Genomic DNA, 72,089 nt, shown 5'->3' on the forward strand with positions numbered 1-72,089 from the left:
CAAAACCTAGTGAACCAATTGACCAAAGTTGGTTAAGAGCAGTCTGCCACTGCACAAACTGACCAAATGAACAGTATTTATTCATTTGGTCATAACTCGAGCTAGGCAGGTCAAATTGACCTGAAATTTTACCAGTAATTAGATAAGATATAGATCTAAAATTTTCATGAAGAACACTAACCCAAATTATGCTATTAACCTAATCAAATTATTGAGCAAAGTTGAGTTACTAAACTTGCAAAACTGCAGATTTCTATTTGAACAGTAAAGTTCCAATGGCTATAACTCTCTCTAGAAAACTCCGATTTAGGCGAATCTTGAACCGATGGAAACCTAAGACATAGTAGAACATTTCGTATGAAGGAAATTAGACCAAATTATGGACTTAACTTGATAAAATTACTGAACGAAGTTGGATCAAAAATCTGCCAGAACCAAAATTGCAGCATGAACAGTGCACGTGAACAATAATTGTATTTTGGCTATAACTTGAGCTACAAAACTCCAATTGGGGTGATTCAAAAATGAGAATACACTTAAGACAATAAGAAACATTTTCTATGAAGGAAGGTTTGCCAAATTCCAACAGTAAAAGGACCAATGAAACAGTGCAACTTAGGACTCAAAAACCGAAAATTGGCAATTTTGCCTAAAAGACCTAAGCTTTGAGAAAATGACCAAAACCAACAAGTTTAGTGACCAAAATGTGGTATGTGGGTGAAGTTGGAGTTCCCATACCTATTAAGCCTTAGAAAGTCAACAATTTGACTTGAATAGTGTAGTGAATAGTAACCCGAAACACAAAATTTCAAGAACATCGAATTTAGCACGTTAGAGCTAGATAAAAGTGAAGTTAAATTTATTATAGGATTTATGCTAAGTTATGGTATTGAAACACTGTGAAATTGTGTGTTTCAGTGGAAAAGAATACCGGGACTGAACCTGAGGAGTCGAGTCAAGGCCAACAGGCGACTCGTTTGAGGTTTGTGCACAACGTATACTTTTTATAATCATCTTTTGCATACTGTTTTGAATAATATGAAATATTGGATTATGGCATTCTTATAATATTTGACTTAAATTGTTAAAAGTTATTATGCATATTGAAATAACAATGTTTAGCAAATTGTTAAGATAAGTTTTGAAACCACAGTGTCATGACCATATATTTGAACACCTCACTAGCACGACTAGTAGGGGTAATTAGTTTCGAATTTTGATTCCTTCTCTAGAGAAGTGTTGAGGTGTGCCAGTAGAAGAGGATGTGAATGGATATCCATATATTTGAGCTAGCTAGCCTTGTGATGTGATTTCTCTTTAGCCTCTGGCTATTGAGATTCTATTTGTTTCGAATGGCATGTTCTAACTGTGGGTTTTATGAAACGTGTTTTGATACTTCGAAATGAACTTGGTTTGCATTAAAACCTCATAATTCATGTTTTGTGTTTAATGCTCATGTTTAGTCAAATTTTTGAATAAATGTGATTTATATTTTGCATAAAGATTATTTCAGTATGTTGTGTACCACTGAGTCCTAGTACTCAGGATAGTTTCTATTCTTTGTCAGAATCTGAGACTAGAGGACCAGTGATCGAGTTGAGGTGTGAGGAGCTATCAGCTTAAAGTCTTCGGGTATAATTTATACCCTAACTGTAAATATTTCTTTTGATGTATATATTACACATAAATGTAAGGACATGTAAAAATGGGTCTTGAGCAGTTTGTATAAAATTTGTATAAAATTGTAATATATATTGTAGTTTGAAATTCTCTTAATGTAAATCTTGTAATGTTGTATTTAAATTGTTTTATTTCTAATAAATATGAATGGAACTATTTTATTTAATTTGAATGAAATGTATTGTTAGTATTTTGAGGATTATTGAATTTTGAACTTGAGAAATTGATTGAATGATTGTGGAGTTGTTGAAATGGATTGAGTTTGATTGTGAAATTGAAGCAGTTATTGAGAAAAAATTTTAGAAGTGTTTTTTTTACAGGTATTTGAAGAACTGTTTTCTCAAAATACAGAGGGAACTCTGTCAAAATTTTTATAAAATTTGCGAAAAAATAAAATGGGCCAAAAGTTTTAACTAGTTTTTAATTTTAATTATATGTTTTAAATACCTATTAGAAAATGCTCACCACTTAACAAAAGTAAGAAAATTGTTTTAAAATCCCTCGTAGGGTACTTAATGAGTTATCGGTAGGTGAAGTTCGGTAGTTCATTAGGTATTCTATGGGATCATGTTATGCCTTGTAGAGGGGTAAAGTGTGACATGTTTTAGTAGAAAGGTCCCTTAGGCAAATCCCACATCGACAAAGCACGGAGTTGGTATTGGGTTCAAAAGTAATGATATATAAAATGGGGGAACTAATCACTAGAGGCGCCTTTTAGTGGAATGGCCTGGAGAGTTGGAAGAACTCCAGGGTTAAGCGTGCTCGCTTGAGAGAAATTCTAGGATGGGTGACCTCCTGGGAAGTTCTCCATTCCACCTGTGGGACAAAACCGTGAGGCTTAAGGCCAAAGCGGACAATTCCTCTAGTGGTTAGAGCCCGATTGTTACAATTGGTATCAGAGCCGCTCGCGTGTCCTCTTGGGCGATGGTGGGGCAAACCTCAGCGAGGACGCTGAGTCCCGAAAGGGGGGGAGAAAGGTCCCTTAGGCAAATCCCACATCGACAAAGCACGGAGTTGGTCTTGGGTTCAAAAGTAATGATATATAAAATGGGGGAACTAATCACTAGAGGTGCCTTTTGGTGGAATGGCCTGGAGAGTTGGAAGAACTCCAGGGTTAAGCGTGCTCGCTTGAGAGAAATTCTAGGATGGGTGACCTCCTGGGAAGTTCTCCATTCCACCTATGGGACAAAACCGTGAGGCTTAAGGCCAAAGCGGACAATTCCTCTAGTGGTTAGAGCCTGATCGTTACAGTACTCTTTCTATAATCTTCATCAATTGCGGGTCTCTGTGTTGGGAAACTCTGATTCTGTCTCGTAGGTCTGGTCTCACTGAAAAATTGGCCAATAATACCCCCTCATCTAAAATATCTAAGATCAGACCTTGATCCATCAACTCATATACTTCCTGAATCAACGGTCTCTTCTTCGTTGATATGCATGCCAAGCTGCCAAAAGATTTTCTGCTCAAAGCATCTGCTACTACATTGGCCTTCCCAGGGTGGTACTGGATGGTACAATCATAGTCCTTCAAAAGCTCCAACCACCTCTTCTGTCTCAAATTTAAATCCCTCTATTGGAAGATGTACTTCAAACTCTTGTGGTCGGTGTATATCTCGCACACTTCACCATACAGGTAGTGTCTCTAGATTTTTAGTGCAAAGTCTACAGCCGCCATTTCCAAATCATGGGTGGGGCAGTTTTGCTCATGTCTCTTTAGCTGCCTTGAAGCATAAGCCACTACTTTTCCATTCTGCATCAAAACACACCCTAAGCCAACTCTAGAGACATCACAATACACAGTATATCCTTCACCACTCATCGGTAATGTGAACACAGGGGCGATAGTTAGACATTCCTTAAGCTTCTGGAAGCTCTCTTCACAATCATCTGTCCAAATGAACAGAACATTCTTACGAGTTAACTTAGGGGAGCTGTTATCCTGGAGAAATCCTGTACAAAGCATCTATAGTAGCCAGCTAGGCCCAGAAAACTTTGCACCTCAGTAACTGTTGTAGCCCTAAGCCAATCAGTTACCGCCTTAATTTTCTTATGATCCACTTGAATGCCTTCACTGGAAACTACGTGTCCCAAGATGAGATGCTTTCTAGCCAAAATTCACATTTTAAAATTTTGGCATATAGCTGGTGCTCCCTCAAAGTCTGCAACACCATCCTCAAATGCCACACATGTTCTTCCTCGGTCTGAGAGTATACCAAAATGTTATCTATGAATACAATGACAAAACGGTCCAGGAATGGCCTGAGCTCCCTATTCATCAAGTCCATGAAGGCCACTGGTGCATTAGTGAGTCCAAAAGACATCACCAAGAACTCATAATGACCATATCTTATCCTGAATGTTGTCTTGGACACATCCTCATTCCTGATTCTCAAATGATGGTAGCTTGATCGTAGGTCTATTTTGGAAAAGAATCTAGCCCCTTGGAGCTGATCAAACAGATCATCGATCCGAGGAAGTGGATACTTATTCTTCACAGTCACCTTGTTCAGCTATCTATAATCAATACACAACCTCAAGGACCCATCTTTCTTTCTCACAAATAAAATAGGAGCGCTCTAGGGTGAAGTGCTCGAACATATAAAACCTTTGTCCAAAAGCTCCTGTAGCTGCTCCTTTAACTCTTTCAATTCTGCTGGTGCCATCCTGTAAGGCGACATTGATATACCCGGCACAATATCAATGCAGAACTCTATTTCCCTTCCTGGTGGCAACCCTGGAAGCTCCTCAGGGAAGACATCCATGAATTCTTTGACAACAGAAACATTTTCAATGTTAACACCTTCTACAGATGTATCTCTCACCACTGCCAAATACCCTTGACACCCACGCCTCAACATTTTTCTAGCATTAATTACTGACACCAAGTTATATGGAACCATGCTCTTGTCACCATCAAAGCTAAACTCTTCCACACCAAGTATATGAAAGTACTCCCTTTTGTTCCTGCAGTCTAAAGTGGCATTATGAGTTGCCAACCAATCTATTCCCAAAATTACATTGAAATCCATTACTAGTAGAGGAACCAAGTCTGCTGGGAGGATCCTTCCATCCACTACCACTGGGCTACCCGGAAAAACCATATCCACATCTATGTTGTTACTAAGCGGGGTAGCTACAGACAAGGGGCATTCTAGAGTTGTAAGGTTCCTACCCAATCTCACGGCAAAAACTGGGGAGACAAATGAGTGAGTAGCACCCGGATCTATCAAAACACGAGCCTCATAGGAACAGACTAGAAGAATACCTGCCACAACTGCATTGGAAGCCTGAGCATCCTGGTGGGTCAAGGTGAAAACCCGAGCTTTACCCCTACCCTGCATTACAGAACCCTGTAATTGACTTCTACCTCCTGACCTACCTCCAAATCCATGTCCTCCTTGTCCTTGGCCCTGTTGGCCACTGAACTGACTGCCTGCCATGCTAGAAGCACCAGGATACAATTGACGAGGAACATTTGCAATAAAACCCTGTGACCCCATTTGTGGCTCGCTGAACACTGGATATTCTCTAGCAAAGTGACGCTACTGGCCACACCGGAAACATACTTTTGAACCCATCATACAAGGTCCTGAATGTCCTCTTCCACACTGCATGCAAGGTGCCAAGGAGGATACTGAACCAAACCCAGAACTGCTATAACCCGAACTGTGACCACTGCTGGATCCATACCCTGGTCTGAATTCTCAAGATTTGTGTTTAAAACCACCTTTCTTGTTGTTTTTACCCCTTCCTCTATAGTGACTTTGGCCTCTGCTATCTGTGGTACCCATGTAGGGAACACTTGAAGAACCTTCTGCTTTATTCTTCTTTGCCCTTCCATTGTTATCTCCTGTATAGCTAATCTCAATTTATCGGGCTCAATCAACTATCACATCAAAAGACTAATCAGACATCTTTGTATACCTCCTATCCAACCCCTTTAGGAACCTCTTTACCTTCATAGTTTCTGTAGCCACTGCCGTGAGGGCATATCTGCTCAGTTCAAAAAATTCTGTAACATATTCATCAACGGATCTACCATTTTGCCTTAAGGCCTCAAAGGCTCACTACTTTTGATCTCTGAAACTTTTTGGCACAAACCTGTTAATGAACAGTTCCACCAACTGGGTCCATGATAATTCCTCAATACAAGATAGTACGTAGTCTGTCATCCATTGTCTTGGCACTAGCCCTAATGCATGCTGCACAGACTCTATAAGCCTCCTATCAGTCAACTGCAACTCCATCCCTACCTGTTTGCAAGAATCCAAAAATCGATAGGCATCATCTGGCACATCATAAGTACCAGGCACTAACTTTTTGAAATTTTTTATTTATTTGTAAGGTTCCCCTCTTGGTCCGGTGGGCTACTGCTGTTGTGGAGGGTGGATCATATATTGTGCCATCATATCGATGGTGCTCTGCAATCCGGCTAAGGTAGCTGCCATTGGGTCCATGGGACCTTGGGCCATAAAAGACTGTTCCTGAACTCTTGGCGGCTACTCTTCTACATGAGCAACTCTAGGTCTCCTACCCCACCTCCTTGGGACAGGTGCTTCATCCTGTGTCGACACCTCGTCTGGCACATCCCGTTCTGGTGCAGTGGCAGCTCTTCTGCGTCTACGCATTTTCCTGAAATTCAGCAGCATTAGCCCACAAAAATTCAAAACGGCATGTTACACAGCTTTATAGACTCATATTTACACAAAATTATATAAAGCAGAAACTAGAAGCAAAGATGACAATGCAAGGACGAATGTGGACCCTATTCTCCATATGTGACTCCTATTAGACTCTTCCCAATACTTTAGACATAAATTCCCTATGAATCTGGAGCCTAAGCTCTGATACCACTCTTGTCATGACCCAACCTATGGGCCGGACCGGCACTAGGACCTGGGTCAGCCTAAAGCCCTCGAGGCTCATAGTAAACCTAACTATTCCTCAACCCAATCCTAAGGCCCATTTCGGCCTAATTTCAAGAATTCAATCGGACAAAGTCCGGCCATAAAATGGACAATTCAACGGGGAGTTTTTGACTCACCCGACCTGTAAACACAATATAAAATAAATTGGAGAGCTCAGCTCACCCTCCACATGCTCATAATATCAAAAATCTAATGGGAGCTCAGCTCCCTCATCTAATCCAGTTATACATGTAATTAATAATCTTACAAATTCAACACCATATTATATTACCGACCCAAATTAATTAAAATACTTCTAACACATGCGGAGTCTAAAATTTAACTCAATTGTATAAAATACATCAAATACTACTAATTGACCTGCGAAGAAGAAGAGCAGGTTAGTCACAACAAGTAATCCTCATGTGGCCTGGAAAAATAGATGAACAGGAGTGAGCATTCGACTCAGAGAGTAAAATACTAATTTTAATCACAATTTCTATAGCTAACTAAAGCTAATGCATCTTAAGGCATGGAATGCAACATCATCATAATTTTCATACAAACCACATCATAGAAGTAAAAAGGTAATTTGGAGCACTCACCCACGTAACACTGTACAAACAGTACATATATGGGAGCTGATCCCCTACACAGCTCTCTTAATCCAACCTCTGCCAGCGAGTCTCTCTCAAGCCAAACTTTCGCTTAATAAACCAAATGCGGGGTCCCAGCGAGTGTCTCTCATGCCGTGTCTACCCTAACTTATCCATAAAGGACCGGGTCCCAGCGAGTGTCTCTCAAGCCGTGTCCACTCGTCCTGTCCATATCCAATACCATACCACAAGCACGCCAACGCACACACACTGCTCCAAATTACCACAAACAACAACCATGGTACTTCATCAATTATGAATGCAGTATAAAATGTGCCTAGCGTTTAACTACATAGATACATATTTATAAGTGATGCATGGACATGCTTGACCATATAATAATATCGAAATTATAATTAAAATTAATATTTTACTCACAGACTTAACCGCAGTCACTACGGCAGCTGAGCGGAGGAGGAAGGTTGTACCGGCTCACCTGATAAAATTTCATTACAATTTTTAATATATTTGACTCAATACAAGTTTGAAAAAGACCAAATACACCCTCGGTCGTGCAGAAAATTCGACAGAGTCTCCCCTATACCGAGGACCTACCCAACTTGAAAAAGGGTTCAAATTGCACTTCTATATTCACAAGCCACACATCCACAACTCAATCACATCACATGGCCCCTCCTAGGCCCACCCAAACAGTCAACAATCATAATTTAAAAAATTACAATTTAATCCCTACAATTACCCCTTTTGCAAAAACTACCCAAATGAGCTCTAAAAATTCTAAAACTTTGCCCCGCGGTCCTTAGCAATATTATAGAGCTAACGCAAAAGGAATTATATTTTTCTAACCTACCACAAATATTTTATAGATTTTTAATCAAAATCAAGCATTAGATAATTAAGAAAATGAGGGTTCGGGTTTGCCTATGTCAATTCCGACCCTGGAGACGCGTCCGGGACATCTGAAAACTGTGGGGTAGCCTATAAACTTGACCCAATTCGAAGACTTTTTTGGTATCCTGTCTGCCTGGCCCGAAATTGCAAACCTGAGCAACTATTGAATTTCCCGGAATTGAAGGTACTTACGCAAAGTCCACAACACGGGGGTTAGTATATAATTTTTACGAAATTTTCTAAACTCATTTAATGCTCAGAAAAACACTGTGAAGTCTCGCGCTACACTTGTAAGAGCCTTTGGGCGCATTTTTCCGGTGCTACAGGAGGCGGCCGGCAAGGGGGAAGGGCTGAGATAGTGCGCCGGCGAGCTGGGGAGGCTGGGGCGGCGGTGGGGTGGCGAGAGGAGGAGAGAGGAGAGAGAAAATGAGAGAGAGAGGGAGGATGTCGGGGGCGCACGAAGAAGAAGAAGAAGAAAAAAAAAATGGGCCTGTCCGATTCTACCGGTCCGATCCGATCCTGTTTGATTCGGCTAGTTCGATTCAAGATACCCAAAATTGAATTTTTACTTTGCCCTGAGACAAAAAAACGATGCCCAAAAATTCTGAAAAATTTCTAGAAAACTCAGAAAATTTCGCAGAGTCCAAATATATTTTTAGTTTTGTCACGTAGTCTTTAAATTAATTTTTAAAAATCATCAAAGTTTTATATTTTCAGAAAATCGAACCCGATTTCTTAAATCTAAAAAATTTCAAATAATTTCTCTAAATTTAAATAAAATAAAATATTAATATCTACCCATAAAATAATTAATTAAAAAATTAGGGGTGTTACAATACTATTCAAACTACTATTTAGTCCTTATATTTTAAGAAAACTAATTAGTTAATCACTATATTTTGAAGAATACTACTAAAAATTTTAGTGAAAGTAATTAGTTTATCTATGTATTTTGAAAAATATATTCTTGGATAACAATATAAATTTTGTTATGTGAAAAGTAAATTTGAATGTACATTTTTTAAAATTTTCAATTCATTGAACATTATTTTTGTGTTTTATCTATTGAGAAATAATTTTCCTCAATTATTTAGAATGTGAATTATACTAGAAGGATTAGATCTTTAGAAGTAAAGGAAGCACTTAAGAGAATAAAATTAGGTAAAGCCTGTGGACCCGATAGAATACTAATTGAAGTGTGGAAGTGTTTGGGAGATATGGGAGTGACATGGTTAAGTAAATTATTTAATAAGATTCTAAACTCAAAGAAAATGCCTAATGAATGGAGGAGGAGTATTTTAGTACCTATTTTTAAAAATAAGGGAGACATATAGAGTTGCTCAAACTATAGAGAAACTAAACTCATGAGCCATACTATGAAGTTGTGGGAGAGAGTTGTGGAGCATCTACTATGTCATGATACTTCTATCTCTCTTAATCAATTTGGCTTCATGCCCGATCGTTCAACTATGGAAGTGATCTTTCTCATTAAAAGCTTGATGGAGAAATATAGAGATGTAAAGAAAGATCTCTACATAGTTTTTATTGATTTGGAGAAGGCTTATGATAGTGTTCCAAGAGATGTCTTATGGAGTGTGTTAGAACAAAAGAGGGTATCTATTAGGTACATACAAGTGTTGAAAGATATGTATGAATGAGCAACTACTATTGTGCGCACAGTGGAAAAGGACACAAGAGATTTTTCGATCTCAATTGGATTACACCAAGGATCAGCTATAAGCCCTTACCTTTTTACATTAGTTTTAGATGAATTGACGAAACATATACAAGAGAGTATTCCTTAGTGCATGATATTTACGAATAATATTGTTCTGATAGATGAGACGCAAGAAGGAGTCAATAAAAAACTAGAGCTTTGGAGAAGTACTCTAGAGTCAAAGGGTTTTAATTTAAGTAGAACGAAGACAGAATATATACATTGCAAGTTCTGTGAAGGTCAAACTGGTGATAGGGAAGGAGTTAAGTTTGGATGAAGTAGTACTGTCCCAAAGTAATCACTTTAAATATCTCGGCTCAGTCCTTCAAGTAGATGGGGGATGTGAGGAGGATGTTAGTCATAGGATTAAAGTCGAATGGTTGAAGTAGAGACGTGCCACGGGAGTTTTATGTGATCGCAAGATTCCCAATAAGTTGAAAGAAAAATTTTACCGTACAGCCATACGACCGGCTATGTTACATGGTAGTGAGTGTTGGGCACTGAATGAGTCGTATGCGTCTAAGATAAGAGTTGCGGAGATAAGAATGTTAAGGTGGATGAGTGGCCATACTAAACTAGATAAAGTCCGTAATGAGAGTATTAGAGAAAAGGTAGGAGTGGTGCCAATTGAGGATAAGTTGAGAGAAGAGAGATTGAGGTGGTTTGGTCATGTGAAGCATAGACATACGAAGGCTCTAGTTAGACAAGTAAAGCACATTAGGTTAGAGGATAGAAAGAAAAAAAGGGGTAGACCTAAATTGACTTGGAGGAGAGTAGTACAATATGACCTAGAAGCATTACACATTTTTTAGGATTTAACCCAAAATCGTTTGGAGTGGAGAAAGCGAATCCGTATAGCCGACCCCAAATTTTTTGAATAAAGGCTTAGTTGAGTTGAGTTGAGTTGAGTATTTAGAAATTTATTTAAGGAAACTGATTAACTTTTTTGTATATACAGTTTATACTATTTTTATCAACAGATGAAAACAAATAGAGAATAAGGAGGAAAAAGGGTGTGAGTGTAAAGGACAAAAAATATAAAGATAGAGAAATAAGAGAGGATAGAAGAGAAATATAAGTGAAAAGATTAGGGTAATTCAGATATAAAAAAAAAATTATGTGACTAAATAATTAATAGAGTTAAATTGTAGGAATTAACTAATGTATTTTTTCAAAATATAAAGAGTAACTAATAAATTTCATTAAAATTGAGAAACTAAATAATAATTTAATCAATATTAACTAATAAAAAAATTGACAAAATAAATAAACAACTTATCAAAAAGTAAAATATAAAAATTAAATAATATATTTTTTAAAATTTATAAATTAAATAATTAATTTCATTAAAATATAAAACTAAATAATAATTTATCCAAATCAAAATGAATCAAATTAAAATTAAATAAACTAAAAGTGGAACTAAGAAGTCATGTGATTTTAGTTCTAGTTTCCTTAAGCCTTGAATTTAAACACTCCATTTCAAGCCTTGGCTATTTTAAATCTAATTTAACCCATAGATCTAAACTCCAACTTATATTAAATGATTCAATTTAATATTCATAAATTGATTGACATATTAAATTTAGAAAAAAAAATTATTTATTATGAATAAAAATATAAATATATAGGTTTTACAGATACGCTGATAGATCGAATCTAATTAATAATTTTCTTGAGATCTGGTGTTGCATTGATACACGTGTCCAATAGCTAGTCTTTTGTCCCCCACAAGCACGTGCCAATCCATTTTTTTTCATCCTTTGACCCCTCTAATTGACGAGGCATAAAAGAACGTGAAGCTTAGCCTCCTCGAACTCGATGGGCTTTGAATTTTAATGAGTTGATCACCAAACGAAGACTCTTTTTCATATGCAGTCTCAGTTTTCAATCCTGTGTTGTGTATGCATAATTCATGGTTTTTCTACTCAATATATTTGAGGGTAAGATCTGTCTTGGTTGAAAATCAACCCTTCTTCACAGCCTGCAATGTCCAAATGCAATTCAATAACAAACCAGCAGCCCCTTGTTAAATAAATAGTTGAAATTTCATTGCTCAACCTAAAATCACTTTACTTTCTTTTATATTTTAAAATTTTCAAGTGTTTATGAAAAATTATTATTTAATATTTATAATTATTTAATCTTTTTATTTTGAATAATATATTATTTAATGTTCTTATTTTTTAATGCAATTTTTTTACAAATAGATAACGCGTGTTTTGGTCACAAAATTAAATAAAAATTATTAGAACAATCATGCGAAACTATCTATTAATCGTTTGATTTAATTAAAAAATACATTCTGGTTGTCCTTGGAGCTAATTAGAGGGCTTAAAAGAAGGTAGCAGTGGAATTATCATGAAATAAATTAGTCTTTAAAGACTAATTAATTAGTTACATACTGTATCTGATTGGAGTATATATATGAATTAATTGATACACAAATATAATATCATATAAAAGTTTTGAGTTCAATCTCCATATTGTAATGTCCTACAAGAAAAAAGACTAATTATAATATCATATGATCTTAAGAAAGTGATAAATAGTGGGATTGTGGCCAGAAACCCAATAATGAACTGCAAGCAACCGGATGATTAAGAAGAACTTGGTTTGACCTAGTTAAAAACTAGTCAAAATATATTAGAAATAATACAATAGTAATAGTGATTGGCGACTAATTACCATCAAATTTGGCTTATTTAATTCAAACAAGAGAAACTTTTAACTGGGAGGAGTTTTTTCATGCTCATTTTTTCTTAAATAGGAATAGTGCAACCATCCATTCTTCCCCATTGTTGTATCCAAAAAGTTCTGCAACTGCAATAAAGAATGTTCTCCAGTAGACGGTCCACTTGATAGCTTGATCCTTGCCATAAGTTGATTCTATTATTGGCTTAATCAAAGCCATGTTTTGGTCCATTCTTTTGAGCCACGCCTCACTACAAGTTTTCAGTAAATCATAAAATTAAATTAGGCACGTCTATTGCCTCAAGACAGGAGAATGATAAATCTGGAAAGTACAATAAATTGCAGGGTTACTATCCATCCTCACCTTGTCTGTGCATAATGTTTCCCATTCACAAGCCAATGGTTGACAACAGAAACATCATCCTGCGCATAAGTTTTCAGAAAGAATAAGTCTTGATAAGATCTGATGTGGCTATGCTGTACATCTTTATTTATGAATTCTTTAGCTTTAGTATTCTTATCCACTGGCACATGACTAGTCATCGCTATTTGAACCTAGATTAATTTATGCTGTAGAAGGAAAAGATATGTTTGCTGATGAGAGACGCAGAGCTGACCTGGAAATAAAGCAACAGATTTGCAGCAGGCATTGTTCCTCCAGTGAAGAAATACCTAGTAATCCAGTCATCTTCATTTATATCCTGAATAGAAACAGAAGATGGAATGTATGTTATTAGATATGCAAGAGGTAGCTGTTGCACTCATTTCATATAGACATTTTAGGGTAGTTTTGCATCCATTTTACCCTTATATTTTAATATATTTTATATTTTTAGCTTTATTTTAGCTTATTTGTTAACTTTAGTTACTTTAAATTTGATTTTTATAATTTTATTGTTTTTAATAGGTTTTTTTGGCAAATTGAGGGTCAATGAGTGCATTAGAAAGTGATTTGAAGAAATTTGGAGCTCTTTGAGTATGGAGGAAAGTTAAAGAAATCAAGTCTTGAAAGATCAAGTTAGCCGAAATTTGCTTGAGACTTTGCTTACGATGTTGCTTAGGATATATCATATTGCTTAACCTCAAGCCTGGTCAACCGGCAAGTCAAGCACAGCTTAAATCCTACACATTCAAGCTTTCATCCCAAAACCTGCCGAGAATTGCTTAAGATCCTGCTTGAGATCCTGCTTAGGGTAAGCAGCAGTGCTTAAGGTGCAGCACAGGTCAAGCTGGAAGTCAAGCATGAGCAGAAAAACCCATTTTATTCCAAGCCTGCCGAGATTTGCTGAGGGTCTGCTTAACCTTAAGCAGACAGTGCAACCAGAGGCTGAAATTTGCTGAAGAAGCTGCTTAGGGTTAAGCAGTACCCTAAGCAGACTGCCCAGAACGTGAATAATGCTGCTGACTTGGATAATTTTACACCTCATTTCCTATCCACTCCTTGGCTCTTATCTATTTTTAGGGCAACCTTTGGGACCATATAAAAGCATCATTTTCTAGCTTTTGCCACAAGAGGAAATAGGAAGAAACAAAGAAAAGAAAAAAAATTATAAATAGAGAGAGGAGGAGGACCCCATTTTTCTGAGGAAGGAGCTGCTGCAACCATCTTTGGGAGCTCCGGAAATTAGAGTTTTTAGTTCTTCTACCTGGGTTTTTCTATTTTTAGTCCTCTTATCATATTTTTCTTTACTTTCCCATCAATCTTTCTTGTAAATACCAATATGAATATGAGTAAGTAAACTATTTGGATTTCAGAGTTGGGAAATATGTTTTAGATTAATTTGTAGATTTGGACTGGATATTTCCATATTTTATATAAAAATGAGTTTTGATTCCTTCCTTGCGTGCTTATTTTACTTGTCTAATGTTGGTACCCATTGGGTATTATGTTAATCTTTGATTGAAGGACCGAAACGTGAAAGTAATTGATAGATAATTAAGGATTGGAACTTAAAATTACTTAGATTTAGAAATAAACTAGGGTTTTAAGAGGAATTAATGATTGATTACAAAACTTAATGGGTTTTAAATTAATCAAATATCGTACGAAAGTATAATTAATTTAGTATAATTACATCTAAATTTAGATTTTATTTGCTTACTCTTTACCCATTCCAATTAGATTAATCAATTTACTTTGCTCATTTACATTTACCATTTATTCACCAATCATTAGCCCAAATAATTGCTTCATTCATAGTTTGGTACTCAAACGACAAATCTCGTAGGAACGATACTTGATTCATCACTCTATTACTTGAGATGACCCGTATACTTGCGGATACGCCCATCAGTAGCCTTTCAAATAAATTAAGTAGATCAAACATACATGTGCAGGTGCTCAACAAATAGTCATACCTCAAAGTGGTAAGCGAATGCCTTGTGGCAGAAATGATGCACAAAAAGAAGGCTATCCTGTTTCATCCACTTGGATATCTTATGAAGAAGATCTTTGTAGTTTTTCATATGCTATTAGAGGACAAAACCAATTATCAAATCATATCAACTTAAATCTTAGCATCAGTAGTGTGACATGAAAAGCACTCACCTCAAACATTTCAATGGAGAATATACGATCATAGGATGCCACCATTTCTAATGTGCTAATATCTGCAACAATGATTTCTACATTCTGCAGCTGATGTTCCCTACAGAAAAGGGTGATTAAATGGTTTGGATCATCTGCTGATCCTCAGCTTCCAATTTGTGAAGAAACCAAGAATATATTACTTTATTAATAGAAAATGGTCAATATCGTTTTTTTTTATTAGATAATACTATATATCTGACACAAAATCTACCATTTGAAGTGAATGATATATTGCTAATGTATTAAGCATTATACCGACACTGCTCCTCAATGAATGCTCTCTGGGTTGTTGAGTTGCAAATCCCAGTAATCCTGCAATTGCTGTACTTTTTGGCAATGTATAAGGAAAGTGACCCCCAGCCACATCCAACATCAAGGACAGTGTGGCCATCTGTTAGCTGTGACCTTTCACAGTAGAGCTCCAACATTGCTTTCTCAGCATCCTCTAAGGTGTTTGATTTATCAGAAAAATAACAACAACTGCATTTGTTCACATATAAACAAAATCACTTCATATAATATCAAAGCAAATGTTCATCCAAAAACTAATATCAGTGGAAATGTTGACTGCCTAATGCCTCTGAGTTTTCACATAACATGAGAAATGTTGAAGATGACAAAAGCAACAATAATACTGTGTGATAAATATGTTGAGGAGAAGATGCACAAAGAGATCTTCTGTTGTGTACTTGCATAGCACCACCAATAGTTGAGGGCAAAGTATTGAATTTATTGGAACAAAAGCTAATTTCCAGAAAAATAGCAGTCATAAATGGAGAGAGTAATCAGGGGCTCCACCAAAACAAAGTAGCTTTTGGTTAGAAATGATAATGGAATGCAGTTCCTGTAACAAGAGTCCATTTTCTCATTATTCGGTACACAGCAACTTTAGACATTTTACAAAATTTTTATATTAGAATAACTTAAATTTAGGTGAAAATGACTTTTAAGTATAATAATAATTTTTTAAGATTGTCATTAAATTTTATACTAAAATTAGAGCATGACCAGACTAGGAGATCCAAGCAAATTTTTGTTTTTCATTTCCATTCCCTTTCTAAGTGAACCAAACATGTCCAATTAGTATCCAATAAGACCTTAATCTAGTGGTAAACTAGCCAAAGCTTGTTCCTTAGAAATCAAAAGGTCTTCAAGTTCGATCCCATTGTTATTTTTCCTTGATTGTGTTGTTATCGTTCATTTCTTCACCCAAAAAGTTAAAAAAAAAAAAATCCCAAAGGAGGGGGGAGACTAGCATGATTCATGGCCATAGAACTGCTAATTGCTAATAAACAAAGTACTTGTGTCTATTCACAAAGACAAAAGGGAAATAGATTAATTCCACTGTATTTGCAATGCATTAAAAATAAATAATACCTGTACTTTAAATTTTTACCAAGAACCAACTTGAAGAAAGAAGTAGGCAATTCATAATGTTGAGCTTTGGGCTCCTCCGTCTTGATAGCTATAGGCATTTCTTTGAGAGCTACAAAAACAATTCATACATACATCAGATCTAAAAAGAAGAAAAAGAAAAAAGGGTATATATATATATATATATATATATATATATATATATATATATATATATATATATATATATATATATACTGTAAGAAAAAGCATTACAATGAACTAAGTGGAGGAGGTCAGAGAGCTGGAGCTCAGAGGAAGGCTTGTAGCCAGAACGAAGACGGGAGGCCAAGAGCAGTCGAGTAAGGCTCCTAATGACAGTGTCTGGCAGCAAATTTCGTTCCAGTGAAGCTAATAAAACCCGCACAGAAGCATCGTAAGGTAGCTGAATCAAGCCCTTCATTTTCAGGAGTTTATCCTACTCGGAGCTAAGCTGTAGCAATGGCGTTATCTTTTCTCGTTGATTTTTTTTGCGCTTTCAGAATAAATGATAAGCTGAGGTTAGAAAGAGAAGGGAGAGATCATTATTATTGTTAATATTATTATTATTATTATTATTATTATTATTATTATTATTATTATTATTGTCGTCGTCGTCGTCAAGGAGAGGCATCTTTTACTGTTCCTAAATAGGTAAAAAGTCCTCTCTAGTCTGCTTTTTGATTTTTTTATTGAATTTAAAGGACTAATTTTTAATAAAATTATATAAAAACATTATTTTAAATATTTATAAAAAATAATTTTAAAAAATAATTTTATTATTTTAATATTACTATAATTAAAATTTATTAAATTTAATTTTAAATTATTTTTAATATATTATAATTAATATATTTAAAAAAAATAAATTTCTCAGTATTAGTTTCACAAACAATGTCCAACAAACTCTCAATTTTATTTCTTTGTATAACATATGGGTTAACGAGAGAGAGAGAGAGAGAGAGAGAGAGAGAGTGAGAGAGAGAGAGAGATTATTTTTTATCTCAATTTTTATTTTAATTTAAATACTTACAAATTATTTAATCATTATTATTAAAATGATTTTGAAACAAATTTATTTATAATAAAGTGTAATTTATTGTTTAATAATTGTTGTGATCAATTACTTTGCTGTGGATTTTTATTTTCAATGTCTTTATTTTTTAATAATTTATTATATTATTACTAAAAACAAATATCTTATTTTTAATTTTTACAAAATATATATCGTCAAATTTTTTAACATAATACCCGATTTTGTTTTCAATTAGTTAAATTTTTTAAGCTAGAAAGAATATTTAGATGTTTTATTTTATTAATTAAATTTCTAAAATTATTTTTTATTTATTAACTATTTTATTTTTTTATTGTTATTATTTTAATTTTTTAATTATTAAATTTGTGTTAATTATTATTATTATTATATTTCTTAAATAATTTTAAAACGAATTTATTTTATAACAAAATGAATTTTAATTCATACATTAACACTATATTAAAGAATATCAAACTTTCATCCCATTACAATAAAAGTATAATGACAACATATTGTTCATCCATTTTAACAATATATCTCTTTTTCTTTTAACTATAAACACTATTTTAAAATAGTAAAATTTTGATTGATATAATTATTTTTTTATAATAATAATAATAATAATAATAATAATAATAATATCTATAAATGTTTTTTATAATATCTATTTAGAGTTAATATATTAAACATATAAATTTGGTTTATAAGTAATATATGATTAAATTTACTTTACTCTTAAATTCCAATATAATTTATAATAAATTTAATTTATTTTTTAACAATTAAAAAATATTTTAAAACAATGTGTATATATTTATGTACTCCACCTATTATTATAAGAATGATATTAGGCTTTTTTTAGATGTGGATTAACTATTTTTTTAATTATATTAATTAGTCTTAAAATAAATTATATATTCATAACCAATATTCAATATATTGAATTATTAAAATTTTATTTTAATTGAATTAATTAAATGATTTTATTATTGACAAATAATAATTATGTTTTATAATAATTTTATTTATAAGATGAAAGTCTAATATCTTATATTATTATAAAATAGAATTGAATATATTTTTAATATAAATATTTTGTATTTATTAATTATATTAATATAATAAATACAAAAGAAGATAATACCTATAGCATTGGGCCGCGGGTTTTTTAGAGCCTGTTGACTGAAGGCCGACCCAGTTAACTAGCCGTATTATTTGTGCATTGTATGAATTATTTTTTATTTTATTTTTATATTTATAAAATATATTAAAATTTTTAATTAATTATATTAAATATAAATTAAATTTTATTAAAATTTTAAATACTATTATTATTGATTTGTCATTGAACGATAAGGGATATAATGGGTATTCCTGTAGAAATTTTTATTACCTTAATTTTTAGGCAAATGTGTTTTTTTAATGTAATACTAATAATTACTAAAATAAAATTATTAAGTCAAATATTATCTAATACTAATAATTAAATTTAATAAAATATTTTTAAATAATTAGATAAATCAATCATCTAATTTTTTTAATAAATATTTTTTATTTTTAAATTTTAAATATTTTTTATAACTAATAATTAAAAGAATATAAAAAATTAGTTAAAATGAAAATTTAAGTATTTTATACTATTTAAATTTTAAATATTTTATATTTTTAAATAAAATAGTGATATTTTTTATTAAATGACATATATGTCAGCAAATGTTAATGATAACTGTATTAAAATTAAATAAATTTAATTTTTAATTCAATAAATTCAAAACATTACATGTAAATTTAAATAAGTCCATTTTTCATAAAAAATTAAAATAATGCTTTTCAATTTTTATTATAAATGTTAATTTCATATTTTCAAATATTGCTAATTTTTCTAAATGTGCATCATTATATTAACTCGTAATTTAATTTTTGGTGCATAATTTTTCATTAATTTTGTATATAATATAATATTATTATAGTATTATAAATATTATATTAAGTTATTTAAATTAAAATATTAATTTTATGTTATTTTAATTAATTATATAAATAAAATATTTATTAAATAAAGAATTATTCTCTTATAGGATCATATTTTCATAAAAGTTAGTTTATTTATTAACATATAAAATTAACAAAATTGCAAACTTAAATGTAATATAATAAAAAAATATAATAATATGTTTAAAAATATAAGAAATGTAAATGTTTAAAAATTAAAATAAATCTATAATATAATGAAGTTTTTTTAATTAAAAAATATAGATATTTTCCTTTATTTAATAATAAAACTTTTTTGTTAATTCATAAATAAAAGAGGAACTAGCTTTTTTTTTTTTTTCTAATCAAACTATACTTATATAATCCTAGTTTTACTAAAAATATAATACTAATATTACTCAACACTTTTTTTTTCGAAATTACTAAACATTTAAGTTAAAATCATAGAAAGGAGTTCACCTCATTAGAATGGCAACGGATCAGATTTTGGCTAGTACTCGATCCAACTGAGCTCTAATAGCACGAGTTTAGATAGTATATAATTAGGTTTGAAACGTATTCGGATTTGAAAAATAATACATGTGATAGATTCAGATCGGATTTAGATTTTACATATTAGGTATTCGTTACTTGAATCCATTTATATAAATACTTAATTAAATATAAAATATATATTCTTTATAGTAATATTTATATTTTATTTTAAATAAAACATAATTTAAATATTTTTTGAAAATTTTAAAATATAAATTATTAATAAAAATAATTATATATATATTATTAATTAAAATATATAAAATTAAATGGATTCGGATATTTTTTTTATAATAATTGGCTTTATGATGAATTTAGGTAGTTGATAATATTAGAACAGATTCAGATTTTGAAAATATTGATTAAGTTTGGATAGGTGATTTTCGCGGGTATTTACCCGTTGCGATCCTTAATCTCCTTTAATTATAAAAATATTCACTCAAATTTTATTTTTTGTTTTTTTAATTTTAAAACTAAAATTTTAAAATATTTTAGAGAGTTAAAAATACTATGTATTATTATTAATAGAATTATTTAAAAAAAAAATGTATGAGCTTCCTCGCCATTCATAATTTTACATATATATTAATTATAAATTATAGATACATATACAAATTGTAATATCATATTATAAATTAATTACAGAAATAAAATAGTAATAAAAAATAAATTATAAATAATTTTATAAATAATTAAAAGAATTATATCTTAATTTATTTATTAATATATGCTATTATTATTTATATTTTCATATATTATAGTAAAGAAATAAATTTTAGTAATTAATTGAAAAAATAGCCTAAGAAAAAAACATAAAAAAGTAAAATTAGAAACACTTCAAGTTTCAATCAAATATTCATTATTTTTTTTTCAAAATATAAAAATTAAAGAAAAAATAAATTTTTTGTTTTTAAGTTTTTTTATTAAAAATTGATCAAATTTTAAAAAATTAAATTTCTAATGTACTTGTGATTTAATTTATTTTCATTTAATTTTCTCTTAATTTTTTTGCAAATAATATTATATTATTATAATTTATTTATTTTAAAAAATAATCCATATTTCTTATATATAAATAATATATGCTAAAATAGAATTTAATTATGAAAGGTAATACAGTTCTTCAATTTTATTAATTTTATTTAATTTCTTTTTTATATTTTTCATTCTTTTAGTATTTTTGTTCTTTATTTCAATCAAAATGCAATTAACATAAATAAGGATAGCAGTGTTTTAATGGTTTAATCATGTTTATTGCTTAATAACATGTTAAACTTTGATCATATTATTACTTAATAATGTAATAACTTGAAAATTTAATAATAATAATAATAATAATAATAATAATAATAATAATAATAATAATAATAATAATATATAAATTTCATATTTTTATAAAGTATTTTAATATCATTTCAAAATAGCCAATTTTAATTGAATGGTTGGTTTTATAAACCAATGTTAAATCAACTTTCAAAAAATATATATTATTATTATTTCATTATTTTCAAACTTAATTTTTAAGGTTTAATTTAATTGTTGTTATTATTATTATTATTATTATACACAAAAATTTCATTTTTGGACTTGATTGAAAAATATGAAAAAGTTTAAGGACTAGTTATGTAATTAAAAGATTAAAAAAAATCAGATATTTTTTCGGCAAGGCCCCCCTATCTCTCTGTCTCTAGTCTACTCTCTCCCCCACCCTCCCCTCCATTTTTTTCTACAACCCTCAACCACCCACCTTTGGCATGACTTTCCCCCACATCCCTCCTGCACGAATGACGACGGCGAGGCATCAGACAGGAGGAGAGAGAGAAAAGTCACGCAAAGAGGGGCCCAACTTTCTGATGTCTTTTCGGCCGATTCCGGTGGCCATTTTTTGTGATTCTAAGTGCCACGAATTCCTGAGATGACAGGATTTTAGATGGGACCAGTGGCACTCCGTTTGGTGGCCAGAGAAAGGAGAATCATCGAGGAAAAGTTGGAAGGAAACACATGGGTTTCAAGCTTTTCGGTCACTTTTTCGGCTATTCGATCATTGGATTAGAAATTTAAGGCCACCGATGGACTCAGGGCGACGAAATTTTTGATATGGGACCGACCCCGCTCCAATCAGACAACATTTGAAAAAGACTATCATCGGATGGCCCAAGTCACTTGGTGAGATTTTTGGGCCCTGTCAATTCTCAAAAAATTAAAAATAATTTTATGATAATTATTGACAATTTTTGGGCTTAATTTAGGTGCATTCCAATCAATAATAGCTCACCAAACGTCGGGATTGTGTTTTTGACCAAATCCAGTGGCCCGGTGGTCCGTCCTAAACCGTGGCCAATATTATAGTCGATTCTAGCATTTTCAGACGCCTCGGATGAGTTCCAAGTATTAGAATCAACATAGGTAAACCTGAACCCTAAGTTTCTTTAATTACCTAGTATTGAGTTTAGAATAAAAATTCATAAAATATTCATGGGTGATTAAAAAATTATAATTCTTTTTGTAATAGTCTTATAACCTTATTAAGGACCGCAAGATAAAATTTTAGAATTTTTAGAGCTTATTTGAATGATTTTTGCAAAATATTAGTTTTAGAGGCAAAAATGCAATTTTTTGATTTTGTGAGATTTGCTTGGATTGGAGAGCCAAAGAGGGTCATGTGATGTTGATGAGATTTGTGATTTTAAAAGTATTATTTGGATCATTTTGCAGATTGGGTAGGTCTTAGGTATAGGGAAAATTCTACCGGATTTTCGTTAAAACTTAGGATTTATTCTTTGACTCTTTAAAGTTTTGTTTGAATAAATATTGATAAAATTTTTGATATAATGTTTAGGTGAGTCTGACCTTCCTCCTCCTTAGCCCAGCCTCCTCGGTGATCAACGATTAATTTGTGAGTAGATATTGATTTTAATTACAATTTTAATATTATTATATATTCAAGGCATGCTCATACATCATATATAAATATATGTATGTAACTAAATACTGGGCACATTTTATGTTGTATTTTCTTAATTGCAAAAATGGATGTAGATGTCACCTTAGGGTAATTTAGAGCTGTGTGCGTGTGTCGATATGCGTGTGGTGTGGTGTGATAAATATGGGTAAGATGGGCAAGTCGGCTTAAGCTTGTCTCACTTGGGGCCCGGTTCTTTTGAGGAAGTCGGGGTGAGTACTGTTTTGAGTTGATCTCGCTGACCTCCGCAATTAGATTATTAAGCGAAAGTCCGACTCGAGTTAATCTCGCTGGCAGGTTTTGGACTAAGAGAGCAGTATAGGGGATTAGCTCCCATATGTATTTTATTTGATATGGTATATGTGTGTGTGAGTGCTCCAAATTATTATTTAGTTGAATATTGTTTGAATTTGATGAAAATTATTGATCGGTATTGCATTTCATCCTTAGGAATGCATTAGAATTAAATAGTTATAGAAATTATTTTTAAAATCAATATCTTACTCTGTAACTTGAACGCTCACTCCTGTTCACCCTATTTTTTCAGGCTCAGGAGGAGTTCTTTTTCAGAATAACCTGCTTCCTTTCTCACAGATTTATTAGCAGTTATTTATTTGAATTATTATTTTCTAAATTTGTAATCTAGAACACTGCATGTGTTGGCAGTCGTATTACACTTGTCAGGTACTATGTTAATTTAAGTTTTGGGAATTAATAAATGAAAAAATTTGTGATAGTTAAATAGTTTGTAAGTGATGGCATCAGGATTGAGCTGGGCCTCCCCGTAGTTTTAATTTTTTATAGTTATCGGGTTGGGTTGACCTGAAAAAAGATATAATATTTTATTTTATTTACATGTTGGGCTTCAGTTTTTTACCCTGGTTATGAAATTGGGAACAGTAAGGCTTGCTATAGGCATCGGGGGACTTTATACTAGCACAAGTCCTAGTGCCAGTCCGGCCCGTGAGATTGGGTCGTGACAAATAACATGTTAAATTAAGTAAGTTTCAAAAAAATATATATTAAACCAAGCAATAACATGTTTAAACATGTGAAAATAAATTTTAATTTTGTAAAATATTTAGTTAAAAGTATAAGTATTAAAATATTCAATTTGAGTAAATAGACTTAATAACAATCCTATTTAGGTAGAAACTCTTTAAGTATTTGTGCCTTACTTTCTAAGTAATTATAGAATTATTCTTAAAGAAATTTTTTTATTTTTTTCTCTCTTATTATCTCAACGATTAATAATATATAAAATTTTCAATTAATTATATTTATATGGAATGTAGTTCAATATGTGAGTAGCATTAAAATTTGTAATATTGTAAATAATATAAATAATTAAGAGTATTTTTTACAATCTCAATGTTTATATATATATATATATATATATATATATATATATATATATATATATATATATATATATATATATATATATATATTATACTTTTTACTTATGATTTAATTTATTTTTATATAATTTTAATATTATTATAATATATTTATTTAAAAAAAATTGTACTTCTTACATATAAAAAATATCTACCAAAATAGAGTTTAATTATGAAAGCTAATACAATTCTTCAATTTTATTACTTTTATTTAATTTCCTTTTCACATTTTTCGTTCTTTTAGTGTTGTTGTTCTTTATTTCATTCAAAATGCAATTAACATAAATAATAATAGCATTGTTTTAATGTTTTGATCATGCTTATTACTTAATAATATGTTAAACTAAGTAAGTAACATATTTTAAATATTTTAAATATTTTAAATCAAATTAAAGAATTGTATCGAATTTATTAAAATGGTATCAAATTAATTTTTTTTTGTTATTTTGATTCAATTTAGATTCTTCATCGAGTTGATACTGTATGAAAATTTAACATAAAATTAATTATATATATATATTTTTCCATAATTTTGTAATTAATATTGATTTGCGAACCAAAGTCATATTCCCATTTGATTTTTAATTGGATTTTGTTTTTGGTTTTTATTTTAAACATAATTTCAATTTTAATTAAATATAAAATAATATTTTATCATATAAATATATAGTATTTTATTAATTTTGAATTAATTTAAGCTTAAATTAGAAAGTCAGGACTAATTACTTAAAAGCCTCAAAATATATTCCTTTCCCTCATCTTCTTTTCATTTTCACTGTCTTCCTTGCCAACTTGTTTTTCAGGCCTCAACGATGATGGCATCTTTTGCTCATGAGTTAACAATGATTTCCCCTTGCTCGCTCTTTGCCTCTTTAGTTCTTATTCTTCATTTTAGACTTATGTTTATTGACTTCTTTCCTTCTCCTCATTGCCCATACAGTCACAGACCCACTCATGACTCATCGACGTTTCCAAGCAGGGCCCTAAGTCGAGCCTAGTCATCATATCTACCATGAGATGAATTCTTCAGCTCATGGCAATAACCAAGCAACCACTAAGCCGACAAATCAAAAGCAACCACCAAGCAAGGCCTCAAGGTTTGCATCAAAGCTTGACAGGCTCAACTGTTTCTATACCATCTATTTCTTGCTTTTATTGTTGTTCTTGCAAATCAAGAAATTATTAATGTGATTTGGATGTTATTGTTGTTGGGTAATTTGATTTGAGGTTTATGTTATTGTTGTTACGTTTGTAATATGGGTATGCAATAAGGAAATTAGCAAAATTTTAGCTCTTGCAATTTAAGATTTACCTTTTGTTTGGATCTTAATTGAATAAGGAAATTGAGAGAAATTGAATCAAAGAAATTAAAAAAAAAAAAAGAAAAATAGAAAAAAAAAATCTAATTTACTTCGTGATATTTAGATATAGAAGAGAGACGTAATTAATGAAAATATGAAAAATACTTATTATACCTTTATTTATTTTCTTATATTTAAGTAATTATTTAAATATAATTATACAATAATTGGTTTTGTTGACCTTAAGAGTTCCAACTAAAATATTATATTTAAGCATTTTTACATACCTTTTTACGGTAAGGAAAAGAGCATAAACGATGGAAAATGAGAGACATTATCTGTAATAAAGAGAAAAGCAGAAATGGAAGAGGTGGGAGACACAATTCTTTAATTGAAGTAATTAAAGGATATTGAAGTAATTTAATTCATAAACAATAGTAATTTGCCTCCATTTCCCTCCAATTTGAAAGGAAATCTTTTGGGGCATATGCAATAATGGGGTGGAGAAATACATTTTCTCCTCGTTTTTTCTCATTTCTCTCTTAAAATTAATGTCCAAACGAAAGAAATCAAATTCATTTCTTTTCTCTTATCTCCATTTCTCTCAATCCAAACAAAGGGTTAGGATTTATGTTACTATTGTTGGGCGATTTCCTGATTTGTGAATTAAGGATGTTGCATACTAGGCTATTGGCTAAGTGAGTGGTTAGGTAGAGAGGAAAGTGAACTACAACGACATTATTTATGGTATTTTTGTTCAAATCGACGAATCGAATCAAATCAAATCAAATCTAATTTGTTTTGTTCAATTCATTTCTTTTATTATTTCGATTCGATTTTTATTTTCTAGAATTTTGATTTTTATGGTTTTGTTCGGATCGAAATTGAACCTATCAATTGTACACTCTTGTGTGTATATATATATATATATATATAACTTTTTTAAAATATTAATTAAATATTAAAAATTAAATAAATTGATTTATTTTTTTTAATGAAAACCAAAATTTACTAAAGGCCTGTAAGAGGAGAAAAACCGGAAAAAGAAGGGGCTAGAAAGTGATTTTTTTTTTCTCACTTTTATTTGTGAGTTCCATTGGCATTGAAGAATAACTCTTAAGGATAAATTTTACTTATTATTCCTGAACTTAGGTTAATGCAACAATACGATCTCTGAACTTTAATTTATAACATAAAACTCTCTCAATTTAATGTAATTAACCTAAAAAACCTTTTCACTTACCTAACTGATTTTCTAGTTAATTTGACAAAAAAAAAAAAATGAAATGAAGTGATTTTATTGCCTTTCCCTTAAATAACCCATCTACTGTGCCCCCTCTCTCTTCTCTCTACCGAGAGCAAAGATGGTTCCTCCAAATTGAAAGACTATTTGACCCATACTGAATCTTAACTCTTTATTCGATCTCACTATTTTTAATTTCTTCTCTCTACTCTTTCTTTGTCTCAATTCCTGAATTTCTCGTTCCTTCCCTCTCCTCTTCATTATTTATCTCACTTTGCCTCATTATTTTACGCTGATACTGTTACAAAATAAGAATAAAAGCCTAGTGTTTATTGCTAAGCATGGTTGGAGGAGTAAAAGCTTCAAAAAATTTATTACATCCGCAGACTGAAATTCCCAATCATGAAATTTTTTATTTCTTTGACTCTATGATTCTTATCTTAGACCCAACATTTGCATCTAAAATCAAGATCTCACAGTTTACGCTACAAAAAGAGCTTGCAGAGAAATTCTTGCAGAGAAATTGTTCAACCTTTTTTGTTAAGAGAAAAATAGAGATGGACCACTCAAAGCAATTTTTGGACCTTTTCTATCATGCTTAACGCCACTGGAGGTGACTGGAAATTTTGGGGGCACCCATTTGGATGTACTATAGCTTCTCAGATGAACCCACCACCATTGGTGGAAAATCATTTTATTTTAGGCTGCATAGGGGGCAAAGGATCCTAGGGACTGAGTTATGAGGGAGATGAAACCAAGGACTAGGTTCGACGGGGGAAAATGAGATTGTAGAGTGGAGAGTCATCATTGTTGTAGCTGTCTTAGTTTCTTTTGGGCTGGAATTAGCATATTCAATTTGTTCAATTTTCACTCCCTCTTATTTGGATTGTGCGTAAATTGACCAATCTATTTTATTTATTTAAATTTGTAATTGACTTTGGTCGTGGAATTATGTGAATCTATTTTCATGGATTTTTTTTTTCTTAGTTAATTGATTTGGATTGGATTAGGATTTGATTTGGGATAAATTCTTGTTAGTTCTTGCTAGATTAACTAGAGTGAGAAATAGGAGGGAATAGTAGAAATTTTAGAGTGTAGAGAGAGTGATTGAGAGAGATAGAGTGACGGCGTTACGGAGAGATAGAGAGATCAACAGTGTATGTGTGTATTAAGGGGAGAGAGAGAGAGAGAGGCTAAGAGGAGGAATTGAGAGAGAAAAAGTGAGAGTGTTAGGAAGAGAGACAAGTACAATAAGAAGAAGGATAGAGAAGAAAGTTTACTGCACAGAGATATTTAAACTTTTTAAAGGTATTGATGTCATTTTATGATGTTATAATATGAAAACTTACTATAGTTAGTCAAAAGGATTTTTATGTTAATTATGTTAAAATTAAAGGATTTTTATGTTACAAATTAAAATTTAGAGACCGCACTCTTATATCACCTTAAGTTTAAAGATAACTAATTAAATTTATATTAATGCTAATAATTAAATAAATTAAAATTAAGAAAAAGTGTTTAATAAAAAACAAAAGTTCAAATAAGTCATTAATTTTCATTTAAGTTTAAATAAGCTTAATTTTTTTTTTTCAAATAAATTCAGAATTTTATATTTAATTTTAAATTAATGTTTATATAATAAAAATTTTTTTTATAATAAAATATTAATATATGTAATTTTTAAATATTAAAAATTATTTATTATTTTAAAACTAAAATAAAATAAAAAAAAAAATTGAAGAACAAGAGGGACACAAAATGTCGTACCCAAATTTTCAAGAACACAATCTAGAATCATGAAAACCCAAAGCCCAGAAAAATCAATAAATGGCGATCCACAAGCCCAAAAATGGCAGCGCCAACGACACCAATCGAGTTCGCAAGGTGCTTCAACTGTGAGAAGATCATCGTGGCTGTCACCTGCTGCAAGCATAGGACCTAATCGAGGTCGACGCTGCCTAATCAAGCTGGTGAAGCCCAAGATCCCTCGTTTCAAGGCGTACAAGACAATCCCATAACAAGAATATTGTCTGTTTGTGATTGAAGTTTGAAGATCAAAATTGTTTTTCAGATAAAAAGAGTGATTTAAATGTCATTATAAAATGTAATTTGACAAAAATTATTTTACTATTTTAGTGTTTCAATAATTAAAATTTATTAAATTTAATTTTAAATTATTTTTTTAATATTTTTTAATTAATATATTTATAAAAATATATTTTTGCTAAACAACGGTTCCAAATTTTTATAATAATAACAAACAAACCCTAAATAGCTTGCCTAGGTTCTCCTCAAAGCCCATAAGGCTGCCTCGCCAACGTTCTCCCTCGATTCCCTCGTCAAGCATTGTCTCCACTCTCGTTGCGCCGATATTGATGCTAAAGGGCCTGCATTTTGGTGCCCACATCTCTAATTACATTATTTATTATTCTCAATGAGTTTTGATTTGCGTGGTTGAATTGTTGGGTTTCCAATTCCTTGGAATCTCGATGGCTTTTCATTTTCTTGCTCTTAGGGTTCCAGATGGTTGCCTATTCTTGTTGTATTTGATGTATTCTTGGGTTTGATTGTCTGGATTTTTGGATTTAGGGTTTGTTCTTGAATTTTGATGTCTGAATTGTTGCTTCTTGAATTTGGATTATGTTCCTCAGTTTGTTTTCAATTTCTTTTAGTTAAAAAGATTGTAAACCATTTTTCTATAATAATATATATAAATATATGAAGGAGAGGAGGGACATTAAATTTGTTAAGAATATCATTTATTTTTTAAATTAATTATAATTATATTTTTATTATTTAAATTAATTTTAAAATTTATATAAATTTATAATTCTCAATTTTAGAGTTCATATCAATTTAAAATTTTTAGTCCTACTTATATTTAACTTTAACTAAATATAAATTTTATAAGAAGTAATTAATTAAAATAAAAAATTAATAAGTGAAAAATAAAAATATTATTAATCTATAATCTATAATAAATTTGTGATGAAAATCTGTCGCTAATTATTTTTAGTAACAGCATCCATCACTAATACTTTCAGCCATTTATATAAAGTTGTCACTAATACTTTTAGCGACATATCTGTTGCTAATACTTTTAATAGTGAGAATTAATTTTATACAAAATTTTGCTAATAATTTTTAGCAATAAATTATCTATTGTTAATACTTTAAGTAATAAACTATTTAATAAAAATTCATCACTAATAATTTAGCGATGACCATTACTAAATTTTTACAAACTGATAATATAAATTGTAAAATTATTATTAAAATTATAAAATTATTATTAAAAATTAGCCAATTAATTAAATAAAAAATTTACATTTATATCGATAGATGTAAAACTGTAATTTTATTCAATCACAAATATTTTATTTGTTATAAAGTTGCAACTTTTTTTAATATTAGTAATGAATTGTTTTTACATTTATATACTTTATTTTGTAAAATAAGACTCAATTTCAATTAATTTTGACGTATAATATGATTTTTTTTTTACGCTACATTTTTATCTGTCTTTTTTTCTCCAATAGATATATATATATCCTAGACTATGCAAACAGTAGAGTCGAAGAGAATGACTTTAAAAATACAAAAAATTAAATGTATAAAAAATTTAATAATACAAATCAACTTTAATTAATAGTAAAATATAGTCATGATCATTTGTTATTATGATAAAGAATGACTTTTTTTTTTTTAAAATAAGACTAAATTTAATTAGTAATTGAAAATAAATATATTATAATAATATTATATTGTATATAAAAAAAATTAAGAGAAAAATACATACAAATAAATTAAATCATAAGTAATGAGTATAAATAATGTGCAGTGCATATTAAAAAAAATAGTATATATAAAAATGGAGAGGAGAGGGAAACATTGAGATGATAAAAAAATACTCTTAATCCTTTATATTATTTATAATATTATAAATTTTAATGCCACTCAAATATTGATCTATCCATATAAATGTAATTAACTGAAAAATATATATTATTAATCGTTGAAATAATAAGAGGGACAAAATAAAAGTTTTTATTTAACTAGAATTCTATCATTACTTAGAAATTATGGTAAAAATACTTAAAAGTTTTGATCTAGATAGGATTGTTATTTAATTTTTTTTAAACAATGGTTTAAATCTATTTACTCAAATTGAATACTAAATATTTTACGAAATTAAAATTTATTTTCACACATTTAAACATGTTACTACTTCGTTTAACATTTTTTTTGAACTTACTTAGTTTAACATATTATTAAGTAATAAACATGATCAAAACATTAAAACAATGCTATTATTATTTATGTTAATTGCATTTTGAATGAAATAAAGAACAACAACACTAAAAGAACGAAAAATGTAAAAAGGAAATTAAATAAAAGTAATAAAATTGAAGAATTGTATTAGCTTTCATAATTAAACTCTATTTTGGTAGATATTTTTTATATGTAAGAAGTACAATTTTTTTTAAATAAATATATTATAATAATATTAAAATTATATAAAAATAAATTAAATCATAAGTAAAAAGTATAATATATATATATATATATATATAAACATTGAGATTGTAAAAAATACTCTTGATTATTTATATTATTTACAATATTACAAATTTTAATGCTACTCACATATTGAACTACATTCCATATAAATATAATTAATTGAAAATTTTATATATTATTAATCGTTGAGATAATAAGAGAGAAAAAAATAAAAAAATTTCTTTAAGAATAATTCTATAATTACTTAGAAAGTAAGGTACAAATACTTAAAGAGTTTCTACCTAAATAGGATTGCTAATAAATCTGTGAGAAAGGAAGCAGGTTATTCTGAAAAAGAACTCCTCCTGCACCGAAAAATAGGGTGAAAAATTAAAATTGATTTTCACAGTAAGATATTGATTTTAAAAATAATTTCTATAACTATTTAATTCTAATGCATTCATAAGGATGAAATGCAATACCGATCAATAATTTTCATCAAATTCAAACAATATTCAACTAAATAATAATTTGGAGCACTCACACACACATATACCATATCAAATAAAATACATATGGGAGCTGATCCCCTATAACCTGCCAGCGAGATTAACTCGAGTCGAACTTTCGCTTAATAATCTAATTGCGGAGGTCAGCAAGATCAACTCAAAACAGTACTCACCCCGACTTCCTCAAAAGAACCGGGCCCCAAGTGAGACAAGCTTAAGCCGACTTGCCCATCTTACCCATATTTATCACACCACACCACACGCATATTGACACACGCACACAGCTCTAAATTACCCTAAGGTGACATCCACATCCATTTTTGCAATTAAGAAAATACAACATAAAATGTGCCTAGTATTTAGTTACATACATATATTTATATATGATGTATGAGCATGCCTTGAATATATAATAATATTAAAATTGTAATTAAAATCAATATCTACTCACAAATTAATCGTTGATCACCGAGGAGGCTGGGCTAAGGAGGAAGGCTGGCCCGACTCACCTAAACATTATATCAAAAATTTTATCAATATTTATTCAAACAAAACTTCAAAGAGTCAAAGAATAAATCCTAAGTTTTAACGAAAATCCGGTAGAATTTTCCATATACCTAAGACCTACCCAATCTGCAAAATGATCCAAATAATACTTTTAAAATCACAAATCTCATCAACATCACATGACCCTCTTTGGCTCTCCAATCCAAGCAAATCTCACAAAATCAAAAAATTGCATTTTTGCCTCTAAAACTAATATTTTGCAAAAATCATTCAAATAAGCTCTAAAAATTCTAAAATTTTATCTTGCGGTCCTTAATAAGGTTATAAGACTATTACAAAAAGAATTATAATTTTTTAATCACCCATGAATATTTTATGAATTTTTATTCTAAACTCAATACTAGGTAATTAAAGAAACTTAGGGTTCAGGTTTACCTATGTTGATTCTAATACTTGGAACTCATCCGAGGCGTCTGAAAATGCTAGAATCGACTATAATATTGGCCACGGTTTAGGACGGACCACCGGGCCACTGGATTTGGTCAAAAACACAATCCCGACGTTTGGTGAGCTATTATTGATTCGAATGCACCTAAATTAAGCCCAAAAATTGTCAATAATTATCATAAAATTATTTTTAATTTTTTGAGAATTGACAAGGCCCAAAAATCTCACCAAGTGACTTGGGCCATCCGATGATAGTCTTTTTCAAATGTTGTCTGATTGGAGCGGGGTCGGTCCCATCTCAAAGATTTCGTCGCCCTGAGTCCATCGGTGGCCTTAAATTTTTAATCCAATGGTCGAATAGCCGAAAAAGTGACCGAAAAGCTTGAAACTCATGTGTTTTCCTTCCAACTTTTCCTCGATGATTCTCCTTTCTCTGGCCACCAAACGGAGTGCCACTGGTCCCATCTGAAACCCTGTCATTTCAGGAATTCGTGGCACTTAGAATCGCAAAAAATGGCCACTGGAATCGGCCGAAAAGACATCAGAAAGTTGGGCCCCTCTTTGCGTGACTTTTCTCTCTCTCCTCCTGTCTGATGCCTCGCCGTCGTCATTCGTGCAGGAAGGATGTGGGGGAAAGTCATGCCAAAGGTGGGTGGTTGAGGGTTGTAGAAAAAAATGGAGGGGAGGGTGGGGGAGAGAGTAGAAGAGAGAGAGAGAGACAGGGGGGCCTTGCCGAAAAAATATCTGATTTTTTTTAATCTTTTAATTACATAACTAGTCCTTAAACTTTTTCATATTTTTCAATCAAGTCCAAAAATGAAATTTTTGTGTATAATAATAATAATAATAATAACAACAATTAAATTAAACCTTAAAAATTAAGTTCGAAAATAATGAAATAATAATAATATATATTTTTTGAAAGTTGATTTAACATTGGTTTATAAAACCAACCATTCAATTAAAATTGGCTATTTTGAAATGATATTAAAATACTTTATAAAAATATGAAATTTATATATTATTATTATTATTATTATTATTATTAAAATTTCAAGTTATTACATTATTAAGTAATAATATGATCAAAGTTTAACATGTTATTAAGCAATAAACATGATTAAACCATTAAAACACTGCTATCCTTATTTATGTTAATTGCATTTTGATTGAAATAAAGAACAAAAATACTGAAAGAATGAAAAATATAAAAAAGAAATTAAATAAAATTAATAAAATTGAAGAACTGTGTTACCTTTCATAATTAAATTCTATTTTAGCATATATTATTTATATATAAGAAATATGGATTATTTTTTAAAATAAATAAATTATAATAATATAATATTATTTGCAAAAAAATTAAGAGAAAATTAAATGAAAATAAATTAAATCACAAGTACATTAGAAATTTAATTTTTTAAAATTTGATCAATTTTTAATAAAAAAACTTAAAAACAAAAAATTTATTTTTTCTTTAATTTTTATATTTTGAAAAAAAAAATAATGAATATTTGATTGAAACTTGAAGTGTTTCTAATTTTACTTTTTTATGTTTTTTTCTTAGGCTATTTTTTCAATTAATTACTAAAATTTATTTCTTTACTATAATATATGAAAATATAAATAATAATAGCATATATTAATAAATAAATTAAGATATAATTCTTTTAATTATTTATAAAATTATTTATAATTTATTTTTTATTACTATTTTATTTCTGTAATTAATTTATAATATGATATTACAATTTGTATATGTATCTATAATTTATAATTAATATATATGTAAAATTATGAATGGCGAGGAAGCTCATACATTTTTTTTTTATAAATAATTCTATTAATAATAATACATAGTATTTTTAACTCTCTATAATATTTTAAAATTTTAGTTTTAAAATTAAAAAAACAAAAAATAAAATTCAAGTGAATATTTTTATAATTAAAGGAGATTACGGATCGCAACAGGTAAATACCCGCGAAAATCAACTATCTAAACTTAATCAATATTTTCAAAATCTGAACTTGTTCTAATATTATCAACTACCTAAATCCATCATAAAGCCGATTATTATTAAAAAAAAATACTCGAATCTATTTAATTTTATATATTTTAATTAATAATATATATAAAAATTATTTTTATTAAAAATTTATATTTTAAAAATTTCATAAAATATTTAAATTATATTTTATTTAAAATAAAATATAAATATTACTATAAGGAATATATATTTTATATTTAATTAAATATTTATATAAACGGATTCAAGTAACGAATATCTAATATGTAAAACTTAAATCCGATCTGAATCTATCACAGGTATTATTTTTCAAATCCGAATACATCTCAAACCTGATTATATACTATCTAAACTCGTGCTATTAAAGTTCGGTCGGATCGAGTACCAGCCAAAATCTGATCCGTTACCATTCTAATGAGATGAACTCCTTTCTATGATTTTGACTTAAATGTTTAGTAATTTCAAAAAAAAAAAAGTGTTGAGTAATATTAGTATTAGATTTTTAGTAAAACTAGGATTATATAAGTATAGTTTGATTAAGAAAAAAAAAAAAAAAAGCTAGTTCCTCTTTTATTTATGAATTAACAAAAAAGTTTTATTATTAAATAAAGGAAAATATCTATATTTTTTAATTAAAAAAACTTCATTATATTATAGATTTATTTTAATTTTTAAACATTTACATTTCTTATATTTTTAAACATATTATTATATTTTTTATTATATTACATTTAAGTTTGCAATTTAGTTAATTTTATATGTTAATAAATAAACTAACTTTTATGAAAATATGATCCTATAAGAGAATAATTCTTTATTTAATAAATATTTTACTTATATAATTAATTGAAATAACATAAAATTAATATTTTAATTTAAATAACTTAATATAATATTTATAATACTATAATAATATTATATTATATAAAAAATTAATGAAAAATTATGCACCAAAAATTAAATTACGAGTTAATATAATGATGCACATTTAAAAAAATTAGCAATATTTGAAAATATGAAATTAACATTTATAATAAAAATTGAAAACTATTATTTTAATTTTTTTTATGAAAAATGGACTTATTTAAATTTACATGTAATGTTTTGAATTTATTGAATTAAAAATTAAATTTATTTAATTTTAATACAGTTATCATTAACATCTGTGACATATATGTCATTTGAAAAAAAATATCACTATTTTATTTAAAAATATAAAATATTTAAAATTTAAATAGTATAAAATACTTAAATTTTAATTTTAACTAATTTTTTATATTCTTTTAATTATTAGTTATAAAAAATATTTAAAATTTAAAAATAAAAAATATTTATTAAAAAAATTAGATGATTGATTTATCTAATTATTTAAAAATATTTTATTAAAGTTAATTATTAGTATTAAATAATATTTGACTTAATAATTTTATTTTAGTAATTATTAGTATTACATTAAAAAAACACATTTGCCTAAAAATTAAGGTAATAAAAATTTCTACAGGAATACCCATTATATCCCTTATCGTTCAATGACAAATCAATAATAATAGTATTTAAAATTTTAATAAAATTTAATTTATATTTAATATAATTAATTAAAAATTTTAATATATTTTATAAATATAAAAATAAATATTAAAATAAAATAAAAAATAAATTCATACAATGCACAAATAATACGGCTGGTTAACTGGGTCGGCCTTCAGTCAACAGGCTCTAAAAAACCCGCGGCCCAATGCTATAGGTATTATCTTCTTTTGTATTTATTATATTAATATAATTAATAAATACAAAATATTTATATTAAAAATATATTCAATTCTATTTTATAATAATATAAGATATTAGACTTTCATCTTATAAATAAAATTATTATAAAACATAATTATTATTTGTCAATAATAAAATCATTTAATTAATTCAATTAAAATAAAATTTTAATAATTCAATATATTGAATATTGGTTATGAATATATAATTTATTTTAAGACTAATTAATATAATTAAAAAAATAATTAATCCACATCTAAAAAAAGCCTAATATCATTCTTATAATAATAGGTGGAGTACATAAATATATACACATTGTTTTAAAATATTTTTTAAATGTTAAAAAATAAATTAAATTTATTATAAATTATATTGGAATTTAAGAGTAAAGTAAATTTAATCATATATTACTTATAAACCAAATTTATATGTTTAATATATTAACTCTAAATAGATATTATAAAAATATTTATAGATATTATTATTATTATTATTATTATTATTATAAAATAATTATATCAATCAAAATTTTACTATTTTAAAATAGTGTTTATAGTTAAAAGAAAAAGAGATATATTGTTAAAATGGATGAACAATATGTTGTCATTATACTTTTATTGTAATGGGATGAAAGTTTGATTTTCTTTAATATAGTATTAATGTATGAATTAAAATTCATTTTGTTATAAAATAAAGTCATTTTAAAATTATTTAAGAAATATAATAATAAAAATAATAATAATAATAATTAACACAAATTTAATAATTAAAAAATTAAAATAATAACAATAAAAAAATAAAATAGTTAATAAATAAATAATAATTTTAGAAATTTAATTAATAAAATAAAACATCTAAATATTTTTTCTAGCTTAAAAAATTTAACTAATTGAAAGCAAAATCCGGTATTATGTTAAAAAATTTGACGATATATTTTGTAAAAATTAAAAATAAGGTATTTGTTTTTAGTAATAATATAATAAATTATTAAAAAATAAAGACATTGAAAATAAAAATCCACAACAAAGTAATTGATCACAACAATTATTAAACAATAAATTACACTTTATTATAAATAAATTTGTTTCAAAATCATTTCAATAATAATGATTAAATAATTTGTAAGTATTTGAATTAAAATAAAAATTGAGATAAAAAATAATATATATATATATATATATATTTAACTATTAAATGACTGCTATTAGATTGTTAGATTGTAATCATTAAATGAAATAAATTTATAATGGAATTGATAATTTTTTTGCAATAAAATCTAAAATTTATGATAAAAGCATAATTTTTTTTTTGATATATTAAGAAGTGTAATTTCAATGACGTAATTCTTTCTTTTTAATTTGTGCATCATTACTCACTATTTCCCTCTTGTCAATCCATATACCATACAAAGAAATAAAATTGAGAGTTTGTTGGACATTGTTTGTGAAACTAATATTGAGGAATTTATTTTTTTAAATATATTAGTTATAATATATTAAAAAATAATTTAAAATTAAATTTAATAAATTTTAATTATAGTAATATTAAAATAATAAAATTATTTTTTAAAATTAATTTTTATAATATTTAAAATAATGTTTTTATATAGTTTTATTAAAAATTAGTCCTTTAAATTCAATAAAAAAAAAATCAAAAAGCAGACTAGAGAGGACTTTTTACCTATTTAAGAACAGTAAAAGATGCCTCTCCTGGACGACGACGACGACGACGATAATAATAACAATAATAATGATCTCTCCCTTCTCTTTCTAACCTCAGCTTATCATTTACTCTGCAAAGCGCAAATAAAATCAACGAGAAAAGATAACGCCATTGCTACAGCTTAGCTCCGAGTAGGATAAACTCCTGAAAATGAAGGGCTTGATTCAGCTACCTTACGATGCTTCTGTGCGGGTTTTATTAGCTTCACTGGAACGAAATTTGCTGCCAGACACTGTCATTAGGAGCCTTACTCGACTGCTCTTGGCCTCCCGTCTTCGTTCTGGCTACAAACCTTCCTCTGAGCTCCAGCTCTCTGACCTCCTCCACTTCGTTCATTGTAATGCTTTTTCTAACACAATATATATATATATACACACTGTCATTGGGAGCCTTACTCGACTGCTCTTGGCTGGAGCTCAGAAGAAGTGGAGGAGGTCAGAGAGCTGGAGCTCAGAGGAAGGCTTACAATGAACGAAGTGGAGGAGATCAGAGAGCTGGAGCTCAGAGGAAGGCTTGTAGCCAGAACGAAGACGGGAGGCCAAGAGCAGTCGAGTAAGGCTCCTAATGACAGTGTCTGGCAGCAAATTTCGTTCCAGTGAAGCTAATAAAACCCGCACAGAAGCATCGTAAGGTAGCTGAATCAAGCCCTTCATTTTCAGGAGTTTATCCTACTCGGAGCTAAGCTGTAGCAATGGCGTTATCTTTTCTCGTTGATTTTATTTGCGCTTTGCAGAGCAAATGATCATAAGCTGAGGTTAGAAAGAGAATATACCCTTTTCTCTTTTTCTTCTTTTTAGATCTGATGTATGTATGAATTGTTTTTGTTGCTCTAAAAGAAATGCCTATAGCTATCAGGACGGAGGAGCCCAAAGCTCAACATTATGAATTGCCTACTTCTTTCTTCAAGTTGGTTCTTGGTAAAAATTTAAAGTACAGGTATTATTTATTTTTAATGCATTGCAAATACAGTGGAATAAATCTATTTCCCTTTTGTCTTTGTGAATAGACACGAGTACTTTGTTTATTAGCAATTAGCAGTTCTATGGCCATGAATCATGCTAGTCTCCCCCCTCTTTTGGGATTTTTTTTCTTCTTTTTTTTTTTTTTTTTTTTTTTTTTTTGGTGAAGAAATGAACAATAACAACACAATCAAGGAAAAATAACAATGGGATCGAACTTGAAGACCTTTTGATTTCTAAGGAACAAGCTTTGGCTAGTTTACCACTAGATTAAGGTCTTATTGGATACTAATTGGACATGTTTGGTTCACTTAGAAAGGGAATGGAAATGAAAAACAAAAATTTGCTTGGATCTCCTAGTCTGGTCATACTCTAATTTTAGTATAAAATTTAATGACTATCTTAAAAAATTATTATTATACTTAAATGTCATTTTCACATAAATTTAAGTTATTCTAATATAAAAATTTTGTAAAATGTCTAAAGTTGCTGTGTACCGAATAATGAGAAAATGGACTCTTGTTACAGGAACTGCATTCCATTATCATTTCTAACCAAAAGCTACTTTGTTTTGATGGAGCCCCTGATTACTCTCTCCATTTATGACTGCTATTTTTCTGGAAATTAGCTTTTGTTCCAATAAATTCAATACTTAGCCCTCAACTATTGGTGGTGCTATGCAAGCACACAACAGAAGATCTCTTTGTGCATCTTCTCCTCAACATATTTATCACACAGTATTATTGTTGCTTTTGTCATCTTCAACATTTCTCATGTTATGTGAAAACTCAGAGGCATTACGCAGTCAACATTTCCACTGATATTAGTTTTTGGATGAACATTTGCTTTGATATTATATGAAGTGATTTTGTTTATATGTGAACAAATGCAGTTGTTGTTATTTTTCTGATAAATCAAACACCTTAGAGGATGCTGAGAAAGCAATGTTGGAGCTCTACTGTGAAAGGTCACAGCTAACAGATGGCCACACTGTCCTTGATGTTGGATGTGGCTGGGGGTCACTTTCCTTATACATTGCCAAAAAGTATAGCAATTGCAGGATTACTGGGATTTGCAACTCAACAACCCAGAGAGCATTCATTGAGGAGCAGTGTCGGTATAATGCTTGATACATTAGCAATATATCATTCACTTCAAATGGTAGATTTTGTGTCAGATATATAGTATTATCTAATAAAAAAAAAACGATATTGACCATTTTCTATTAATAAAGTAACATATTCTTGGTTTCTTCACAAATTGGAAGCTGAGGATCAGCAGATGATCCAAACCATTTAATCACCCTTTTCTGTAGGGAACATCAGCTGCAGAATGTAGAAATCATTGTTGCAGATATTAGCACATTAGAAATGGTGGCATCCTATGATCGTATATTCTCCATTGAAATGTTTGAGGTGAGTGCTTTTCATGTCACGCTACTGATGCTAAGATTAAAGTTGATATGATTTGATAATTGGTTTTGTCCTCTAATAGCATATGAAAAACTACAAAGATCTTCTTCAGAAGATATCCAAGTGGATGAAACAGGATAGCCTTCTTTTCGTGCATCATTTCTGCCACAAGGCATTCGCTTACCACTTTGAGGTATGACTATTTGTTGAGCACCTGCGCATGTATGTTTGATCTACTTAATTTATTTGAAAGGCTACCTCTTGCATATCTAATAACATACATTCCATCTTCTGTTTCTATTCAGGATATAAATGAAGATGACTGGATTACTAGGTATTTCTTCACTGGAGGAACAATGCCTGCTTCAAATCTGTTGCTTTATTTCCAGGTCAGCTCTGCGTCTCTCATCAGCAAACATATCTTTTCCTTCTACAGCATAAATTAATATAGGTTCAAATAGCGATGACTAGTCATGTGCCAGTGGATAAGAATGCTAAAGCTAAAGAATTCATAAATAAATATGTACAGCATAGCCACATCAGATCTTATCAAGACTTATTCTTTCTGAAAACTTATGCGCAGGATGATGTTTCTGTTGTCAACCATTGGCTTGTGAATGGGAAACATTATGCACAGACAAGGTGAGGATGGATAGTAACCCTGCAATTTATTGTACTTTTCAGATTTATCATTCTGCTGTCTTGAGGCAATAGACGTTGCCTAATTTAATTTTATGATTTACTGAAAACTTGTAGTGAGGCGTGGCTCAAAAGAATGGACCAAAACATGGCTTTGATTAAGCCAATAATAGAATCAACTTATGGCAAGGATCAAGCTATCAAGTGGACCGTCCACTGGAGAACATTCTTTATTGCAGTTGCAGAACTTTTTGGATACAACAATGGGGAAGAATGGATGGTTGCACTATTCCTGTTTAAGAAAAATTGAGCATGAAAAAACTCCTCCCTGTTAAATTTTCTCTTGTTTGAATTAAATAAGCCAAATACTTCAATCAGATACAGTATGTAACTAATTAATTAGTCTTTAAAGACTAATTTAGTCATGATAATTCCACTGCTACCTTCTTTTAAACCCTCTAATTAGCTCCAAGGACAACCAGAATGTATTTTTTAATTAAATCAAACAATTAATAGATAGTTTCGCATGATTGTTTCAATAATTTTTATTTAATTTTGTGACCAAAACACGCGTAATCTATTTGTAAAAAAATTACATTAAAAAATAAGAACATTAAATAATATATTACTCAAAATAAAAAGATTAAATAATTATAAATATTAAATAATAATTTTTCATAAACACTTGAAAATTTTAAAATATAAAAGAAAGTAAAGTGATTTTACTTTGAGCAATGAAATTTCAACTATTTATTTAACAAGGGGCTGCTGGTTTGTTATTGAATTGCATTTGGACATTGCAGGCTGTGAAGAAGGGTTGATTTTCAACCAAGACAGATCTTACCCTCAAATATATTGAGTAGAAAAACCATGAATTTTGTTTACACAACACAGGATTGAAAACTGAGATTGCATATGAAAAAGGGTCTTCGTTTGATGATCAACTCATTAAAATTCAAAGCCCATCGAGTTCGAGGAGGCTAAGCTTCACGTTTTTCTATGCCTAGTCAATGAGAGGGGTCAAAGGATGAAAAAATTTTTTGTTCTAAAAATATAGGATTAATTAATTAATTTTTTTAAAATATAGAGATTAAATAGTAATTTAAATAGTATGATAATGAAAAATTTATCGGAGGGTCCAAATAATTTAATGCATGTAAAATATAGAGACTAAATAATTTATTTTTTAAAATACAAAAATCAAATAATTAATTTTATTAAAATATAGGGACTAAATAGTAATTTTTTTATTTAATAAATTTGAATAAGTTTTAAATTTTCTTTTAAAAAATTCAATTTTGAATTAAAACTCAACTAGCAGATTTTAATTTTGTTCAAAATTAATCAATCTAATTTTAATCATTGGTGGAGCTAGAAATTTAATTTAAGGCCAATTAAAACATCTAATTTATATTATAGATATATGAGAATTTTTTAAAATAAAATTAATTTTGTAAAAATTAAATGGAACTACTGTTAATTGAAGGTTTAACATTATAAATTATTCAACATACAATATATTGATTGCCTAAAATTAAAAAACTTATCAAATTTATCTTAAATTTATTTTTTATTAAAGTAATCATGAAAGATAAATTGAATTAAAAATTATAAATTAAATAAAATATATGATATGGTTTTAATTTATGATTTTTTTTTTTTTAATTTGAGTGTGATAAAATTATAGCAATTGAAAGATTTCAATAATAGTAATGAGACTATAAGAAGAAAGCCATCAAAAATTCTAATTGATAAAAAAAATATGAGAGAAATATGCAAGATTTCCATTTGATAATTTTATCCAATAATTTAAAATTCAAAGAGTAGAAATTGATGATTGCAGGAAAATAAAATTGATGGAGGAGCTAATGATTATTTTTTTTATAAAATTACTAATAAACCCCTAAAATTTTAAAAATATTGGGACTTAGTGCCTAATCAAAATCTGATCGACAAAAGTAAAATATATTTGATTTTTGAGAAATTACCACTATGTCTATAGTCTTAAAAGTTTTAAAATTTTTATTAAAATTTATATGTCAATAGTAAAAAAAGTTTGATTTGTAACATCTCTAATTTTTAAATAATTATTTTATATGTATATATTTTATTGTGTACTTCACGTATGTACTTTCATTTCGTGAAAATTCGATCGTCACTCGGATCTGCAATTTCGGATCGATCAGATAAGCTGCTAGAACCATTTAACCGGATCAAGATTATAGGCTACCCCAACGTTTTCAGACGTTTTGGACGCGTTCCAGTTGTCAGATTTGGCATAGGTAAAGGCAAACTCTACATTACTCAATTTTTGTCTTGTACTGAGTTAGAATAAAATTTATAAAATATTAGTGGATGATAAGAAAATTACGATTCCTATTGCAATAGCCTTATAATATTGTTAAGGACCGCGGGGCAGGTTTATAGAATTTTTAAAGTTAGTTTGGATGATTTTTGAAAAATATTAGTTTTGAAGTCTTACAATTAAGTTGTCTGATGTTACAATTATTGCTTGGTTTAGAGGGTCCAGGAGGGGCCATATAATGACGATGAGATATGGGTTGAGTTTAGAAGTGTTATTTAAACCATTTTGCAGGTTGGGTAGGTCATAGGTACAGGGGAGACTCTGCCAGATTTTCAGCACAACTTAGGGTGTCTTTAGTCTTTTCTAAACTTGTATTGAGTCAAATATATTAAATAATTGCAATAAAATTTTCAGGTGAGCCGGGACAGCCTTCCTCCTCTGCCCAACTGCCACAGTGACTTCGTTTCAAGTTTGTGAGTAAAATATTAATTTTAATTGTAATTTCGATATTATTATATGTTCAAGCATGCCCATGCATCACTTATAAATATGTATTTATGTAGTTAAACACTAGACACGTTTTATATTGCATTCATAATTGTTGAAGTATGGATGTTGTTTGTGGTAATTTGGAGCAGTGTGTGTGCGTGGCGTGCGTGTGGTATGGTATTGGATATGGACAGGACGGGTAGACACGGCTTGAGAGACACTCACTGAGACCTATCCTTTGGGGTAGACACAGCTTGAGAAACACTCGCTGGGACCCCGCATTTGGTTTATTAAGCGAAAGTCCGGCTTGAGAGACACTCGCTGGCAGAAGTTGGATTAAAAGGGCTGTATAGGAGATCAGCTCCCATATATGTATTGCTTGACAGTGTTGGGTGTGTGAGTGCTCCAAATTGCCTTTTTGCTGTTATGATAAGAAAATTATGACGATATTGCATTTCACTCCACATGGTGCATTAGCTTTAGATAGTTATAGAGATTATGATTAAAATTGGTATTTTACTCTCTGAGTTAAACGCTCACTCCTGTTCATCTATTTTTCTAGGCTACAGGAGGATTATTCACTACAAGAAAAAAGGAGATTTGAAACCGAATATAAAATCGATTTCTAAATACATTTAGAAACTGATTTAAAATCGAAATATTCAGTTTTAAATCCGCAAGTTTCTAAATAAATTTGAAACGGAAAGTGGCGTCCGTTTCAAATTCTGAAGCTGTTTTCAAACCACTATTCTGTTTCAAAGTTAGAAACCACATATATTCGGTTTCAAAATCTGTTTCAATTTAAAAACGGATATTTTGGTTTCAATTTTTTCGAAACAGAAATTCCGTTTCAAATCGGTTTCTAAATTCTAAAACCGATCCTTATGCTTTTGGATTAGAAATGGAAAAATTCGTTTCCAATCCGTTTCAAATTACTAGTAGAAAATTTTTATTTTTTTTAATATATTATTTCCTGTATTGAAGCATATAATATAATATTAATTTTAAATGCTCAATATCAGAATATTTACAATATCAGGCTGTCAAATATCAAATATCAGTCAATATTATATATAAATATGACAGTGAAGGGTTATGACAATAATGTAGTGTATGGAAAAATAAAATATCATAATAACAAAAAAAAACAAGCTACTTGTCATTAACAAGATCATCACTCATCACCACTATCAGCCTCTCTACCATCATCCTGATGAGTCGCATCTGGAGTTGGGGCTGTAAACTGCGTACCCTGCATCATTTGTGCCATCATGTTTTGCATCATTTGTTGCATGCGCTCCTCCAGTGTCTGCTCACGTTGTCTATATCTCTCCTCTAGCATCAACTCGCGTTGTCGGTCTCTCTCCTCCATTGCAACCAAACTATCCTTGAGTGTTGCAACAGTCTGATGCAATTGTTGAATCTCTTCCTCCATTGCCTCCAACTAAGCGCAATAGGATGCAGTAGGATGATCCATGTGATGAGCTAGGGTAAAAAATTGATGCTTGAGATCCAATGCCATAAACCCTGTTCTTCTTCTCCCCCCCTACAACTTGATAATATAGTGCGACCTCATCTACAATAGGAGGGTCACTGCACCCCTCTTGTGGTTGAGATGACTGCTCCTTAAGCGCTAAAAATTGATCCTGCATAAGTTAATACACATATTTTAAATTTATTTTTCTTAGCAATTGAATAAACAAACTCACTTATTCATTTTTTTCGTATAATTGAAAGACATAAAATACTTGTTCACTTACCTTAATTGATTGCGCTCGTGAATCAACCATATCGGAGGTGCCTTTCCTAGTGTGGGTCTTAAGGAAAAGTTCATAAGGAAAAGGTCTTCGGCCAAGCTTGGCTTCCTGAAAAGATATAATGATTTTAGTGATGTTTATAATAATGTTCGATTATTTGCTACTAATATGTAGATAGACAATAACAAAACCAGTAAATATGAAATCATTACCATTCTATCTGCGTGAGTAGCATGTGAAACTAAACCCCCTGTGTGTCTAGAGATGCCTGCCCCAACTCCCCCTATCTCACTACAGCGGTTAGCAGTGAACTGATGGCTCTTGGCTTTAAACTCTAGGCTACTCCATGCCTCCTTCCATTTTTGCATTGTACTATTAGGCACGATGATCTTGGATTTTCCTTTCCTGACATTGCACATTAGCGCCTTGTAGCCCTCTGCAGCCTTACGCCTCCAAGCTTCCTTTACCAGTGGAGTCACCTCTTGCCAATCAAAGTATTTCTGTTATAAAACAAATAAAAATTAAGACAGTTGTATTAGTATGATAATATTTTAGAAAAAAATTGACAGCATTTCCCCTTAATTTTGAACAATATAGCCTAGTTATTAGGTATTAATTGCACCTGTTAAAAACACTTCATATATTCTCAACAACAAATAACATCCACCCCAACTACAACAACTCACAACAATATATATTTTCAACATCCTCAACACACAAGCTGTACATAGAACATTTAAGCATTAATATACTTCAATTGTGTTCTTTTACATTAATTCACAAATTCTCATCACTTAAATGATATTTGTTTGTAACATTCTTTTTTGAGGTTTCATAAACTATGCAAATTAGTTATCTGATAGATAATTATATTTAAATATTTATTTTATTACCTGAAATTCATCCCAGTAAAACTCTTTTGTTTCAGGCGTGATAGTTTTCCAACAGTGCCCCTCTGGGTCCATCCTCTCCTTGAAGATATTCTTCATCTTCTTAGCACATTCCTCAGATGGATGTAACCTGTACAAAAGAAAGACAGCAAATATATTGATTTTATGTAAATGTAGAAACATGGTACTTCAATTGCCAATGATATGTAATACCAAATCATAGATAAAGTTAATTAATTTTTAATACTTACGTGCCATTAATGAGCTTTATTCGTTTCTTTCTTCCAAATGTAGTGAGTGATAGGCCATCCATTGATGATATTGGTGCTGCCCCAACTGAATGACCTTCATGACCAGAGGTTGATCCAATTGCAGGCTCAGAAGATGGGGTAATAGGTGGTGGCGGTGGAGGTGGAGGTGTAGCTCGATGCTGTGTTGAAGCAGTAGACCCCTCCGGATCTGGTGTCGACCTCCCAGTGGATCGTGAAGGAACCTGAGGCTGACCCTGTGTAGATTGGTCTAGTTGATCATTGGGCTCATCCTGCACAGGTAACTGCCTTGACTGTGAATGACCCAACAAACCTCCCCTGCGACCGTTGCCTCGCATCCTGCATAAATAATTGTATTAACAAGTTAGCTTCATTCAACTTATGATACATAATACAGATGAAATTTTCCAATAGTTAGAATTTATACTTCAAGTTTAGAAATATAAATTCATTAAGAGAAATACCTAATTCTAATTAGTATCACTATCATATACATCATCGCATTCCTCATCGCTTTCTGAGTCCAACTCAAGCTCTTCTTCATCTTCAACATCCTCTTCATTAATTTCAACTAGTACACCATTTTGATCATTCAAATATTGTTGTTGATCATCATCATCATCAATTTGAATCAAAGGGACTTCCATTTCATCTTCTTGAAATGGTTCTTCCAGTGCAGGGGGGGTTGTCACATTCACTTGCTCAGGAAGATCAATAACAAATCTCGCTTTGATTTTGAACACGGCCCACCAATCATCCTTGTCACGCTTTAAGCTTGGATATATGGAATAATTCACCTGAGCAGCTTGGATAGCAAGAACAAATGGTTCATACCTATTGAAGGATCTTTTATGATTAATATCCACAAGTTTATATTTTGGATGAATCTTTGTTCCCACATTTGGTGTTGGATCAAACCAATCACATTTAAACAATATAGTTCTTTTGATTGGTAATCCAGGGTACTCCAATTGTAGCACTTCAATTAATTGTCCATAGTAGTCACTTTCATTAGTACTGTAATTAGTCCCCTTGATACATACCCCACTGTTCATCGTTGCCCTATGCGAACCATGACTTTTAGTGTGAAATTTATAACCGTTAACTACATAACTATTATAGGACATAACACTTCTTAATGGACCCTTTGATAGATCCTTTAAAAACTGGCTTGATATATTGTTGGAGGGATTGTGAACATATTTATTGAACCACTTGTCAAATTCACGCTCTAGTTTCTCATCAACTTGTTTATCATTGATATTTGGATTGGCCATGAGTAACTCATTAACAAAAATGCTGCACACAATGAAAATAGTTAATTAAATGTTTGGAATCAATAATGGCATTGCAACAATTATAATAATTGAATATTAGAAAAACTTACTCAATGTACGGTTTTACTTCTATATAATTCAACAAGATGTACATTTGTGCTGCTTGAAATTCTTGTTCTGTGAGATATCTAACCTTTCCTTTTCCCAGGAATGAGTGAAAATTGATAGATTCCCTAGATGTTCATCCATATGTTCGACTGTATCATCATTGCGTGGAACCTTTCGATGCCTTGTGTTGACATGGGGTTCAAAATAATGAGCGCAGCAGAATGACGATGCTTCTTCAACTAAGTATGCATTACATATGGAACCTTCCACTTTGGCTTTATTTTTTACATTATTTTTTAACTTCCTAAGGTACCTGTACCATTTACTATTTAGTCACAACAAAGTTTTTATTTCTCCATGTAATGATAGTATACAACAATACATTAAACTAGTTACCTCTCAAATGGATACATCCACCGATATTGCACAGGACCAGCAATCCATGCTTCATAAGCCAAATGCACTGGGAGATGTTCCATGGAGTCAAAGAAACTTGGAGGGAATATATGATCTAGTTTACATAATATAATAGGAATCTCTTCATTGAGCTGTAACATGGCTTCTTCTCTAAGTGTTGTTGAAGTTAACTCTCTAAAGAAATTGCTCAATTTGGTCAATGCTTGCCACACATTTTTTGGAAGCAATTCCCTAAATGCTATTGGGAGTAATCTTTGCATAAAGACATGACAATCATGGCTTTTCATCCCAAACAACTTTAGTTTTCGCATGTCTATACACCTACCCATGTTTGACACATAACCATCTGGGAATCTAAGATTTTTAAGCCATTCACACAACACTGCTTTTGATTGTTTGTCTAATGTGTAACATGCTTTAGGATACTTTCCTGTTGCCATATCCCTCTCTAACTCAGGTCGGTGATAAAACTCTTTCAAATCTTCCCTTGATTTTGCATTGTCCTTCGTCTTCCCTTCAACATTCATCACAGTATTAAAAATATTTTCAAATACATTTTTCTCTATATGCATGACATCCAGGTTGTGGCGAAGCATGTTAGTACTCCAATATGGCAAATCCCAAAAAATGCTCCGTCTCTTCCAATCGGTGTTTTTTGCTTTGCAACTGTTATTCTCATCTACACCCATATCTGTGACACACATTAATCCTAGATGTTCTATTTGTTCTAAAATTTCCTCACCAGATAGAATGGGGGGAGCACTTTTTGTAACTGTCTTGTTCTTTCTAAAAGCAATTTTATTCCGTCTGAAAGGATGGTTAGCTGGTAAGAATTTACGGTGATTGTCAAACCATGATTGTTTACCACCCTTTGTCAATGTGAATGCATCTGAATCGTCCCTACAATATGGACAAGCAGTCTTGCCTGCTGTGCTCCAACCGGATAACATTGAATATGCAGGGAAATCACTTATTGTCCATAATAACGCAACCCTCATATTAAAATTATTCTTCTTTGATGCATCATATGTCTCAACTCCAACTTCCCACAACTGTTTCAACTCTGCAATAAGGGGCTGTAAGTACACATCCAATTTGTCTTTTGGGTTTCTCGGACTAGGAACTATTACCGTTAGGAACATATACTCTTCCTTCATACATAACCAAGGAGGCAAATTGTAAGGAGTGATAATGACTGGCCAAGATGAATATTGTTGTCCTGACTAGCCGAATGGTTGAAACCCATCAGTGCATAGTCCTAGTCTTACATTCCAAACCTCAGCAGCAAATGAAGGATGTGTTTTATTAAAATGCTTCCAAGCAGTTGCATCTAAACAATGACGCATTACCCCCATCTTCATGCTCATGCTTAGCATGCCATCTCATTTCTTTTGCTATTGCGAAGCATATAATCTTTGCAATCTCTGTGTGAGAGGAAAGTAGTACATTTTCTTATGTGGCACATTGGTTTGAAAATTAGAAGAGCCTCGACTATGTCGTTTGAACCGTGGATGGTCACAAAATTTGCAATTCGTTAACTAACTATCTTCAGCCCAATATAACATACATCCATTAGTACAACAATGAATCTTCTCAACAGGTAGGCCCAATGCTTGAACCAACTTCTTCGTACTGTAAAAGTTTTCAGTCATTAAATTTTCATCCGGTAACACCTCTTTCATAAGTTGACAAATGTCATCAAAACACCTTTCTGACAAATGATGTTCTGCCTTGATGTTCAACATCCTTGCAACAACTGAGAGCTGCGAATGCCTTTCATAACCTGGCCACACCTCTTGATTAACAGCTTGTAACATGTCATACAATTTTTGAGCTGATGGATTTGGAGGCTCCTCCATTACATCCTGAAAAAAATCAGGACCTGCTGCATCCATTACCATTTGCTCATAGGTATTGCTTGTGCTATTATCAACCTCTTGAACAGACTCCGCTATCATAACATTTATGTTTTGACTATCAATATTACTTGTGCGGGGTTCCCCATGTAGAATCCATTTATAATAATATGGCACAAATCCATGCTTCATCAAATGTAACCGAATTGTATTCTCATCAGCATAATTACGATTCTGACACTTTCGATGATTACATGGACACTTCAGTTTATCCCCATCCATCCACTCTGGATGTTGCTTAGCAAATGTTATGAATTGTTCAATACCTTCTATGAATTCTGAGGTCAATAGACCATCTTTTAACCTAGCATACATCCATCTCCGATCTGATCCCATTTTGCTAATAGCTGTGTAATAATTAAGTGAATATTAGTAATGATATGTCATATATCAGAATTACATCATATCCCCAATCATGCGTTGAAAGGTAAGGCCCTAACCCAATTAGAATTGTATCATCTCTACCAATAACAGACAGATAATGACATGTCATATATTTGTAAAAATTCCAGCAGCATCTCCCATTAGTTCTCCAAGTGCACAACATAAAATTTGCACCCAGAGAACAATGAGAGATGTTACAAAATTTCTACAAATAGAAAAAATTATCACCTCAAAAATTGATATGCATGCATCTACAAATTAAAACGCCATATTAAAATATTACTTACCTGTGTGATACTGAAAGCAAGGGACAAAATAACGAGAGATAGTGACCAAAAGAGAATGAGACAGACTGTAGTTCCAAAAAAAAAAAAAAGAAATTCTGTCAGTAAATTCTTGTATAAAATTTAACACCTCAAAGTAAATAAATAAATAAATAACTACATTATATGGCATAATAGTATAAAATTAAAAAACATAATAATCATTAAAATTAAAGGACATGAAAAAATAGATATTAGTATAGCAATAAAATAAACATACAATCTTTTATTTGTAATTAAATATGTAAGTTTGGTTGCTAATTTACATCTGAACTATTTGAGTGTACTCATCCACAACTAATAGCCTACTAAATAACTATAAAAATAATTTTTTATTTTATTTTTAAAAAAACTTATTTTGCTTTTATAATTTTTTATATGTATTATTTATTTATTTTTTGATAATAATATGATTAATTTATTATTATTATTATTATTATTATTATTATTATTATTATTATTGTTGTTGTTGTTGTTGTAAATTCATAAATTTTCAAATAATTATTTAATTTTAATAATGAAAAATATAGTATAATTTCAGTTATAAAAAAAGTTATTTGTAAATCAAATAAAAATATGACTTTTATTATAAAGAAAAAGCATAGAAAATAACTTAAAATTGTTTTTTAAATATTAGTTAAATTTTAATATATATATATATATAATTTTATATTTTTTTAATTTTTAAATTAAACGAAGATTTACTTACAATATTCTACTTGGTTGACGGGAGTTATTTTGGTCCAACGAAGATTTACATATAATCAGGCTCAAACTTGTTCATAGACATAGTAAATTATCTAAGCAATCAATTAAAAAAATTTCCATCTAAGGTAACAAATGTCTACATCAATAATTTAGCTACTAAATATTAACATATTGAAATGTGTTCATAGATTCATTTATGTCGCAAAGCTAACTGAAGTCCACAAGCAATCAAGATCTATAATGTGGTTAAAATATAGCCTTACACTAGAGGACAAGGTAGGCCACATGGAATTCAGTTATCCAAAAACAGATAGATGACTAAGCAATCAAGATTCTCTGTTAATCAAGCTCTAACAAAAAGCAAAAGGAAAAAAATTGCTTTTTGTGCATAAAGATTTCACTATGAATTTATTTGCCTTAAAATGTTCCAATGGATACTTAACTTCAGCTAGATTGAGTTGATCCTACAACATCATAACTGTAACCAAATATGATCATGTTAACAAAGGGTATATATTATTGGCATGATAGTAGAAAATAGAATCCCATATCTTAATATAATATTAAAGTAGCCAAGAATAATGAATAGAATCCCCCCCCCCCCTGCCTCTCTTTCTCTCTCTGCTGCCCTTGTTTGTCGTTGTTCTTAGGCTCTCGGGAGTTGCTGGTGCGTGCTTGACCGATGGGAAAGCCTTACCGATCACTAGGTTGGATATTGCCAGGGAAGAAAGCAGTAGCAGAACTTGATCATATTAATTAGGAGGTACCGAACATAATTATAAAATAATTTATTAACTATTTGTATTTACCCAATATATATATATATATCAGAGGTACTACATATCAGTTTTTTTTTATATCAATTTTCTACATATCAATTAATTATATATATATATATATATATATATATATATATATATATATATATATATATATATATCAGAGGTACTACATATCAGTTTTTTTTTATATCAATTTTCTGCATATCAATTAATTATTTAAAATAGAAGTATATGAAAAAGCTTTTTTTTTTCTTTTCCTTTATAAATAAGCGTCTCCTATTAAAAGTAATATTGCATTAGTTAATTGATTACCCAAAACTCTAATTCTTCCTTCTTTATTTAAACTAGACAACTTGTATTGGGAAGACTAAAAAATGATCACATTCACCATTCTCATTATTATGTCACCAACGTCAAGTTTTGCCATCGTGATTATATTGGGTAGTACTTCAACTTCGCAACATTTCACAATCACCATTACTACTAATGGACAACAGCACTTGGATATTCAATTTCCCACTCTCCATTAGTACAGAGGACAATCACCATCATTATTATTGCATCATTACTATCACCTAAATGAGCTTTAACAATGTTGGTGTGGGGTGTGTGTGTGTGTTAGAAGGAGAGAGAGATACCAACAAATTAATCACTTTGAACTAGCAACCCGCCTCATTGTTCTATCCATCCGAAACATCAAGGCTGGCTTTACAAACAAAAGAATGAATCCAGAAGGAATGCCAATTAGTGATCTCGAACTAAATTGTAAAGTGGATTGGATGATCAGTAATATTTCATTATATTGTCATTATGCAGCTAAACTTCTTTGCCAGTACTATTATTTCTGAGTATATATAGTCACACAGAAATTGCAATGTCAATATTTTAAGGGGATGACATGGCTAGCTGATCATCCAATTTGTACTCACAGTACTTGCCAATGCATGGCTAGCTTTTTCTGTTTTAGTGAATTTACAGGATTCAAAAAACCAAAAAAAAAAAAAAAAAGACAGACTAGAATGCCTTGTTTCCAACTAAAAATATAGTGATTTTTGCCCTAGTTTCCTTCATATATGATGAGATAACATTACATATCAACTAAAAGTTGAGGTAGTTAATGAAATAATTCAAAAATATAAGTAAAAAGTTAGTTTAATTTAATTTATAATAAGAAAGAAATTTGTCAATATATAGAGACCCTACTTCTATAGGCATAGAACTGAAAATGTATTTTAAATAGGATCCATAAATAAATACAAGAATTTTGCTCCTTGCATGACACAGGATGTGTAACAATGTGCATACAAACAATTACCTAGAGTTCATGAAAAATTTCTCTAAACTAGATTTATGTGAAGCAAACTTTCATATTGAAGTAATAGAACAAACTGTTGTTTTCCTCAGTCAATCCATCTATTCATCTACCCTGTTCTCTATCAATTCAAATAAGACCTATCAACGAGAAAAAGGTTCATCGGATAACAAGTACTAAAGGGAACTATCCTACTCATTTCTCGAAGGAGAAAGGAACAAAATGAAAGCAATTAACGCCAAATGTGTGTGAGTTGTGATTACTTTCCCTTTGTTATGAAACTAGGAAAAAATGAGCCTACATTCGGTGCTCTGCTACGCCAAACCAGAATGAAGACAATACAATGGCCATTCTTGAGGTGAGGCGAAGATGAAATGCATTCATCATCTTCTAACAAAAACAAAAGACCATCTTGAAATGGTAATATCGATGACAAGTAAAGGGAAACTTGTACAATATATCTGGCTCGTAAATAAGAACTTTGGAAAGGAATTATACTAAAAAGGTTCAGTATAAAAATGGATATCAATTAGCTAAGTGTCTCACACTCTCATCAATAAATACTAGAAATCAAGATCAAGAAATAGTATTGAGAGGTCATCAGGCTCACGCACCAAAGTTACATACATTGCAAACAGAGAAAATAAACTTTTTTTTTCTCTTTCAAAGAAAATCTGAGTTCACAAATCAAATTAATTCATCTGTCACTTCTAATTTAACAGTAACTAAAATTACAAATAGAATTTTAAACTTGGATTGACGTTCCACTCCGCTGATAATAAGATTACTAATGTTTGTTCTCATTCATCGTGCTGTTTTCAATGCGGTTGTCAAACCCATGATAAGGAACTTCAAACATGGGCTAGGAATTGGACGCCCACCAAAATCCTCTGGAAATAATTCAAAGTCTGGAAATAATTGTAATATATTTTCTTTAGAGGTTAGTATTTTCATTTTCTATCTTCACTAACTAGCAACTAATCACTGATATAAATCTTGAAAAAATAATAAAGAAAAAGGAAAAGGACAAAGTCCAAGAACTGGGGATGTTAACATTTTAGATGTGATTGTGCAAAAATAATTGTCTCCACACTCAACTTGAATAAACTAGATAGTATATTGTATTGAAGTACCACCAAGAAAGCTTCAAATTAACACCAGAACTGTAGAATTAAGCTCCAAAAAACTAACAGATATTAAAATCCCACCACAAAAGGCAACAAAAGCAAATCCTACAGTAGATATTTAATAAACAATGAACTTTTGACTTCAATCCAAAATTTCAACCTGCAATTTTCTAGAAAAACACCTCAAATCTAAAGGTCTAAATTAATACATAAAGAAGCAACAAAACCCAAATCTCCCTTTATAACCATTGTCCCAAAAGAACAAATCTCCCCACAAATCAATGGTCAATGAACTCAAAATAGAAGAAGCAAGCACAAATCTAGCAATTCAAAGAAAAACCCCTAACTACAATATGATAACGGTGGTCCGCATAGAGTATAGGAGAAAACAAAAGAGTAAACGCAGAAAGAAGGAATAAAAAAAAACAAATAAACAAAAAAAGAGAGTGAGAGAGAGGGAAATAGAAAATTACAGGAGCTTGACTTGAAAATAGAGGTAAAAATGCCAAGAAGAATCCGTATAGTAAAGTCTCTTGTCGACTCTTCAGGAGGAAATCGAGACGAAAGAAACCCTAAGCATCAAAGACGACCAACTAGCGTGAAAGACCCAGAAGCAAAGAAACAAAATGACCATCAAATTAAATAGCAAACCTTAAGAGCAGATCCCACTCGTGCTTCAATCCACCGAATTGAGGAGATTTGTTCTAGAGAGCAAAGAAAGCTATTTGGGTATTTGGGAGATCAGGCACGGGCAGCTGAGTGATATTAGATGAGAGTTTTTTTTTTCTTAAATAAATAAATGGCAATTAGAAACTGACTAAAATCGGTTTCTAATCCAAGAGTTTTTTGAAACCGAAAATATTCGGTTTCTAAATATACATAAGTATACATAAACTTTTGAAACCGCACAAATCGGTTTCTAATTACAACAAAATAAATTAGAAACCGATAAAACTTGGTTTCTAATTCCTTTTAATATTTTAATAAATAAAATAAATAATAGATTAATTTTGAAACCAAAATTAATCGGTTTTGAAATATAAATAGAAGAATTAGAAACCGATAAGAATCAATTTCTAATTTGATTAAGTTTGAAATCGAAAATAATTGATTTCTAAATAAAATTAAATAACACTTTAATTTTTGAAACCGAAAATAATCAGTTTCTAAAATTAACCAAAAGAATTAGAAACCGATGTGAATCGGTTCCTAATTTGACTTTAAATTTAATCGATAAATTTGATGATAGATTTAGTTTGAAACCGAAAATAATCGGTTTCTAAATATTACTGGAAATAGAAATTGATAAAAATTGGTTTCTAAGTTGACTTTAAATATATTAAATAAAATACACAATTAGATAAATTTTGAAACAGAAAAATATCGGTTTCTAAATTTCAAAAAGAAAATTAGAAACCGATAAAAATCGGTTTCTATTGTGACATTAAAATTCATAAAAAAAAGTAGAAATAATATTAATTTTGAAATCGACAAAATCGATTTCTAAATATACTAATAGAAATAGAAACCGAAACAAATCGGTTTCTAAATTAACTTTAAAATTTATTAAATAAAATATACAATAAATAAATTTTGAAACTGAAAGTTATCGGTTTCTACAATAAACTAGAAATCGAAAATAATCGGTTTTTATTTTCACTTTAAAATTTAATAAATAAAATAGAAATTATATTAATTTTGAAACCGATAAAAATCGGTTTCTAAATATAAATAGAAAATACATTCATTGTGGAAACCGAATTCAATCGGTTTCTAAATTAAATTCAATGAATTAGAAACCGACGTTATTTGGTTTCTAATATGACCTAATACAAGAGAACTAATTTTGAGCCTTCAAATTAGAAACAAAAATATGTCAGTTTTAGATTTCGGTTTCTAATCGGTTTCTAAACTGATGCTAATTTAGAATTTTGAAATCGATGTTTTTCTGTTTCAAATTTCGGTTTCAAATCCGTTTCTAATCGGTTTTTAATAAATTCAACTAGTTCTACTCAATTTCCATTGCAAAAGCTGTTTTAAATTATAAACCGATATAAATCCGTTTCTAAAGTCGGTTTCTGTTCCGATATTTTCTTGTAGTGATTGCTGTGGCTAACCTGCTCTTCTTCTTTGCAGGTCCATTAATAGTATTTAATGTATTTTGTACAATTGAGTTAAATTTTAGACTCCGTATGTGTTAGAAGCACTTATTTTTATTTTGGGCCTGTATTATAAAAGTTATGTTGGACTTGTAAAATTATTAACTATATGCACGATGGGATTGGATGAGGAAGCTGAGTTCCTATTTGAGTTATAACATTTTGATTATGTGGAGGGTGAGCTGAGCTCCCCAATTTATTATATATTGTGTTTACAGGTCGGGCGATTCAAAAACTTCCCGTTGAATGGTCCATTTTATGGTCGGACTTTGTCCGATTGAATTCTTGAAATTGGACCCAAATGGGCCTTAGAGTTAGGTTGAGGAATAGTTAGGCTTACTACGAGCCTCGGGGGCTTTAAGCTTACTTAGGTCCTAGTGCCGGTCCGGCCCATAGGTTGGGTCATGACAAAAGTAGTATCAGATTTAGATTCATGAGAAAGTGTGCACCTAGAGTTGTCACATGCGGAGTATAGGATTCTATTTCGTCTTTTTTCTGTAATTCTTCGTTTCTAGATTCTGCGTTATTCCTCGGTTAATATAAGAGTGCTTCAGTTTAGCACCTCAGTTTTGTGAAGTACATAGAAGTGTTAAATAGAATTAGCAGACATATTGAGGTCTACCATGGAAATACATTCTCCAAGAAATACTATATTTCTATCAGTATGGGTCTAAGTGTTGTGCCTATCTGGTACTAGACACGAGTACATAAAGGTGAGTTTTGATAGTATAATTACACTAGAAAAGGGTGAGGATACCACTGCTGGCAGTCGTCAGTGGATGACCCAGTCAGAGTAAGTTTATGATAATAGTAGATTCAAGAGAGATAAGAGATTAGGAGACCTAGCCTGTCAGGACGTATCGTAGTAACTATACAATGTTCTTGATGTCTGCTCTGTAAGCTGCAGATTACAGTACTGATATGAGATTATTGTGTAGAGCTGTATGCATCCCCGTGGTGCTCCATAATGAGGGTGTTTGCGGATGGCCTCTGTTTTGGTACAATTATGCTAGAACAGAGTTCTATATCTGCAGAGGAGTTGGGAACTCCTGGTTACAGATCTAGAGCTAGAATATCGAAAGGTCACAGTTGGGTGGTAGCTAGAGTGAGTAACTCGGTTACCCTAGCATGAGCTCGAGTTACATCAAGAGTTGCCATTAGACCAGAGGTTACGGATTAGTTGCAAAGTAAAGGTGACATCTATAGAATGAGACCATATGGTCTTCGGTATGAAATTTTGGTTGGTTTTTGCAGTATGACAGACGTTTTGCTTAGAGCTTAGTGAGAATAGTATATCTTGTGTGTATCAGCAAGGTGTAAAGTACAACCCTACTACCTAGGGAAGGTCGGAACTATGAATTGATGATTTACAGAGCTATGATATGATAAGAGAGTCATTAATTTAACATGGTTTTGGCAAGGTGGTAAATGTAGTACCTTTGTTGCAGTAGGTTAGGGTATAGTCCTATCTTTTCAGAAGGGATCGAAGGTTATTACTGATAATGATGACTTATGGAGTAGTGTCCCAGATGGGATTGTAGTGTGAGATAGAGAGTTGTTAGCTCAAGTGTTCTGGAGAGGGTACAAGTTCCATGTAGGAATTATAAGATGTAAGATCAAGATGTATGTAAGCCTTTAAATTGAATGACGGGTTTGGATACCTAGTATTTTAAGTTTCAACTAATTAAATGGATATAAAAAATTAGAGTTGCTATAGATCCCCTCCCTAAGGTAGTAGGGGGTAGTATGTAGTCCAAAAGGGTAAGAATAGAGATCACACAGGAGAAGTATGACTGCTATTCCCTAAGTTCATCCTTAGCTTCTTAATGCTTAAGACTAAAGTATACTCCAAATAAAGTAAAAGAGAAAGGACAAAAGTTAGCATCGATAAATCATAGAGTATGTATATATATATATATATATATATATATATATATATAGATGGAGTGCGATTCAAATGCAGTAGGAAGATAGCTTGAATGCCAGTAGAAGTCTAGCTAGGGTAGTTAGAGGATCAATTCTGAGTAACATTGAGGTATAGATGAAGTGGTAGGGATAGTAGAAAGTTATAAGTTATTGATATGACAATCAGGTTCAAAAAGAAAATAGAGCTAAAGGATGGAAGAGTGAAAGTTCGGATTTGGGTAAGATAAAAAGAGTTGGCTAAAGAATAAACTGGAAAAACAAATTAGGATAATATTAGGAAGAATAGAGCGAAAATACTGAGGAGGTGAATGTGGTTCTAGGAAGAGTAAATGAGATAAAAAAAAAAAAAAAAGGATAGAGAGCATAGAAAAGGATGACATTAGGAAAAACATTGTTAAGTTATGGAACCCAGAAGTACAGGACTTAGAACAGGTCATAATTGATGTAGTGTTAGAAGCCTGAGCCTAGAGCTTAGAGTTACAGGATCTAGATTAGACGTTATCTGTTTTCTAACCCCAAGGTAGGATAATGGGACAATGACATAAGAACCTTTTTGGTTGTTGACAGTATAATGGAAATTAGGTGAGGTGTGCGACCAAAGTAGGTAGTAACTGTTGAACGTGCTGTGGTAACTTGAATTGTATTGTCAGAAAAAGAAGCAAGATCAGTAGGAGTAAGTTGGATAAAAGTCAACATAAGGGATATAAATATGAAAGATGAGGGATAATGTCACAGAGGCTTGATATTAAAATTTAGAGCAGTGAGACCTAGAGTCAAAAATTGGAGTTAGACATATATTTTCAGTGTGATCAATAGAATAATTATATTAAAAAAAAGAGTAATAATAAATAAATAAATAATAGAATGATAATATGTAGCAGAACGCTAATAACGGTCAGAATAAGACAAGATAGGTATAGGTGTAATTATAAGATATTGAGAAGTACATGGATTAGAGGAGTGATTATTGGTAAGATTGGAGTAGATCTGAAAGAATTTGTTAGTGCTTTTATCTTGTAGAACATAACTAAGTATAAGGAGTATTGGACAAATAATTATAAGTATGGAAGATAAATGGAGAGTAAAAAGGAAATAGTAAATTCTAAGATGATATGTCAGGCAGGACAATAATATAATAAATGGTAGATACAACTGATATCTTGTAATAACGCACAATAATTATAAAGAAATAATGAAACTAAAAAGGGAGACTAAGGGGTATGAGCTAAATCTTATTTAACAAACAATGGTATACCATAAATGGTGGGAGAACATTTCTCCTTTTTTTCAAATTGGCTCGTGTTTCGATTCTAGAAGATTATGTTAAGAAGAGAGGTCGTGTCAAAGTGACCCAATTAATTGAAAATTTGATGGGTGTTAGTACATATCCAATCTTTTGAGGAGAAAATGACGATAATGGTGTACCTAATGCTAAGTATGAAAGAATGATCAGAGAGGTGACAGGAGTTAAATCGAGCTAGTTACTAAGGCTTACAACCCTTTTGAACTATAAGTTGGAGGAAGCGCTATTTGCTAATGAGTTACAGTGAATGAAATTGTTGCTAATGGGAAAAATTGAGGCTGAAGTTTGGAAAGCTATGGGCAATATATGTGATTATATTAAGGAGAATGAACACATGAAGTATCTTATTCAGAATTAAGGCATGGCACATATTTCCCACAGCCGTGGTAGTTCAGATGGAACTTATAATTTTTGAGGCTCCTATCCATCCAGGATGAGCAATTTCCTACTAAGGCTGCTAGGGAATGATATTGTTCTAATAGGTAAGTTGGGAAAGGGGATACAAAAAGAATTTTCTATGGTTAATTACAAGTGTTACGTAATGTGAAGAATGTGCTGGTAGGAGTCAATTGTAAAGTTAGAATTCTCGAAGTAATGGAACTAGTAATCAAGATAAGACTAAGAAAAAAAAAAAAGAAAGTTAAAGTTGATGATGGGATGGACATCCTTGAAGGAAAAGGTATAAGGGTGAGATAGGACTAAGATTAAGGAATAAGTATAGCATGTTGAAAAGATATCAACGATAGCAGAAATAGGAAAAGAAAGTGGATAAGATCCAAAAGACAGGAAGAAAGCTCGGTAGAGCTAGTTATAATAATGAGGATAAGAAGAAATAGGTATGCTAAGAACACACTAAGAGATGTTTGAAACAATTTATTATGAGATGATAGATTAAAGGAGTAGTAGAGCCTCGATCTAAGTGCCAATGTATCAGAAGTAGGCCACATACTAAGAAGCTTTAGGAAAAAGTCTAGATATTTCCATTCCAGAGAAGGAGTGGGAAACGATAAAGTTGCATTAACTGGGTTATCAGGGAATACAAATACATTTGTCCTATAAGAGAAGAAACCCAGTTCACTTTCCAATATTGATAAGTGGTGTAGGGTACGCTTGACACTTGGATGGAGCTCTACATAACTAGTTACATAAGATGGACAGGAGCTGGTATAAGGATCTTAGTAATGACACAAAAGAGATTGAAAATTTGAAGTATCATGGGAGTGAGAAGATTTATAGGTATTGACCATTGAGGTCATAGGACAAGTAAAGGTTTCGAACGAGATGTATATGATAAGTGCTACAGGAAAAAATTTCATAGGATATTATAGGGTAAGGAACATAAGTCATGTTTTTGGGAAACAGAGATTATTGAAACAAAGGAATAAGGACTGAAGTCACCAAAAGACACGTTAGGGCGTAATAAAAATGAGGTAAGCGCCAAAGTTATTTAAAGTTATCAGATATCAAGTCGAGAGTAGTGGAGTTATAATGAGTACTAGAGATGACAAAAAAAAAAAAGAGGGGTAAACGAGTAGTCAGATGTGATCCAGTAACCCTATAGCAAATACCCCCATGTAATTTTTCACAAACGTCATAGATACAGATAGGGTAGGAACTTCTGATTCTTTGACAAATGGCTCTTGGTTGCTTCAACCCTGAAGATCCGCCTCTGTCATACTTAGGAGCTCGGGGTCCCTTAAAATGGCTCTTGGTTGCTTCAGCCCTGAAGATCTGCCTCTGTCATACTAAGGAGCTCGGGGTCCCTCAAAATCTTTTCTCTTTCTCAAATTGCTACTCGAACTTTGACCGATAGATTTCTCACTTTTCTCTTTTTCATGCTACTCTTGCGGGGGTTGGGTTTGTACTTGGGCCTGGGCTGACAGATTATCGGCCATTTGCTGAAAGAACATGGCCATCTGCTGGGCCATTTGTGCAGTAATTTGCATAGGAGGGACTGGTGCAGCTGGACCTTTAATGCTCTGCAAAACTAGGGCCTTTCCTTGTACGTCAGCTGTATCAGACTGTTCTACCATTTTATCCCCCTTGTCCATATCTATTCATAGGATTTTTTTTTTTAATTTCCTGTACAACCAACACAAGGAGATTTCTCCCCGTTAGTTCATATTTATGATTTAAATGTACTATATGTATCAAACATTCGAGCAGTTGTACTTATCAAAAAATATTTCAAATTCACAGTTCAAAATTTACTTTAAAAACTAGCTCTGATACTACGACAGGAGCAGATAGACATAAAATTTTTTAACCATCCATGCAGATCCAAGGCGGAAAGATGTAAAATTTGCAATGGGTTACCGTGTTCTTGAAGGTTTCTCCTATGAAAAGGGTTATGAGATTTGGAAAGAAAAGGCAAATTGGCACTCCATTATATAGGACCTTTTAAGATCATGGACAGAGTGGGAGCAGTTACCTATCAGTTAGAGTTGCCACCAAACCTTTCTCATGTCCACCCAGTATTCCACATTTTCATGCTTAGAAAGTATGTTCCCGATCCTTCTCATATGCTGCGACCAGACACAGTGAAGTTAAATGAGAATTTGATCTTTGAGGAGCAACTAATAGTCATAGAAGACTATCAGATGAGACAACTTTGGTCAAGGCAAATCCCTGTGGTTAGTCCTGTGGAGGAGTTAATCTATGGAGGAATGCACTTGGAAGTTAGAGCGGGATATGCGTAGCAAGTACTCATAAGTTTGATATGCAACTATGTGTTATTGTTCTGCCTTGTGTAAAATTCGATGACGAATTTTCTATAAGGGGGGAAGAATGTAACATCCCTAATTTTCAAATAATTATTTTATATATATATATTTTTTATTCTAACCCTGGTATTGTGGACTTCGCGTATGTACTTTCATTTTGTGGAAATTCGATCATCGCTCGGATCTGCAATTTTGTGCCGAGCAGATAAGCTGCTGAAACCATTTCAGAACTGGGTCAAGATTATAGGCTACCTCACCGTTTTCAGACGTTCTGGACGCGTTCCATCTGTCAGATTTGGCATAGGTAAACTCGAACTCTACATTACTCAATTTTTGCCTTGTATAGGTTAGAATAAAATTTATAAATTATTTGTGGATGATAAGAAAATTACTATTCCTATTACAATAGCCTTATAATATTATTAAGGACCATAGGGCAGGTTTATAGAATTTTTAAAGTTAGTTTGGATGATTTTTAAAAAATATTAGTTTTAAAGTCTTATAATTGAGTTGTCTGATGTTGTGATTATTGCTTGGTTTGAAGAGCCCAGGAGGGGCCATATAATGATGATGAGATATGGGTTGAGTTTAGAAGTGTTATTTGAACCATTTTGTAGGTTGGGTAGGTCATAGGTACAGGGGAGACTCTATCAGATTTTCAGCACAACTTAGGGTGTCTTTGGTCTTTTCTAAACTTGTATTGAGTCAAATATATTAAATAATTGCAATGAAATTATTAGGTGAGCCGGGACAGCCTTCCTCCTCTGCCCAGCCACCGCAGTAACCTCGGTTCAAGTTTGTGAGTAAAATATTAATTTTAATTGTACTTTCAATATTATTACATGTTCAAGCATACCCATGCATCACTTATAAATATGTATCTATGTAGTTAAACACTAGGCATGTTTTATATTGCATTCATAATTGTTGAAGTGCCATAGATATTGTTTGTGGTAATTTGGAGCAGTGTGTGTGCGTGGCGTGCGTGTGGTATGGTATTAGATATAGACAGGATGGGTAGACACAGCTTGAGAGACACTTGCTAGGACCCAGTCCTTCGGGGTAGACACGGCTTGAGAGACACTTGCTGGGACCCCACATTTAGTTTATTAAGCGAAAGTCCAGCTTGAGAGACACTCGCTGGCAGAGATTGGATTAAAAGGGCTGTATATGGGATCAGCTCCCATATATGTATTGCTTGACAGTGTTGGGTGTGTGAGTGCTCCAAATTGCCTTTTTGCTTTTATGATATGAAAATTATGACGATATTGCATTTCACTTCACAGGGTGCATTAACTTTAGATAATTATAGAGATTATGATTAAAATTAGTATTTTACTCTCTGAGTTGAACGCTCACTCCTATTCATCTATTTTTCCAGGTTACAGGAGGATTATTTATTGTGGCTAACCTGCTCTTTTTCTTCGCAGGTCCATTAATAGTATTTAATGTATTTTGTACAATTGAGTTAAATTTTAGACTCTGCATATGTTAGAAGCACTTATTTTTATTTTGGGCCTAAATTATAAAAGTTATGTTGGACTTGTAAAATTATTAACTGTATGCATGATGGGATTGGATGAGGGAGCTGAGCTCCTATTTGAGTTATGACATTTTGATTATGTGGAGGGTGAGCTGAGCTCCCCAATTTATTATATTTTGTGTTTACAGGTCGGGCGAGTGAAAAACTCCCCGTTGAATGGTCCATTTTATGATCGGACTCTATCCGGTTGAATTCTTGAATTTGGGCCCAAATGGGCCTTAGAGTTGGGTTGAGGAATAGTTAGGCTTACTACAGGCCTCGAGGGCTTTAGGCTGGCCCAGGTCCTAGTGCCGGTCCGGCCCATAGGATGGGTCGTGACATGATTTTTTTGAAAAATTATCATTATACCCTAAAAAATTTTAAAAACTTAGGGATCTAGTGTCTCTCTTGGTCCAAGTGTAGTTACATCCCTAATTTAAACTGATTTTGATTTTGAACCAATCATCGGCTAAATCTACAAGTTTATATGAAAAAGGGCATAAAAGTCCTTAAAACAAATATTTAAAATTTATGTAGAATTATTATTAATTAAAGTGTATACATAATTATGAATATGCAAGAGTGAAAAGTAAGAGTATATTATTGTTGGTTTTTGCTAGATTAACTAGAGTGAGAAATAAGAGAAAATAGTATAAACTTTAGGGTATAGAGAAAGTGATTGAGAGAGACAAAGTGATAGTGTTAGAGAGAGAGAAAGAGAGAGATTAAGTGCGTATGTTTTTATTAGAGAGAGAGAGAGAGAGAGAAAGGCTAAGAGGAGGGATTGAGAGAGACAGAGTGACAGTATTAGGAAAGGAGAAAAATACAATAAAAGGAGGGATGAAGAATAAAATTGACTGTTTAGACATATTTAAATTTTATAGGGTATTTATATCATTTTATGATATTATAACCTAAAAACTGAATATAGGAGGTTAAAAGGATTTTCATCTTAATTATATTAAAATTGAAGTTTTTTATGTTACAAATTAAAATTTAAGAATCATACTGTTACACCGATTTAAGTTCAGGGATAACAAGTGAAATTTATCTTAACCCTAATGATTAAATAAATTGAAATTAAGACAAAGTGTTTAACAAAAGAAAAATGTCCGAATAAGCCATTAACTTTTCACTGAAATTCAAATAAGTTCAATTTTATTTTTCTCAAATAAATTCATAACTTCTCATTTAAGTTTAAATTAATCTTCACATAATAAAATATTTTTTAATAATAAAATATTATTTTTTATAATTTTTAAACATTAAAATTTTTTATTATTTTAAACTAAGATAAAATTAAATAAAAAAAAACTGAAAAACCCAAAGAACTCAAAATGTCCTGCCCAAATTTTAAATAACACAATCTATAATCATGAAAAACCAAAACCCAGAAAAATCAATAAATGACAACTTCCAAGCCCAAAAATGGCAGCCCCATCAACACCAATCAAGTCCATCTAGTAACAATCAAGTCCATCTAGTAAAATTGGCAATGGATCAAGGTTTTTTTTTGTAGATATTCGATTTCACCGAGCGCTAATAAAATAGATTTAAATAATATATAATTAGGTTTAAGAGAGTTTATATTTAAAAAATAATATTTGAATTTTTATTATGTTCAAATTTTATATATTGAGTATTTATTATCCGAATCTATTTATATAAATACTTAATTAAATATAAAATATATATTTTTATAATAATATTCATAAATTTTTATAATTCTCATCATAAAATATTAAATTTTTAAAAATAAATTATCAACAAAAAAAATATTTTTTTATAAATTATTAATTAAAATATATAAAATTAAATGAATTCAGATATTTTTCAAGTAATAATAATTGAATTTATGACAAGTTCAGATAGTTGAGAATAAATTTTAATTAAATTTGTGATAAATTTGAGTTTTGAGGCTATTAATCGAGTTTGAATTTAGGTAAAATAATTTTCACGAATACCCTATTGGTTGTCATTTCTTTACAGTGCTTCGTCTACAAAAAGATCATCGTGGCTATCACCTACTACAAGCATGGGAGAGGCCTAATCAAGGGTGGATCTACATGCATAATAGTGGGTCCTGAATTCATGAAGAATTATAAATATTTTTTTAAACCAAGAATTTTATATATGTAAAATTTTAAGTCAATTCCAGTTTTTTTTTCAAAAATTCTTAATATTACTTCAATGCTACTTTTAAACTCTTTCTATAACTTTGTCCCCTTTTTCATCTCATTTTTTAATTTTTTTCATTTTTTATCCATTAATTTGCCTTTTTCCTTTTTATTTTTTGTGAACAAAATAATATAATAATTTTAATTATAGATGATATATTTTAAATAAAAGAAAAATCACGGTGAAAAATTTTATATATATCTATTAATTTAATTGCATGTAAAATTAATATTAATATTACTTATTTTAATTATTTGTAAATAGGTTAAAAGCGAAAAAATGACCCTGACTTAATTTCTGGTCCACGGAGCTAATTAAGATCAACGGCTGCCTAATCAAACTGGTGGAGCCCAAGATCCTTCGTTCGAAGGCCGATGAAACAAGACCCATAACTAAGTAGCTCACCTGGGTTCTTCCCCTCAAAGCCCATAGGGTTGCCTCAGCAATGTTCTAGCCTCCCTTGGTTTCCTCATCAAGCGTCGCTCCCTTGCTGAAGGGCTCGCATTTTGGTTCTTCACATCTCTAATTACAGTATCGACTAGCTACCACGTTTGTATTTAAGTAAATTTTGATTCTCTTACCTTTTATTTGGATCCAAATTAAGCAAGAAAAATAAAGAGAAAAGAATAAAAAATAAATTTATGTTATTTTATATTATTTAAATAAGAGAAATATATTTTTTTAAAAAAAATTAAAATAACTATTATATCTTTTTTATACTTATTATGTTGTAGAAAAACATTTAAATATTTTAATATAAACAATATACATTTTTCTATATTTCTCTTCATTTTTTCATCAATGTGGAGAGAAATATTATGCTTAGCTACAAGGATTAGAGAAAATTTCTCATTTTTTTCTCCTCATTTCTTTTCTCAATTTATTGTCTAAACAGGAAAATTTAGATAAATGAAATTCATTTTCTTTTCTTTTTTCTCTATTTCTCTTAATCCAAAAAAACAAAGGATTAGGGTTTGAAATGGTTGCCTGTATTTGATGTATTCTTGGGTTTGATTATCTGGTTTTTGGGTTTAGTGTTTGTTATTGAATCTTGATGTTTGAATTATTGGTTTGGAATTCCTCAGTTTGTATTCAATTTATTTTGGCTAAAAGATTGCAAGTCATTTTTAATATTTAAAAATAAAAAATTAATATTTTATTAATAAAAAATTCAAAATATTGGAATATACCATTATTTTTAAAGTCTAGAGGATGAGTTGTCCATGATGATAAAAAATCAATGCCTTGTGAGATGGAATTCAAATTTTTTTATTCCATTTTTTATTGCCATTATTCTTTGTAAATTGTATGGTAATGCTTTTCAGAGTTTTTGAATTGTCCGCCAGCAAGACCATAGATATGTTGTTTTCCTTTTATTTCTTCGAGAAGAATAGCTCCCTAATATTCATCACTAGCGTCAGTCTATAGAATCCTTTTTCCTGCGCTAGGAATCTTTAATAGATATGGATTTTGTGTAATTTTTTTCAGTGTTTGGGCAACTATCATTAGTGCAGTGCTCTAAGGAGGGGCTTATTTTTTTCAGCATTTTTGACTGGAGAAAAGTGTATTTGGACACATGTGGAATAAAGTCTCTCAAATAGTTGACAATTTTAAGAAACTGTTAGATTTGTTTGGTAGTCAAATCTTTATCTGGAAACTTTAATAACTTTTGAGCAATGTGGGGTCTAGGATGGTACTTTCTATCTTCAAATTGCATTCCCAGAAATTCAATGTTGGTTTGGGCTAAGTGACTCTTCTTTTCATATAACATGATCCCATACTCCTACACTAGAGCTTGAAACTAGGCCAGAAGTTTCTTATGGGCTGAGACGCTTCTCGAGAATAGCAAGATGTCATCAATATAGATCAAGGAACTATGTATGATGGATTCAAAAATCCGAATCATGGCTTTTTGAAATAGTAAAGGAGCCACCTTAAGCCGAAATGGCATAACTGTCCACTAATACTGGGCATTTGAAATGCAAAAACCCGTTTTGTATCAGTCTTTTGGAGTAATACCCAATTGCCAAAATCCTACTTTAAGATCAAACTTTGAAAGATGTGAGCCTCCTAAAGAGGAGTGAACAGGGAGCTAATTTTGGGTAGAGGAAATTTGTTATCTCTCAAAAAATGATTTAAAGGCTTATAATCAATCACGAGCCTTTTCTTTCCTCTGATTTTTTCTAATCTTTTTTCTACATAGAAGGCTTGACATGCCCATGCTGAGTTTGTGGGTTCAATGAGGCCTTATTGGAGGAGCTACTGGCATTCTTATTGAGCCAAAAGGAGATCTAAAAGAGTCATTCTACGATGTGTTGCCTTTGTGGGATTGATATATTCATTAAGCTTAAAGGGAAGCTTAATAAAGAACTTTTCATTCTTCCATAATGATGTAGGATGAGAAAAATCTGCAAGCAAGTCTACACAAGAAGGCATTAAAAGATCTCTATATTTCTAAAAGTTTGGAGGAGCTTCAGAGAGTGAGAACATCTTTTAAATTGTGGTAAAATGTTTAAAAAACTTTTTATATTTTATCCCGATGGATAAAATCTGAAGCTTTTGAGCTTGCTGATATACATCAAAACCAATTAGCAAGTTTTTGTTAGGGAGGTCTGTGTCGATTACCTTTGTTCAGATAATACAGTTAGGAAAAATTGTATTCCAATGGATTTTTTTATAGTAAGATCAGTCCTGAATACCTTTTCATTGGCTGCACAAAAGTATTCAGAATGAGGGATCCAGGCTTCCTCAAGAAGTACTGTTGAGTGCTGGTATCAATGAATCCAATAACAAAAATAGATCGTTCATATTTTGATGGAAAAACATAAATCCAGACTAAAGGAATCGAAATAGTTGGTTGAGTTGAAGAGCATAAAGAAGTAGCATGAATATTTAGAAATTCTATATCAGAGACATCCATATAGTATCATCGGATGATGTAGATTCTAGTTCAGCAATCTCAAGAGCAAAGATAGTTTCTTTGTCAGCTTCATCTTGCTCTGAGAATAGAGATTCAATATCTGTGTCTTCTCAATCCAAATAAGTGTTCTGATGGATTTGTTGAATCATTTTTACTGCCTTCTTTGGATTTTGAGGACATTCTTTAGGGAAATGGTCTTTCTTTCCATAGATAAAACATCTGTTTGATTTTGTTTTGCCTTGAATGGGTTTCTTCTTGAAGAACCAAAAAGCTTTCTTTTTGGAGCCTTTCTTTGGCTCGTGCATATACTTTTTTTGATGAAATTTATTCCTGTTTTTATAGGCATAGGATTTTTCTTTGCATTTAATATGAAGATGGGACTTGTTATAGGATTTCTACAAAGACTTGGTCTTGTTTATGATTTCTTTGAATAACTTTCTGTTCTCACATATTTTGTTAAGAGTGGATAGGGTCATCTGGTGAATTTCTCCAATAGAGATCCATGTTAATTCCCTACTAGAATTGTTTGATACAAATCAGACTGTATCTGGTCAAGGAGAGAGGCAATATATATACTTTTGAGATTAACATCATTCAGTCCATCGAGTCTATAAAAGAGCTGGGACATGCACTGATAGTGGAAATTAAGATCTTTCCTTTTCAAAGAAAAATACTTCATTTCAAAAAAATCTTGCCTCTTCTATTATTCTACTAAGTCTATGTTACCAAGGAACTCTAAATGGATGGTTTCTAGGAAAGTTTGAGTGTCTGGCATCTGGTAATATTGAAGCTGTCTGTATTGTCCCAAGAAAGAGAATTAATCTCGGAGTCATCTAGTCATTCAAGCAGTAAATTCTCGAAGAATTGTCGATAATTAAGTATCAGGCTTGGTTAGCTGTAGATCAATCCATGCTCTAAATTCAAGCATCCTTTCTCTCCATTTTGATGGAGGAACATCTTAAAGTGTAAACCAGGGTCCACCAGTTGGACGAGTATAAGATCTTGCTTATGAAGTTTGGCCAAGATATGTTTCTTCTTCCATCATAGTTTCTTGAGAGATTTCATTTGCATAAAACCCAATGAAAGTAGCCATAAGAAGATTGGTGATGTCTGTTAAGTTTGCTTCAGGGTCAGAATTAGAATATTCTTCCTTTGAAGATTCAGAAAATTCTTATGTCTCAGATTGTGGTATTTGGATAGTCATTTGAGGAGGTAGGTCTGGAGGATACATAGGTTTTTTATTTTTGTGGTCTTTTGGCAAAGTTTTTTCTTCCTCCATTGATTCAAATGAAGAAATGCTTTTTGATGGTTGGTATTGTGACTGAACAGGATTAAAAGATGGTTGTTTAGGTGTGAAAGCTTCATGGGATAGTTTAAAGGGTGAATTAAAAATAGAGGTCCAAAAGTCATGGATGATTTAGACTAATAAAGAGATAGTCTGTAAGATAAAAATAGATTATCAACAAGTGTATGAGTTTGTTTGTGATAGGCTAGATCTGCTTCTATTTGAGCAATATGAGATTTCAATCTTTTGATTTCTGACTCTTTTGCATGAAGTCTTGTCCAAATCTTTTTTGATGAGTCATGGCTGTGACGTCTTTATCAAGCTGACTAATCTGGGATTGGAGGTTCACATACAATTGATGAACCTGGGTTGACAGAGTATCAACTTTAGTTTCTGTTAACCGAGTTTGAATAACCACTAAGTCAATCTTTGAGTCAATCTTCTCAAGGAAATTATTTTGAGCTTTGGCACTTAAAGTCTGCCAATTCAGCACTTCTTCTCCTTGGGATAAAGGCATTGACTAGCCTTCCAGATTAATAGTGGATAATTGGACAAAAGGATG

General features: G+C 30.8%; 3 protein-coding genes and 3 long non-coding RNA genes across 9 annotated transcripts; 3 read left to right on the forward strand and 3 right to left on the reverse strand.

Moving 5' to 3' along the window:
• Positions 1 to 12,389: 12,389 nt before the first annotated feature.
• LOC110658013 ((S)-coclaurine N-methyltransferase-like) lies at positions 12,390 to 39,090 on the reverse strand. Of its 3 annotated transcripts, none has more exons than XM_058129835.1 (8): positions 38,904 to 39,090; positions 16,473 to 16,581; positions 15,351 to 15,575; positions 15,054 to 15,153; positions 14,864 to 14,974; positions 13,123 to 13,206; positions 12,870 to 12,928; positions 12,390 to 12,756 (listed from the first exon to the last, which is right to left on the reverse strand). In XM_058129835.1, the coding sequence occupies exons 1-8, from the start codon at positions 39,088 to 39,090 to the stop codon at positions 12,564 to 12,566; spliced, it is 1,068 nt and encodes a 355-aa protein (XP_057985818.1). In that variant the 3' UTR covers positions 12,390 to 12,563. The 3 variants fall into 3 exon arrangements, with proteins under 3 accessions (XP_057985818.1, XP_057985819.1, XP_057985817.1); XM_058129836.1 differs by lacking the exon at positions 38,904 to 39,090 and adding an exon at positions 16,725 to 17,028 and having other exon boundaries at positions 14,864 to 14,920; XM_058129834.1 differs by lacking the exon at positions 38,904 to 39,090 and adding an exon at positions 16,725 to 17,028.
• Positions 22,905 to 23,753, forward strand: LOC131170569 (uncharacterized). Its single transcript, XR_009141352.1, has 2 exons — positions 22,905 to 22,945; positions 23,559 to 23,753. It is a non-coding gene; the product is annotated as an uncharacterized LOC131170569 (long non-coding RNA).
• On the forward strand, positions 24,878 to 25,711 carry LOC110658007 (uncharacterized). The gene is made up of 2 exons (XR_002495477.2): positions 24,878 to 25,246; positions 25,352 to 25,711. It is a non-coding gene; the product is annotated as an uncharacterized LOC110658007 (long non-coding RNA).
• LOC110658006 (uncharacterized) lies at positions 32,108 to 33,931 on the reverse strand. The gene is made up of 3 exons (XR_009141351.1): positions 33,147 to 33,931; positions 32,907 to 33,063; positions 32,108 to 32,473 (listed from the first exon to the last, which is right to left on the reverse strand). It is a non-coding gene; the product is annotated as an uncharacterized LOC110658006 (long non-coding RNA).
• LOC110652971 ((S)-coclaurine N-methyltransferase) lies at positions 38,461 to 41,989 on the forward strand. 2 transcript variants are annotated; one of them, XM_058129838.1, is made up of 8 exons: positions 38,461 to 38,774; positions 39,265 to 39,373; positions 40,289 to 40,513; positions 40,712 to 40,811; positions 40,891 to 41,001; positions 41,114 to 41,197; positions 41,392 to 41,450; positions 41,565 to 41,989. In XM_058129838.1, the coding sequence occupies exons 1-8, from the start codon at positions 38,588 to 38,590 to the stop codon at positions 41,755 to 41,757; spliced, it is 1,068 nt and encodes a 355-aa protein (XP_057985821.1). In that variant the 5' UTR covers positions 38,461 to 38,587; the 3' UTR covers positions 41,758 to 41,989. The 2 variants fall into 2 exon arrangements, with proteins under 2 accessions (XP_057985821.1, XP_057985820.1); XM_058129837.1 differs by lacking the exon at positions 38,461 to 38,774 and adding an exon at positions 39,068 to 39,191 and having other exon boundaries at positions 39,274 to 39,373.
• Positions 41,990 to 45,415: 3,426 nt separating this feature from the next.
• LOC110662705 (uncharacterized) lies at positions 45,416 to 47,746 on the reverse strand. The gene is made up of 7 exons (XM_058129276.1): positions 47,622 to 47,746; positions 47,140 to 47,496; positions 46,892 to 47,018; positions 46,211 to 46,498; positions 46,002 to 46,106; positions 45,768 to 45,887; positions 45,416 to 45,685 (listed from the first exon to the last, which is right to left on the reverse strand). The coding sequence occupies exons 1-7, from the start codon at positions 47,717 to 47,719 to the stop codon at positions 45,416 to 45,418; spliced, it is 1,365 nt and encodes a 454-aa protein (XP_057985259.1). The 5' UTR covers positions 47,720 to 47,746.
• Between the last annotated feature and the right edge of the window lie 24,343 nt (positions 47,747 to 72,089).

This window comes from Hevea brasiliensis, chromosome 11 (assembly GCF_030052815.1).
Source record: "Hevea brasiliensis isolate MT/VB/25A 57/8 chromosome 11, ASM3005281v1, whole genome shotgun sequence".
Lineage (NCBI taxonomy): Eukaryota > Viridiplantae > Streptophyta > Magnoliopsida > Malpighiales > Euphorbiaceae > Hevea > Hevea brasiliensis.

What these genes read in the sequence shown, in the direction of transcription:
- LOC110652971 (XM_058129838.1), top strand. Translation starts at nt 38,588, where the DNA reads ATGAAGGGCTTGATTCAGCTACCTTACGATGCTTCTGTGCGGGTTTTA. An exon ending in CCTCCTCCACTTCGTTCATT is followed by an intron (nt 38,775 to 39,264) that starts GTAATGCTTTTT and finishes TTGTTTTTGTTG; the next exon opens with CTCTAAAAGAAATGCCTATA. An exon ending in ATCTGTTGCTTTATTTCCAG is followed by an intron (nt 41,198 to 41,391) that starts GTCAGCTCTGCG and finishes ACTTATGCGCAG; the next exon opens with GATGATGTTTCTGTTGTCAA.
- LOC110658013 (XM_058129835.1), bottom strand. Translation starts at nt 39,090, where the DNA reads ATGAAGGGCTTGATTCAGCTACCTTACGATGCTTCTGTGCGGGTTTTA. An exon ending in GGTAAAAATTTAAAGTACAG is followed by an intron (nt 15,576 to 16,472) that starts GTATTATTTATT and finishes GAACAAATGCAG; the next exon opens with TTGTTGTTATTTTTCTGATA. An exon ending in AAACATTATGCACAGACAAG is followed by an intron (nt 12,757 to 12,869) that starts GTGAGGATGGAT and finishes GAAAACTTGTAG; the next exon opens with TGAGGCGTGGCTCAAAAGAA.
- LOC110662705 (XM_058129276.1), bottom strand. Translation starts at nt 47,719, where the DNA reads ATGAAGAGGATGTTGAAGATGAAGAAGAGCTTGAGTTGGACTCAGAAA. An exon ending in TTTACTGGGATGAATTTCAG is followed by an intron (nt 46,499 to 46,891) that starts GTAATAAAATAA and finishes GTTTTATAACAG; the next exon opens with AAATACTTTGATTGGCAAGA. An exon ending in CTACTCACGCAGATAGAATG is followed by an intron (nt 46,107 to 46,210) that starts GTAATGATTTCA and finishes ATATCTTTTCAG; the next exon opens with GAAGCCAAGCTTGGCCGAAG.